We start from the raw sequence: 72,089 nt of genomic DNA on the forward strand, positions 1-72,089 counted from the left end.
TTATATTTTCTCTGGATTTATCATACTACCCAATGTGTTTTGTTTATTATACATACCCTGGATATTTAAGAGTATTACCAGTGATAAGGTGAGTCTTCCCCATTAGAAAACAATCCATGTTTCTGGTGAAGAAAATAAAATAAAAGACTTCATGTGTTTGAAAATTACTTTCTTCAAAAATATGAACTGCATCTAGCATATTGTTTGTCATTCATAAATGAATAAAAAATTAAGGGTGCTGTGGTAGTGACAATATCCTGTTATATACCTTAGTCTATTTTCTGATGATGAGAATGTTAACCATTTGAAGGCTACTTATAATGAATGTTGTCCCACAATTTAGAATGGAGGTAATGTCAATTTAGGACATATATGAAAATGTCCAGTAGTAACTTATATACTCAAGGCATCCACAGTACAATTATCAGAAGTTCATAATGTGTATTTATTTCTATTAAGCAGATGGGATGTATATTTCCTGTCATTTCCTTTAAGAACTACAGAGAATTGTTCTGTCTTTTATTAGAAGCAGGACATCAGGCTATTAGCTTAAGTGTCATTGTTCATTTCAACGTCAACTTAGCTGACTGGTCCTGTTCATCTCATTGTCAACTTGAATGTTACTCATCGAAGTCAGTCTTTGCTGCTCACTCAGTGAGTATACTGACATGATGTGAAGAGGCTGGAGAAAAAAATTTCAGGAAAACTCTTGGATCACTCACAGCTGCATGGACAGATTGAAGAACTAAATCCTACTAGTAATTGTATTCTAATAAGTCATACATAGATGGCACTTTTATATGCCTACTATATTTACTCATTTAAATGCAAAAAAGGGAAGATATCATCATATCTTCCATTTTTCTATTTCCTTGAGAAGTTCTGGCATTTTGTTGTAGTGCTTTCTCAGCTTCTATTCGGATGACTTTAGGGTTGGAGGCCAAATTCTCAGTTTCTTCTTTGTTTGAATGTCCCAGTTTGAAGAAAATTATTAAATATACTATGTCAAAAGGCTCGCTTGTGTCCTATTTTGGCTCTTTCAAGCTGAGAAACATATAACTATATATTATATATATCCACAACTACTTTATTTTTCAAATTTATACACATATATACTATCTACTATATATATATATATATTATATCACAGTCATTAAGGTTATGGGCCCTGCCTCCAGAATGCTTCATTTCTTTTCTGGCATTATCATTTACTAGCTGTGATTATGTGGCTTCAGAGAAAACACTTGACAAAATTCAACACTGTTTCTAAAACTGTCAACATCAGAAACAGTATGGAATTTCCTCTGGTAAATGATATCCTTTAAACAAAATAGCTAATATCATACATGATGACGAGAGAGAGTGTTTCCCTCTAAGTTCAGAGGGAGGGCAAGGATGTCTTTTTTTAATTTTTTAATTTTTTTTTCAAAAATTTATTTAATTTTATTTAAATTCTAGTTAGTTAACATCATTGTGCGATATTGGTTTTAGGAGTAGAACCCAGTGATTAATCAGTTACATACAACACCCAGTGTTCATCAGAGCAAGTGCCCTCCTTAACTCCCATCACCCATCTAGCCCATCCCCCACCCACTTCCCTGTATAAACCCTCAGTTTGTTCTCTATCTTTAAGAGACTCTCATGGTTTGTTTCTCTCTCTCTTTTCTCTCCTCCCATATGTTTATTTGCTTTGTTTCTAATGAGTGAAGTGATATAGTATTTTCTTTCTCTGACTTATTTTCTTAGCATAATACACTTTAGCTCCATCCACTTCATTACGGATGGTGAGATTTTATTTTTTTGATGGCTGAGTAATATCCCACTATATGTATATCATATATATATAACATATTGCTGTAAAAATCAGGGTGCATGTCCTTCAAATCTGTTTCTTTGTACCCTTTGAGTAACTTACCTAGTAGTGCAATTGCTGGATGGTAGGGTAGTTCTATTTTTAACTTTTGAAGGAGCTTCTTACTGTTCTCCAGAGCCATTGTACCAGTTTGCATTACTAGCAACAGTGCAAGAGATTTCCCCTTTCTCTGCAAGAGATGTCTTCTCTAATCATTTCTTTTATTGGACTACAGACCTACATGCAAAATCTAAGGCTATACAACTTCTAGAAAAGAAATCATTGGAGAATAATATCACAATCATACGTAAGCTAAGATTTTGTCAAGAGAAAAGGGAAAACACTAAGAATTAAAAAATATTCATGTCTATTTATTTTTGAGAAAGAGAGAGACAGAGTGCGAGCAGGGGAGGGGCTGAAAGAGAGAGGGAGACATGGAATCTGAAACAGGCTCCTGACTCCAAGCTCTCTCCTGTCAGTACAGAGCTCTACACGGAGCTCAAACCCATGAAACGCGAGATCATGAAACAGAAGTTGGATGCCTAACTAACTGAGCCACCCAGGTGCCACAAAAAACTAAGAATTTTTTATGATAAATTATAATTTGAACATTTGTAAAAGTAAAGCATCTGCCCAGAAAAACCTACCTTTAAGAAAATAAACAGCGAAGCCATAGTGGGAGAAAATATTTACNGCTCCAAGCTGTCAGTACAGAGCTCTACACGGAGCTCAAACCCATGAAACGCGAGATCATGAAACAGAAGTTGGATGCCTAACTAACTGAGCCACCCAGGTGCCACAAAAAACTAAGAATTTTTTATGATAAATTATAATTTGAACATTTGTAAAAGTAAAGCATCTGCCCAGAAAAACCTACCTTTAAGAAAATAAACAGCGAAGCCATAGTGGGAGAAAATATTTACAAACATTCATCTAAGAAAGGACTTGTCTGTTCCCTGATAATAAAAAGATTAAAAAAAACAGATTAACAATGAGAAATAAATTTGAACTGACATTTTAGAAAGGAAGACGTATCAATGTATCAATGTCCAGTAAGCATAAGATTTCATGTTCAACATCACTTGTCATCAAAGAAGTTCAGTTTTAAAAATCACACCTGCCTGCATAACTAAAATGAAAAATATTTGTGACATCAAATGTTGGAGATGATGTAGAATGAGGGTTGAAAAATAGACCCTATGAAAAAATGGGCCAAATCTGTTGCCTTTTTAAAGCAATTTCTACTAGAACACAGCCATGTTCATTTATTATGTATTTTCTGTGGATGCTTTCTTACTGCAATAGCAGAACTGAGTAATTGCAACAGAGACTGTATGGCCTTCAAAACTAGGACATTTACTTGCTAGCCCTTTATAGAAAAACATTGCTGACCCCTGACAAAATATTATCAGAACCCTGATAATAATCTTATTGCTGTTTGGCAGGTAAAATGCTTCAAACAATTTGGACATATTTTATAATTTCTTAAAAAGCTATATCTACCTTACAACTCTGCAGTGAACCACCCAACATTTATTTAATAGAAAAAAATATACCCACATTAAACACTGTGCAAAGATGCTCATTAAATGTTATTCATTTTAGCCCCAAACTACAAATAATCCAGGTATCCATCAACAAGATTGGGAAAACATGGGAATATTCATACAACAGAATAATTCCCAGAAATATCAAAGAACAAACTACTGAAATATATAGCAATCTCCAAAACCTAATGCTGTACAGAAAAAAAACAGACACAAAATAGAATGCATATTTATATGAATTTTAGGAAAAGGAAATTCACATATGGTGATAGGATTTAGTTTGCTTTAATATGGGGATGCATTACCTTGCAAAGGGCACAGGGTAACTCTTTTTGGAGTGATGAAAATATTCTGTTTTATTAGTGGTGAAAATTACATGAATCTATGCATTTGTGGAAATAGATTGAATTGTACGCTTAAAATTTAATCCTTTTACTTAATGTTTTCATACCTAAAAAATAAATTAGTTACTTGGTTATTCTAGCCAGGTTGGGAACAATGTTTCCTACCTGGATATTTGAATGCCTAGTTTAAACTATACAACTATAAGAAGAGGAAAAATGAATTCAGACAGATAATAGTTTTGCAACAATAATATATGGTAACTGGCGAGGAGTCCGAATGTTGGCGTGGTAGAGAAACATGTAGAGAATTCAAATTCTTGATAAGTATCCAATTATTGGATTTAAAAATGGGTTATAGAATTTTGGTAGAATATAAATTAAAAATAAAATGTAACAGTAATTCACAAAAGAGCTATAAAAGAGTATAAATTAAAGATTAAAAAGAAACATGCCACATAAACATATTCATAGCACACTGAAATTCTTAATCTAAGCATTTAAAAATGTAAGTTAAACCATATTAATATAGTATTTCTTATCTTTCATGTTTTCAACCATTGAGAGATTGATAGCACCTAGTAAAAAATGCAGTAGGGTGCCTGGGTGGTTCAGTCAGTTAAGTGTTGATTCTTGGCTTTGGCTCAGGGTTTGTGAGTTCAAGCCCCATGTAGGGCTCTGTGCTGGCAGTACAGAGCCTACTTAGGATTCTGTCTCCTTCTCCCTATTCCCCTCCCCAGCTTGCTCTCTATCTCTCAAAATAAATAAAAATAAACTTTACAGAATTGCCATGAAAGGGCAGGGATAAGCTGACAATTTCCATGATGAGACAGTTCTGATTCAATAGGAATCCTATTGTAATAGGACTGACTGTGGGTTCATGTGAAGTTATTCACTCCTATTACTCTTGGGTTGTACCTCTCTTAGATCATTCCTAAATTTGTGGTTCATTCTCATCACAGTTTACCATCTGGTCTCAGCTGTAATTGAGGGTAATTAAAACAAAGGTCTATAACCACACTTGGGACAAAGCAGTAGAGAGGAGAATGTTCAGGGACTTCAGGAGTCAACTGAATTGAAAAGAATAGAGATCCGTGGAGAGGTTGGGCAGTGGTCACTTGCAGCCGAAGACCTTATATCCAGGACAAGCTTACAACAGAGGAGAGCATCTTCCTATTAATCTAATGTATGCTTAGTATGTATTATGCAAACAAATAAGTAAATAGCGAAGTAAGTCTCCCTACAGTAAAGCAGGATAAAAAACAGAATGATTTTATTTGCCATATTAACATAAACCTCATATTATAATTATTAAAGGGATGATTCATCTTCCAATGGTTCATTTTAAAATGATAATCCAAATGCCAAAATAAAAATAAATTCAGCAACTGAAGCACAAACCAGAGAGTTGAAAACATCTTTATATTAACTCCCTCTTTTGTTAGAAGAGAAATGGCAAAAACGCATGTGTCAAATGCTACAGAATCTGAAAAGGATTGTCAGCGAATAAGGGCCGATGTTGCACTTTGCATTCGAGCCAGCTTGTGTGTTCCACTGCTGCCATGGGTTTGGGACTCAAGGATCTGAAAGTGGTCTGCATTTGTTCCAGAAGAGGGACGGAAGTTGACTAACTACTGGATGGATGCTTGTCTGAAACCATTCAGATGCACAGAGCTGTGAAACCAATGAGCTGTCACATCCAGAGCGTGTGTCTGGACTGGCTACACTTGAGTGGTTTCCTTGCTTGGACCTGTCTGACAAATCAAAGGTGTGGATTCTCCTATCTGCAGCTGTAGTGAACTTTTTGAAAATAACTAGTTGTTTCTACTTGTTGGTTGCTTTTACTCTGGCAAATTGTATTGGTAAGAAACTTCAATCGGAAAAAGTTCAATAGAACTTAATATTTAGAAATACTGTTTAAAATATACACAGGGGCACCTCAGTGGCTCAATCGGTTAAGTGTTCAACTTCGGCGTGGGTCATGATCTCACGGCCTGTGGGTTCAAGCCCCGTGTCAGGCTCTGTGCTGACAGCTCAGAGCCTGGTGCCTGCTTCGAATTCTGTGTCTCCCTCTCTCTCTGCTCCTCCTCTGCTCAAGCTCTGTCTCTGTTTCTCAAAAATAAATAAACACTTAAAAAATTAAAACATACACAGAAATGGAAAAAAAGATATGTTTATGGCCAGCCAGAATATGAGTGATATGCATAAACTAACTATGGGTGTGTCCCTGATTCATTCATCTTTGAAGTGAGCTTATAGGGGCATTGGGGTGGCTCAGTCATTGAGCATAGGGCCATTGATTTCACCTCAGGTCGTGATCTCATGGTTCATGAGTTTGAACCCTGCATCAGGCTCTGCGCTGACAATGTGGAACCTGCTTGGGATTCTCTGCCTCCCTCTCCTCTTGCCCCTCCCCCGTTCACACCCTCTATCTCAAAATAAATAAATGAACTTTAAAAATAAAGAAACCTTATTCACTCAGGATTGTACTAAAGCAGACATTTTGGAGGCTTTGATTTATGCTTCTCTGCTTAGCACATGCCATACACTACTTCCAAATCTTTTGACTTTATGGTTTAATTGCGTCGCACCTGTCATCACTACAATCCATTTCGTTGCCAAGCAATTAATTTGCCTTTAATGAAGATAAGTAAAAATAGGTATCTCTTCTAATTTTTTACTACCTTCTGTGTTCCCAAGATTCTCATCATTTTTAAACTCCCCTGTGTATTCAACAGGATAACTACTATGAAAACTGATATTTGGTTGGTCATTCATCAAATATTTACTGAGGATATATTTTGGAATATATCAGAAGAACAGTCCATTGTTTGTTTGTTTTTAATTTCTTGAGAAGCAGCATAGATATGAAGCTGATTTTTATAGGACGCAGATGATGAATAAATGACTGGCAAGCATGTGCTCATACTTATACCCAGGCCAGAAGTCTCTAACTTACACAAACACTTCACCTTTTCCTGATGCACTGCTTCAGGCTGTCCTTTACTAATCATAGTACCAAACCGGTGTGAGAGAAAAAGACAATTTCTAGTTTTTCAGAGTAATTGGTTTATTGTGGCATGATTTAAAAAATGTTGAGAGACAAAACATTTTTTAAAAACTTAAAAAAAAAAAAAGGCTGGGAGGGGGTAGTGCCGGGTGGCTCAGTCAGTTGAGCATCTGACTCTTGATTTCAGCTCAAGTTATGATCTCACCGTTTGTGAGATTGAGCCCCGCATCAGGCTCCGCACTGACAGCAAGGAGCCTGCTTGGGTTTCTGTGTCCCTCTCTCTGCCCCTCCCCCACTCATGCTCTCACTCTTCCTTTCTCAAAATAAATAAAAACGATTTTGTAAAAATTAAAAATTTTTTTCAGAGATAGTAGTCCTAATTTTTTATAGTCTCTGAAATGTTCTGAAAGCCAGAAAATGAAACTCCTCTTAACAAACTCCCAACCTGACTTTTGGGACTATATTTTGAGCTATTATAACAAGAAGTGTCATTATATCAAAGCTGATACCTATCCTTTTTTTTTTTTTAAAAAAACTATAGAGTAGGAAGGTAGGATTTGTAAGCATACATATATATATATATATATGCATCTATGCATTATGTATGTATTCCTATACATGCACATAAGTATATTTGTATATTAACAATTTCCAAAGCTCTTCTCTGCCTCTAAGTATGTTTCACTCTGTCTTCATAGAAGACTCCATGCACATGTCACTACCTCAGAGAGAATTCATTTCTCCATCCATTTGCCCTGCTTCATTTTTCTTCATAGTGCTTCCCATTATTATGTCTTCCTTTGTGTATTTTATGTCCCTGGGTTTTATCCCGGTAAAATGGGCTCTCCGTGAAAGAGAGTATTTTTCTCTGTCATTTTCGCCATTATATCCCCAGAACCTAGAATCATACCTGACACAGATTTGATATTCAATGAGCATTTATTATATAAAGTATAATTTGGGCAGCATGGCAGGATCTCTATTTTCTTGATAGTAAAGCAAATTCAAATTTTGACTTGCTTAAGGTACACAGCAAGGAAGTAATTTAATCTCTTTGTCTTGTTTCCTTCTCTCTTGGCACCTCCAAAGCTAGTGTTGTTCGAACTTTTTGGTTGCTTTTACTCTTGCAAACAGTGTTGGTAAGAAACCTCAACCAGAGAAAGTTCAATACAACTTAATAATAGAAATACCATTTAAAAAAACCACAGAAATGAAGAAGGGCCACCTGGGTGACTGAGCTCCGGTCATGATCTCACGGTTCGTGAGTTCGAGCCCCGTGTTGGTCTCTATGCTGACAGCTCAGAGCCTGGAGCCTGCTTCAGAGTCTGTGTCTCTGTCTCTCTCTGCCCCTCTCCTGCTCACTCTCCATCTCTTTCTGTCTCTTAAAAAAATGAATAAATGTTAAAAAAATAAAAAATAAATATATACACAGAAATGGAAAAAAAATATTTCAATGGTGTTATGTTAAAAGGAGACTGACATTTTTATGATCACTGAAAACATGATAAATGATATAGATAAACTCCCTATGGTATGTCCCTGATTCATTTACCTTATAAGAAAGCTTATTAACTCAGGATTGTACTAAAGCAGAAATTTTGGAGCCTTTGTTTTATGCTTCTCTGCTTAGCTATGCCATACATTACTTCCAAATCATTTGACTTTATGGTTTAATTGTGTAGCACCTGCTATCACTACAATCTGTTTAATTGCCACTGTAATTAATTTGCCTTTAATGAAGATAAGTAAAAAATAGATAGCTCTTCTAATATTCTACTACCTTCTAAGATTTTCATACGTTTTTTCTTCTTTATAATAACTACGGATCTCACTTAAAGGCAAGAGTTCAGATGTTAATATTAAGTTGGATTCCTTCTATGCAATCACAGATTGATAGAGGAATCTCAGGAGATATATTTAGGATTTATGTGGAATGACAAATTTCTCTTTTTATAATGAAGTAGCTATACTTCTTTCCAATTGATTACAATGTATTTTAAATTATGTGGATAGTATATTTGGTCGAATTTTAAAGTTCTGGCATAATCCTAACTTTTCAAAGATTCAGTTAGGAGCAGGTATCTAATGAAAGTTTTCTTAGGTGATATTTCAAAACAATGAGCTTGAGACAAACTTAAGTAGCAAAGAGAAACAGTTCACACTCTTAGGTGGAGTAGATGTGGATTTAAGTTAGAAAAGGGCTAACAGTCGGGGCGCCTGGGTGGCTTAGTGGGTTAAGCGTCCGACTTTCACTTAGGTCATGATCTCGCGGTTCGTGGGTTCGAGCCCCGCGTCGGGCTCCGTGCTGACTGCCAGCTCAGAGCCTGGAGCCTGTTTCAGTCTGTGACTCCCTCTCTCTGACCCTCCCCTGCTCACGTTGTCTCTCTCTCTCTCTCCTATAAATAAATAAAAAAAACATTAAAAAAAAAAAGGGCCAACAGTTAAGGAAAGCAGGCTTGGAGTCAAGTTACAGGACTGAATGTGGTATCTCTATAGGGCCCAAATAAAGAAATAAATAAATAAAGGCTGAGAGACTCTTAAAAAACCAGAACTGATAAAATTAAATATGTTTTGGCTCTGATATATAACCTATCTCTTCTGTTGACTCAAAAACTTGTGATAGAAGCTTCTGCCTAGCTATGAACTTGGAACAAAAAAGAGACAGATGTTTAAAAATCCAAACACAAAGCAAGGATCAAAACAACTCTATCAGAGGTTAAGAAATGGGAGGAAAATACACATCACTCCCACATTTCCAGACATATTGTGAGACCTAAATCTAACTGACTCCATTTTAGAAAAAGCCTCCATCTTGAGAGTGAACTAGGCCCGAACCCAGTCCCAAGAAAAACCGCAGGAAGTAAGTAGGCAGCCAGCCCTTAGTTACTTCCGTAGCAACAGCAACAGCCAATCAATTTAAAAGAGGTGCCTATGTCCCAAGACGTTCCGGTTGGCAGTTTGTGTCAGGCCAGACGGGCCGAGCCAATCGGGTACTGACCAGACAGCCTGTACCTATCAGGAGGCTGCCAAGCTGGAAGCCCCGAATTCCACTGTAACTGCAATAAAAAGCCCTGCGATCACGAGTTCCGGGGCTCCATACCATCACCACTAAGCCAGGGTGCGTTGGAGTCCCTACTGGAGCTTGAATAAAGACCCTCCTGTGCTTGCATTGGAATCAGCTCCTAGGTGGTCTTTGGGGTTCTCGCAATCCGGGCATAACAATATGAGAAACATTGTTCAGTTCCCCATTATGTAAGGAGGAAAGCCTTGAAGATAATTGTATTAAAAAAATTAAATGAGCCAAATCTTTCTGTGGTGGAGGAAATGGCTCTCAGGTATCTCCAGGAATTGATGATACCCAAGTAAATAACTCTAGGTGAACACTCAGGATAGAATCTCCTTAACTTAGTTTCTCTCTGTCTTGATCTTACTCATTCTGAATTATTGGAGTTCTAAATCTGTGAGTAGCTTTCACATCTGGCCTCTTTAATGAGTGCTTTGCATTTAATCTAGCAGACATAGGGCACTAATAAAAACTTTTGAGATGTAGGGATTCCCACATAAAAGATTTGATCCTTAGGTTGCTGAAGATTCCACGTTAAAATAGGGAAATGTCTTTCTGAATATTTGGATTATAGAAAACCATATGGGTTAATAAGTGAAACATTTGAGAGACTAATTCTGTTTTTTTCAGTTTTTAGTGGAAATAAAGTACACAGGCTTTTGTCCTTTTGACAGAGATAACAGCATAGTTTTCTACTGAGTGCAATGGCATAATTACAAAGAGAGTCCGCCTTTACTTTAGCATGGAAAGTAGGTTTACCTGGACTGTTTTCTTCATGCCAAAGAATTTCTGGTGGAGTAAGGGCAGTGCTGAAGATAAATGGCCCTGTTTTCCCATCAGATGGTGGTAGAAAGGGCAGTTATTTTTCATCTTTTGGTGGTGATTTTTTTGTAAACAGAGACAGAGAGAGAAAGGGTAAGGGAGGGAGAAAAGAGAAAGAAATTTAGAAATGAATTCCTCCTTGGAAGGAATTAGTGTTTAAGGAAATCAGTGATATTTCAAATATATATATATGTGTGTGTGTGTGTATGTATAAATTGATTATGTTTATATATTTCATATATTTAAAGGTAACACAACTTTTCACCTAGGAACATGATAATTGATTGAAACAAGAGCCCACCATCTTTCTAGGTCGGGGTTTTAAATCAATGGCAAATTACCTACAGTAAACCTGATTAACTGATTTCTTACATTAACAGGGATTTAAATCGTATTCAAAACCATCTTTAGTTCTTGCATCTGACAAACTGCTACTGAGAAGTCTCTTCCTATTATCAACCAGACATTACTCTTTCTGGACTGTGTTTCACCTGCTCAAGCTAGAAAACCCTTCAGTCCACTTTCCCTCAGTCACTTGTTTGGCCTCGATTTTATGTCCTAAGGACAATAACAGTGTAAAAACTCCCTTGGGCCAAAAGATGACGGGCTTGCAAATGAGGAAATACCAACCATTGTTTGATTTCAAACTCTATTCAGGTAAAAGGTCAGGGGTCTAGCAACCTAGCTCCTCCCGGCTGCAGCAAGCCCCTGAGATGTAAATCTTTAGTGAACATTGTGATTAGAATGGTCAAACATGTTCTTCAAGCAACTGTTAAGCAACCCCCACTTCTAACTGCAAAATTCTCGCTTCTGTACACCGGCTTCACCCCTCTCCCTATATAAACCCTGAGCTATGGCTCCGCGGAGCGCTCTTCTGAGGACTTTTCCGGGTGCTTGGGAGGGGCCAGCAGGCCCGGACTAAGATAAACCTGAATAATCAACTCCTTTTGTGTTTTGTGGGCTTTGTTCTTGGAATTCTCCTTTGGAAAGGGAGGTCTAACAACAGCCTCTCCCTCTAGGAAGCCAAAATTTATTCTACCTCTTTCTGTCCTTGACACTGCATCTTTCCACTCCAATTTCAGATTCTTTTCTGTAAGGACACAAGTCTTAACGTCTAAACCAGACTGACTCCATGACAGGCTTTAAGTTTCCCCTCTAAACTAGAAGGCCTGAGTTTCAGCTTCCCCGAAACTATCAGGCAGTTACACATTGCCCAAGGCAGGAGAAACCACCCTTGCAACACCCAATCAGGAAAGGCCAGCGACCACCCTCCACATTACTAAGGGAGAGGCCTGGAGATAGAAACTATAGATAGGACCCTGTTACCTAATGTTAAAGTTAACCTGTTAGTCACTGAACAAGACCCTAGGCTCGCTCTGTGATTGGTTGAATTTAAAGGTACTCTAAACGTTGTAATTGGATCCCGCCAAAAGTAACGAATACTCTAGACAATGTGTATGGTCAAACCCGCTGTCAATGATGTTGTATAATTATGATTGGATCACTGTTCCCATGTCACAACTTCTGTAACTCCCCCGTCACAAACCCCATAAAAACCCTACTCTGTCCTTGTTCGGGGCTCTCAGCACGGATCCATGGCCCTGGTGAAGTCTGTGAGCCCGAGCTCGAGCCCATAATAAAGCCCTTTGCCTTTACATGCGTGACTCGGTCTCCCCGGTGGTCTCTGGTAGGTGAGGATACTGTGATCTGGGTATAACATTTCAATGTATCTTCTTGAAAATACTTTTGCTGATAGGAATCTAAGAGTTGTTGTTTGTGATGAAATTTTGTCAGATGTATACTCTTATTTACATCCACAGGGGAAAAAAGCAAGCAACTAGAAAATTAATAGTTACTTCTCACTCTTCTGTTGGCGGGGGGTGGGGGGGGGAAGTTGAGTGTCTCTTTCTCAATTCAACTCAGTCACCTTTTTAAAATGATGTGCACACTATTCTCTAAACACACACTCATACACACACATGCATATGTATCTTAAGGTACTTTATAGTAGCTTTTGTGCTCTACAAATAGTATATATCCACATAATATATTTTATGTCATACCATCTACCATCCCAAACATATCTAATAATTTGTTTAGACATCCAGACAGCCATTTCTGAAGCAATGCATTAATACATAAACATGGAAATATAATTTTACTTAGACAAATTATATGAGTCTGAAGGTAGTAAGTAGATAATAAAATATCTCCTACCATGTAGGAGTTTCTGTGATAGCCGTACGGTGACAGGTGATTTATATGTAATTGCACATTATAAACTTTTTGGAAAATGAACACTATCCCCAATATGGGGGTATTCTTTCTCAAAAAGACTCCAAGAAACTCATGTAAGAGGCAGAAGTGGTAGAAATTTTAAGAAGAAGAAAAGGAAAAGGTAAAAATTGTTCCACTGAAACATCTAAACCTATTTCTTGGGACTAACAGCTCTAAATCATGAGGTAGGAGAGCCTTTTAATAACAACAGTAGGAGTATGCACTGGGCAGTAATTTTAACTTAAAATGCCAGCACTATACAATGCTAATGCCAATTAGCACAGCAGTGGTCATGGAAACCTTTCACTTCAAATTACAGCCCCCTCCCTGCAGAATGTGGGAGCACCACTTCTTGGCTGCTCTCACTTGCTCACACACCTTCACTCCTTAACCCCTTCCTATCTGCTTCCACCCCCACCCCTCTTGACAAGTGGCAGTCTTTTATGTCACACAGTTATTAGAAATATGACTGATTTTTACAAAAAGCTTCTGAAGCTTCAGAACTTGAGCTTGGTAATATCAACTAAACCTTCAGGAGCATTTTCAAATTTGGAAATGTTTCTCTCAAGCTTATTTCACATAGGAGCTATAAGATTTCCAGAAAGTAACTTCTGGCTATCTGTGTTTCAAACCTCACCCTTGACATATTATTCCCTTATTTCCAGTGTTAAGCACCATGGAATATGTTCATGCTACAACACGACCTTGGGCCCCACACCCTCACATCAATTTGCCAGGTAAGTACCAGGCAAAGGGTGGGGAAAATCCCAGAAGCCATTTCTACACCAAAAGATGACTCATAAAACACATATATGAACCGATATGACTGCAGCCCCAGAATCATATTTTACTAAATGGAAACCAAGTATCTTTCATGCAGTTGTTCCTCAGCTGTATTCTAAAATTGCCCATTGCTTTTCCAAGCCACTTGACAGGAAGGTATTAAAAGAGAAGTTGGAGTGGTGAGAGGCAGTGATGTGAATGGATTTTGCATAGGTTTCTCCACAAATTTTCAAAAATATAATGCCAAGTGAACACCTGATACATATGCTTCCCAGGGCCAGTGCTTTTGAAGCATATGCCTCATCTTTTTGAGTGTGAGCACTGTGCATTTTAGATTTTAACAGGCCTTTAAGATTTACACCATTATAGACTTTGATAGACATCCTCTAGACCTATTCTGGCAGCTCCTGGATTCTAAATCCAGGCTAGAGCTTCAGCATAAGCTCTATGAGGGTGGTCCTGATCTTGCCCAGAATTGTATGCCCAGCGCCTATAGCTATTTGATATTAGACTCAGTCCACCAGAGACCCATGAACACATGAATGAACTAACTTCAGCGATCCTAATTTTAATTCAAAAGTGCCTGGCTATCTATAATGCACTTATTTATGCCACTTCTAAAATCATGCCTATGCCTGAATGTTTCTTCACGCAGCAAATACTAGATTGCCTACAGATATGTTCTTATGAAGCCTCTACATTCCTCCCCCACCCTCATAGAGCATATGCAAAGCAAATCTTAGCTTTAGGCAAGGACGGATGCTAACATTAGAAATATGTATCTAGAGTGGATCTACAAATTCTGTGAAGAAGAAGAGTACCAAAAACTGAGAGCTGCCCAAAAAAGGGGGGAAAGTGACTAAAAGACAATCCTTTCTTGGTCAGTTTCAGGTTTTTGAAGATGGGAAATTATATTTCTTGATGTCTTTAAAATTCTGAGAGTTGGATTCTTATCTACTTTTAACACTGGAACAATAAAGCTGAAAAATATCAAATAATGTGTTCAAGTTATCATGAGTGAATAATGGAGCTGAGAATTTTATTGAGAACTCTGGTTTCTGAACCGATGATCATGCTTCCTCCAGAAATGAAATTTCCTGATATTAAATCAGGCAAATCCATTGTTTCTTCAAGTCTATGTTAAATATATTCTTTCTTAGGCTACTAACAAAATGGCTTATCACTAGATCCAATCCTTCTGACCATTTTTTTAAAGAGCATCTTCTTACTTGGGAAGACCCAAAATATTAATATTGGGGAAGATCATTTAATACAAAGATATGTCTATTTTACTTCAAAACTTAGGGATCTTTAAATAACAGGCTGAGATAAATAAAGTATTTCAGGTAATATGTGGAAAGTGAAAAAAAGACAGAATTTGTGGGGAAAGTTGTAAGAAGGGCTGAAGTTCACTAAGGAGGGAAGATACCAAACTGATGGGAAAGCATAGGGCACTAATGTAAAGAGCTCTAATGAGGGAAGGTAGTAGTCATAGATCATGGGAGGAGATTATCCTAAAAATAATAACAAATGTAATATATTGACATAAAATTATAGACAGTTATAATTTTTTTTCTTTTAGGCTACTGTGACAGAAGAAAGCATACATTTCCCAAGAGTAAGTGAATGACATGCAGAAAATAAAGATCACATGAGCATCTGGGATCAGAAACAGGTGAGGCGAAGGAGTACCAAGGAGAGAGAAGAGCTGCCATTCAGCTGGGATGTGTGATGTCTACTAAATATACACTCATGGCGGGTTCACTGCTGGAAGTAAAGAGCCAGGGTCATCATTCCCTGTAATATTATTGGAGAAGTTGAGGTCCAGGGTCTTCTATTTTAGTTGCATTGTATGGCTTTTTAATTGTATTCAAATTAAATTTTAAAAATTAGTGTTTATTTTATTTTTGAGAGTAATAAACAGAGCATGTGGAGAGGAGGAGCAGAGAGAGAGGGAGACACAGAATCTGAAGCAGGATCCAGGCTCTGAGCTGGAGGGCCCCACCGGGGTCAGGCTCCAACTCCCAAACTGTGAGATCATCATCAGAGCTGAAGTCAGAGGTCTTAACTGACAGAGACACCCAGGTGCCACTTAATTGTATTCAAATTTAGCTTGCTGTTGATTTAATTACAAATAAATTACTTATCATATGAATACACACACTTCAGTTTTAGGAGCTAAGAGAGGGAGCATTTCATTGATTGAAAATTGACCTTACCAGCTAGTTGCTTTCACTCTTCAGGCAAAACTCAGTGAGGGCAAGAGCAGGGTATATATCCTGCTCATTGAAGGATGAGTTCTGGAATTTTCATAAGCAGCCTGAAAGACCTCAAAGAAGAGCTTGTTAGGATAAACTAGGTCAACAAACAGTGGATAGGCAAAATCTTCTCCTACATCATGATATTTGTGTCATGTTGTTTAAGTGCATCTTATTGAAAGCTGCTACGAATCCTTTTAGGAAGTAGACAGGGCATAAATGATGGGTTAGTACGCATTTCTGCCTGGGAGTCAGAGGCCCCATATGACAGCTTCACTCTTACGGTGTGATATTTGGTGACTGCTCCATGTCTCTGAGCTCCTAAACTCAGGATTAGCAACAGAGCACAGAACACAGAACACTGAACATCAAACACTAACAGACTGTAAATGATACAAAAAGATACGTGACAGCCATCTGTAAGTTTGTTGCTATTTAGAAGCTCTTCTCACTGTCCACTGTCCAGGCTAAGTCTCCCAACTTGTATGACTTCGTAAATCTTCCACTCCTCATCCCTACCAAGAACAAATTTAACACCGATTCTCCTGCTATATAAACAGAGTTTATAGAGGGAAACTTGGGATATTTGTTTTCCTTTGCTCTTTTTTTAATAGTTGCTTTTGGATCACTGAGCAGATGGATCACAACTGTCTACCTGGCCAAATAGTGCTCTATGTTTTCACGCCAGTCTTCAAGGCCTGTAGGGGGAATCTATTTCTGTTTGTTGTGAAGTTATTTAAATAAAGGCCCTTGTCATCACCCTTGACAAATTTGTCACTGCAGCAGTAGAATATATTGTATTTAATCACTAGGAAATAATAGATACAAACCCAGGGAACCATAAATGGAATTCATTGTTAGCAAATGTCTGTAACAAGTCATATCTTGGGCACTTTTCACCCACAAAATACCCAGTCCAGTTTTACATTCAGAAAAAATCTAAAGAGAGTTGTCTGGGTGGCTTAGTCAGTTAAGCGTCTAACTTCAGCTGAGGTCATGATCTTGTAGTTCATGAGTTCGAGCCTTATGTCAGGCTCTGTACTGACATCTCAGAGCCTGGAGCCTGCTTCGGACTCTGTCTCCCTCTCTTTCTGTCCCTTCACTGCTCACACTTTCTCTCTCTCAAAAACAAATAAATATTAAAAAATATCTTTAAAAAGAAAATATCTAAAGATAAGTCCTATTATTTTGGCTTTTTAAATTAAGGTCAGATTTACAGATCTTATTTTACTCTGTTTATAATTCAACACAAATTTACTAAAATCTAATATGTTCACATTATGCAAGCATTAAAATGGAGGGATGAATACGGCAGACTTTAAGATACATGGATAGTTGGCAACTGATAGTTGAAGAGGCAGAAAGGAATGTAAATGGGACTTTGCCAGAAATAATTCAGGCTAAAATGCAATACAGGGTGAAACACAATCGGAAAAAAAAAAAGTGGTAAATTTATTCTGCTTGTGAGGGAGAGACAAGGAAGTGTGTTCAAATAGGAATTAGAATTCTTGTAGAATGAGGGAAAACTTTTCCCATGGAGTGCTCTAGGAGAGGAAGGTGAGGGGGCATTTCAGTCGGAGAATAACCATAGCAGAGATGTAGAGGTGGAAAGGTTGACAGAATATTTAGAAAATGATGGTAATTTGGTATCACTGAATAACAAGTTGCCAACAGAGACATGGCAGGGAAAAGGATGATAAAGTAGACTGGGGCCATCTTGGACAAAAGCTTGTATACCAAGCCAAGGATCTGGGCAATGATGACTTGTACTAATTTTTAAGCAGATTTAGTAGACCTAGGTTGATTTTGTTTACCCAGCCTTTGCTCCCTCCCTCCCATTCTGCCTTTTTAGTTTTCTAATAATTGTACCACACTTACCTTTCAGAGATCCAACCCTTCTTCACTTATAGTCAACATGAGTCTGGGTTTTTGCTCCAGGAGTGGGCATGTGAACTATGCCTGTCAGCCAGAAGTTTCTATCCTCGTGGTAACAGAGATTGATTGAGGATTGAGTAAAAATGACTCACATTTGTTTGGTGACAATTTGCTATAGGGATCGGTGAACAGAGTCTAAAGTTAGATGAGTAATGACTGAATTCAGCCACACCTAAATCCAGAAATAAACCTGAAATTTGTAGTTTGAATTGAACTTCTTTTTCATGTAAATAAAAAATTAAAATAAAGTCACGTATTTACATATTTTTTTACATGTATGTTGTACACAGATCACTATCACTCTGACAGGAGAGGATAAATTGCTGCAAAAGAGAGTGGAGAAATGGACATCAGATAAGCACGTTAGTACCAGGGAAGATGATGAGGGCCCAAATTAAGGCAGTGTCTCTTGGATTGGAGGATGCAGGCCTTACCTATTGTATTTTTCTCTCTTGGATTCCCAGCTCCCAACTCAGGTCCTAGAATGTAGGCGGTACTCAAAATGTATTAAATGAGTGACCAGGCTATGAATTTAAGATAGAGAAGGTTGTGAGAGGTATAAGCAATGGTGAAGAAAAATGAATAATTTAGGGATCTAGTGAGGACAACCAGATATATAGTAGTGGCATTATTTAAGCTAGGGGAGGAGAAGGAAAAACTAAGAGAGGTAGGATGAAATAGGGGCAAATGAAGAATACAGATTTGCATATTTTGTAGCCAGTGCTATTTTTTTGGTTTAGATTATTATTGTTGTTGTTGTTACTATTATTATTACTACTATTACTATTATTTTTAATGTTTCCCAAAGAAGGCTATGGGTAAGACTGATGTGCTATGATTTCCTCTCTCAAAAGAACAGAATAAATACAGAGAAATCTCAGGTATGTTTAAAAAAATCTTCTGGAAAGGGAAAGAAATATACTATACAATACAAACTAGACACATACACACTACAACAAACTATTCAAACTTAATGCCTGGATTTTGAACAAGAGAACTTTTAGTTTCTGTTAATGCTAATCCATGAGGAGGTTGCACACTCATTAAATGTTGCATTCAGCAAAGAAGAGTAACAAAGGCTGAAAATTTCTTTCTGAAATTAATGAGATGCTAGGAATTAATTGTGGCTTCCAGCTTTTTACTCTACACAACTGATGGGTCAGGGCTGATGCAGCTCTATATCCTACTCTACCAAACACCATATTTGTTTCCAAGTTACAAAACTGTTCAGAGTCTAGACATGAGCCAAGCATCCAACTTCTTTTCAGGCTGTTGTTAGTCCATGATCTTTCCATAGTAAATGGCACTTTAAATGTCAAGCATCTCCCCTAACAGAAAAATTTCTAACATCCCGACAGTAAACAGAATGACTGCCCAAGACGTATGCTTTAATCTCTTTTGTGTGACTGCAAAATATTATATGGCAAATAGGAACTTTGCAGATATGGTTAAGGTTATGGATCTCAAAATAGATAGATTATTATCTTGGATTATCCTGATGAGGTTAATGGTGTTCCATGAGCCTTTAAAAGCAGAATTCTTTCCTACTGAGATTGAAGAGATGTAAGAGATAACAAATCAGAGAGATTAGAAGTGTGAGAAAAGCTCATTGGGCATGCCCTTGCTAATCTTAAAATGGAGAGGACAAAATGACAAGGGATACAAGCAGCTTGCAGAGCTGGAAAAGTCTTTTGGAAGACAGGCAACAAGAAAACAGCAACTTCACTTAGGCCTCCAGTTCAAGGAAATGAGTATTGTTAACAATATGAATGAGCTTGAAACTGGATTTTATCTGAGCCTCCAGTTAATTGCCCAGGCAAGGCAATGTCTAGATTTATCCTTGTCAGAACCAGAACAAAGTAACCAGCCAAGCTGTCACTGGAATTCTGAGTTGCAAAATTATAATATAATCAAAATATACAATATATGTTATTTATATGTATTAAATATTATTTATCTATAATATATACATATGTATTATATATTATATATAAATATACATATAATATATATGTAGTTTTAAGCTGTTAAGTTTGTAATAATTTATTATAGCAGTAGTGGTAAACAGGAATAAATAGAGAGCAAAACATTAAATACAATTAAAGACCTAAGCCCTATGATATCAATAACCACATAAAATGTAAATGGCCTAAAAATATACTAATAACAAGAAAGAGATTGGCAGAATTGACTGAAAACACAAACCAACTTTTTTTCCTTAAGAAATTCATTTAAAATATATGATATATGCAGGTTGAAAGTAAAAACATAAAAAACTATATCATGCAACCATTAATCAAAATAATACAGCAAGGTTGTATCAATTACAGGTAAACTAGAATTCAGAAGAAAAAGTACCAAACAAAAAGCGAGACATTATAGAATGATGAAAGGTTTAATCTATTAGAAAGTATAAATATTAAATGTGTAAGCATCAATTTTAGAGCTGCAATATATGCGAAACAAAAACTGTTCGAAATGAAAGGAAAAATCTATAAGTACATACTTATAGTTGGAGACTACAATACTATTCAATAGAACAACTAGACAGAAAACCATCAAAGATATAAAGGACTCAAAATATTGTCAATGAGCAGGATCAAACTGACACAGAACATACACCCAACAGCAGTAGAATGCACATTCTTCTCTAGGGCACACAGATCATATGTCAAGATAGATCATATGCTGGGCCATAAAGCACATATCAATATTTTTAAAAATTTCTTTTGAAAATTGAAATCATACTTGGTGTGCTCTCCCAGCTGAATGAATTCAGACTGGAAATCAATATTAGAAAGACAACAGGAAAATCTCCAAACACTTCTAAATACTCCATAGGACAAGGAGGTATTCTCAAGAGAAATCAGCAAATACACTGAACTAAAGAAAATTTTAAAAAATGTATCAAAATTTTGGGACATAGCTAAAGCTATTTTGAGAGGGGAATTTGTAACACTATATGCACAGTATAGAAAAGAGGAAAAGTCTCTAGTCCATACTCTGTAATTCCACCTTGCCTGAGTCCTGCTCTGGCTGGTCCAGGGTCCCTGAAGGATGGACGGTGTAGGCGAGGGAGGGATGAGAGAGGCACAGGATTCTTTCTGGTCACCAGCCAGGCCTCTCCTCACTGTCTGAGATTCAACTTTACTTTATGATTTAGTGTTTGGGGGACGACACAAAAGTGGCATTCTGATGATAAATTTTTTGATCAGTAGAAACTTTCCAGAACATTGATATGCATAGGTGTATGGGGAACAGCCCAGAAGTGGCATTCAAATATAAACAGGATGCTTTAGCATAGTAAAGGCAAAAGTTAGTTCTTTGTGAGGAGGGGTCAATAGCCTGTTTATCACTTAATGGGAGGTATTAAGAAAAACAGGCCTTTCAGGAGCGCAATGTTGCTCCCATAACCACAAAAGAAGTTCCTACAGTAAGTTCCTTCACAAAGTGCAATCAGCATACCTAGGCCAGAATAAGTCACTCCCAGTAAATCAACAAGGTGCCTTGGGGGTCGATGCTCAAGCAGAAACAATTGAGTGGGGGTGAGTGGGAATATTGGTCATCATCTGATGGTAAGAGTCTGTGCAAACTTACCTTAACCTCAAAAAGAAGTTTTTCTCAACTTAGTGAGTTCAGAAATGGCTCCCAACACCACCTCAAGAACTTATGTTAAGAAAAGCAAGACAAACCAAACGCAAATATGGGAAGGAAATAATAAGATAGAAGTAGAAATCAATCAAATTGAAAACTGAAAATCAGTAGAGAAAATTAGTGAAACAAAGAGGTAAATGATTAATAAATTTGACAAATGTCTGCCAATACTGACAAGACAGAAGGGAGAGAAAACACAAATAACCAGTAAGGAATGAAAAGAAGGTATCACTGGAGAGCTTGCAGACCTCAAAGGATAATAAATGTTTACAACAATCAGCTCTACATGCTACATTTAATAACTTAGATAAAATGAACGATTCCTTGAGAAATACAAGGCACCACCCTCACACAGTATGAAATAGACCATTTAATAACCCTCTAACTATTAAGGAAACTGAATCTGTAAGTAAAATCTCTCCCCAAAGAGAAATCTCTAAACACAGATGGTTCCATTGGAGAATTCTTCCAAATGTTTAAAGAAAAATTAGCACACATTCTACACAATCTCTTCCGGAAAATAGAAGAGATGGCAATAATCACTACTTCACTTTATGAAGCTGGTATTACACCAATAGCAAAACCTGATGAAAATAGTACAAAGAAAGAAATTACACACCAATATCACCCATAGATATAGACACAAAACTACTTCAAAATATTAGCAAATAGAATTACTGACATATAAAGAGATGATACATAATAATCAAGTGAGATTTATTCCAGAGATTCAAAAGGGTGCAATAGAGGAAAGACAGTCTTCCTAAGCAAATAGAAGGGTGCTAGAGCACTTGACCATTCACAGGCAAACAAAATAAAGAAAAATAAAGAAAACACCTTAACCTCAGACTTAAATGTTATCAAATAATTAACTCATTTTGTATCACTTTTAGGAAGTAAAAAACTAAGACAAAATCTTTAGGGTTCAGAAGAAATTTCTTAGACTTGGCACCAAAAGCATCTTACATAAAAGGAAAAATTCATAAATTGAAATTCATCAACTTTAAAAATGCTAACTCTGAAGAATCTTATGAAAAAGATGAAAAGACAACTATAGACTGGGAAAGATATTTGCAACCCATATATCTGAAAAAATGGAACTCTCAAATTTAAAGACTCTCAAATCTAAATAGATTTAAAAAAGAAAAGAAAGTAAGAAAATGGGCAAAAGCAATGATGTGATATATCAACAATTGCAAATAAGCACAGGAAAAAGATGTTCAAAATCATTAGCCATTAGGTAAATGCAAATCAAAAGCACAAAATGAAATATCATTACACATCTATCAGAATACTGAAAATCAAACTAGTGACATTAAATGCTGATGAGGGTGAGTAGTAACTGAATTGCTAGTGAGAATTCAAAATTGTACAGCCACTCTAAACACAGTCTGACACCTTAAAACCTCAGTAGGCACCTACCGTTCAATCCAGCAATTGCACTGCTGGGCATTTATCACAGAAAAATAAAAACTCATGTTAACACAAAAACCTATCAAATGAATACACATAGTGGATTTATTAGCAAAAGCCTAAAACTGTAAACAACCTGAATGACTTTTAATGAGTGAATAATGAACAAAATGTAGGACATGGAATATTACTCAGAAATTAAAAGGGATGAACTATCAACACAAGTGACAAGTGAATAAATCTACACAGAATTATGCTGAGCGAAAAAATAAAAGGCCAATCCCAAATGTTACATACTGTATGATTCCATTTATATAACATTTTTTTTAATATGTTGACATTTATTCATTTTTGAGAGAGAGATAGACTGCGAGTGGGAGAGGGGCAGAGAGAGAGGGAGACACAGAATCCGAAGCAGGCTCCANTATTTATATAACATTTTTTTTTTAATATGTTGACATTTATTCATTTTTGAGAGAGAGATAGACTGCGAGTGGGAGAGGGGCAGAGAGAGAGGGAGACACAGAATCCGAAGCAGGCTCCAGGCTCTGAGCTGTCAGCACAGAGACCGATGCGGGGAACTCGGACCCACAAGTGATGAGATCATGACCTGAGCTGAAGTCAGACGCTTAGCCGACTGAGCCACCCAGGTGCCCCTATATAACATTTATTAAAATGACACATTACAGAAATGAAGAATGAATGAGTGGTGACCATGGGCTAAGTAGGAAGTGGAGGCAGGAGGGAAGTCAGAACAGCTTAAAAGATCAACATGAGAAAGAATTATAATCATGGAAATATTCTGATTCTTGATTGCATCAATGCCAATACAACTTAGTTGTATTTAGAGCTGTGTTCGGCACCTGTATGCTAAATAAATGAACAAAAAAGTAAATACTTGTTAGTACCTGTAGTAAATGACTTACCAGGTGAGACTCTGTAAGGTGCCATGTGATGTATAGCTAGGAATTTGTGTGTTTACTCTCTGTTTTCTTAGGTTCTGACACCCAAGTTCAATTATTAGTGTTCTATGATCTATGGTCATGGTCATTCTCTTATAGCTGCATTTTCCTAGCGAGGTTTTCTGTGTTTTATGTTTTGTTTTTGTTTTTTGCCTCTGACAGCGCTCCCTCCACCCCTTCTTCAAGATATATTTTCCCCCATAGATGGTCTCTAACCCTGCTCTGACCTCTGCTGAGGTCTTTTCTCCAACCGACTCACTCATTCCTCTTGCCCATGGAAGAATTTTCCACCATGGCACTGGCATTTCACAAGTTACCTGTTGTCACTCTTAACTTCTTTCCAGAACGAGTGTGTAGTTTCATCTTTGTTTTGGATCTCTCACTATGTATCCATGAAACTGGTGAAGAGAACACTCTTTGCATGTTTTACAAAGATTTTTCTTGGCTTCCATGAACCAGTATTCCCTGAGCTTGTTTGCATAAGACAGTGAAAGCAAACCTGAGGTATTTCCAGCAAAGGAAACAAGAAAGTTGAATTTCCTTTGCTATTTTTTTTTTCTGTGCTGCCTCTTGAAAACAAGTGGATATTGAGGTTCACTTGTGTCTATTTATCTTTTCTTTTTTTTTTTTCATTTTTTAAATGTTTTATTTATTTCTGAGAGAGAGACAGCATGAGCAGGTGAGACACAGAATCTGAAACAGGCTCCAGGCTCTGAGCTGGCTGTCAGCACAGAGCCCAATGTGGGGCTTGAACCCAGGAACTGTGAGATCATGATCTGAGCTGAAGTCAGATGCTTAACAGACTGAGCCACCCAGGTTCCCCTATTTATCTTTTCTTAAAGTTATTTATTTTGAGTGACACAAAGAAAGAATGTGAGTAGAGGAGGAGTAGAGAGAGAAAGGAAGAGTTCCCCAAACAGGCTTTACACTATCAATGTGGAGCTGATATGAGGCTTGAGCTCACAAACCATGAGACCATGACTTTAGCTCAAATGAAGTGTCATTGTGCTTAACTGACTGAGCCATCCAGGCGGCCCCATTGTGTCTCTTTAGAATGACAAGATTTAAACAAGACTATTGCTATTTCTTTCAGAGAAAGAATGATAAAGAAACGATGTTTGAATTCCTGTGCTCTCTTGTTCTGCTTGTATTTTTTTTCTTTCTCTACACTCCAAATCAAATAACAGCTTTGGGGGACACCTGAGTGGCTCAGCCGGTGAAGTGTCCTACTTTGGCTTAGGTCATGATCTCAGTGAGTGGGTTCAAGCCTCGTGTTAGGCTCTGAGCTGACAGAGCCTGGAGCCTGCTTCTGATTATGTGTCTCCCTCTCTCTCTGCCCCTTCCCTGCTTGCGCTCTCTCTCTCTCTCTCTCTCTCTCTCAAAAATAAATAAACATTTAGGGGTTCCTGCGGGGCTCAGTCGGTTAAGCACCCAACTTCAGCTCGGGTCATGATCTCACAGTTCGTGGGTTGGAGCCCCGCGTCAGGCTCTGTACTGACAGCTAGCTCAGAGCCTGGAGCCTGTTTCGGATTCTGTGTCTCCCTCTCTCTCTGACCTTCCCCTGCTCATACTGTCTGTCTCTCTCAGAAATAAATAAAACATTTTAAAAAATTAAAAATAAGTAAGTGAACACTTAAAAATATCAAATAACAGTTTCGAAGGCAGTCTATCAAAAGACAAAATGAAATTGTGGTGGAATATGCTGTTTTTTATATTAGCAAAATGGTGAAATGTTGCTGGATTCTAAAATAGAATCAGCCAATAGGGAGCAAGTTTGGAGCCAAGAGGAGGCTGAGAAACTGCCCTGTGAGGCAGGAGAGGAGCATAGGACTGAAGAAACGACAAACACGGGGTGGTAACATTAGACATTGTTAAGAGCAAGGTAGGAGAAAGTAGAGTAGCAGTAGTTGTGAGTGGAGATATTAAATATTAGATTATTATTTATATCTAAGAGACACAATAGGATATCCATTGTTAAAATAATACAATTGGACTCCTGGGAATTAGAATAATAGCCATTGTTCAAATAATGCACATTGAGAATGGATAGTATAGTTCTGAGAAATTTTCACAAATGGAAAATGCAAAGTTAAAAAAGTTGAAAACAGTGCATTAAAAATGTATATCATTGTGGTGCCTGTGTGGCTCAGTTGGTTAAGTATCCGACTTTGGCTCAGGTCATGATCCTGTCTGTGGTCTGTGGGTTCAAGCCCCATGTCTGGCTCTGTGCTGACAGCTCAGAGCCTGGAGCCTGTTTCATATTCTGTGTCTCTCTCTCTCTCTCTGCCAGTCCCCTGCTTGCACTCTGTCTCTTTTTCACTTTCAAATATAAATAGACATTTAAAAAATGTCTTAATGTAAATGTACATAAATTAATTAATAAAATAAATAACATAATAAATCATTTGATTAACAGGTACCATAATTGATTACATTTGTCTGCTCTTAATTCCTTAGTATTAAAGGAGAAGTTACAATGGCATCATTTTAAATTCCACAACATCACATAGCAGTAACCTTGTGATACGTGCCACAAGATGTAATCAAGATTTGGGGTGCCTGAGTGGATCAGTCGGTGAAGTGTCCAACTTTGTCTCAGGCCATGATTTCATGGTTTGTGGGTTCAAGCCCCGCATCATGCTCTGTGCTGACATTTCAGAGCCTGGAGCCTGTTTCAGATTCTGTGTCTCCTTCTGTTTCTGTCCCTTCCCCCTCATGATCTGTCTGTCTCTCTCTCTCAAAAATAAATAAACATTAAAAAAAAATTTAAGATGTAATAAAGATCTTCCTGGAAGAGAAAGGAAGTATAGTGTGAAAAACAAGTATTTAAAGCTCTTATGTATGTTTCATGTGGTGGATCATACTAAAAAATGTTAACTGTTAAAATATCTTCTCTCTTAGGACAGATACCATATGTTTGCACATATAGGAGGATTAGGATAAACTTAACGGAGGACTGTGGGGGAGTAGAAGGGGAAAAATAGTGGGGGAGAGGGAAGGAGGCAAACCATGAGAGACTCTTGGATGCCGAGAACAAACTGAGGGCTGATGGGGGTTGGAGGGTAGGGGAAGGGGGTGATGGGCATGGAGGAGGGCACTTGTGGGGATGAGCACTGGGTGTTATATGGAAACCAACTTGACAGTAAGCTATTTAAAAAATATATCTTCTCTCTTTTCTCCTTTGCAGATATTTATCTATGCCGATAACATGGAGATCACATCTCACCTTGTGTTTCATCTTAGCCTGTATGCACAACGTTGCTCTTTAAGGAACAGCCCTGCATCATAAACTACAGGGTATACATTACAGGGCCTCCATTCACTACCAGATACAGCTTGGAAAGTTATTTAACTTCTTTAGATGGATCTTCTCAGTTCAGCTTTTTTTCTTGTTGTGGGGATGGGACTGATGGTGTCCGTCCTTGTTACATGTCAGAGAGGAAACCTAGAATCTTCCATTTGTTTTTAACCTCTTCGAGCTCTGTGCTGCTGTTTATAGCCTTGGCGCTCACACCCCAGGTATCATTCATACCACCAGACTCATGTCAGGGGCCAGGCTTGATGGCTACCGGCAGGAGTGGTACCAAAGATCTGTGGGATCCAAGAGAACTAATACCCAAGAGCCTACCCTGTCAGTCGCTCCAGGAAGCCAAGGGAATTGATCTCTGTGTAAGTGTGTCCTACGCACTCGATTTAGGTAGTAAGTACACTAAGCCAGAAATAGTTCATCTGTGGTACAGAGGCAGCCCCAAAATCTTTCTTAACCCAGAAAGTATCTGACGAATTGCTATTAAATAATTTTCTTTGGGTAGATTGAGCAGGTTTTCCATCTCTATAGAAGGTAATTTAAAGAAGCAGAGTATGTTAAAGTAAGGGTTCATCTCCAAAATGTTGCATGCTAGGGCCAGTGACAAATCGAATGCAATGAGAGCACAATACAAAGCACTTGTTTTATTTAAGATAGCACTGGTCTCTGGAACAGATAAACTTCTGAATTGTCATAGCTTAGTACAATAGAATTTTATTTTTTTATTCACAAGATTCAAATTGTGCATATTTTAGAGATCCAGGTTTTTTCCCTCATGAACGTTTTTCATCTTCAAAGTTGCCATGCTCATTAACAAGGGAGAAGAGAAGGGGCGCCTGGGTGATTCAGTCATTTAAGCATCCAACTTCGGCTCTGGTCATGATCTCACGGTTTGTGAGTTCAAGCCTCACATTGAGCTCTGTGCTGACAGCTCAGAGCCTGGAACCTGCTTCAGATTCTGTGTCTTCCTCTCTTTGAGTCTTTCCTCCACTCATTCTATCTCTCTCTCTCTCTCTCTCTTAAAAATAAATAATAAAACATTAAAATAATTTTTAAGGGGAAAAGGTAAAAGAGCTTAGAAGGTCACCTGTGGGAAGGTTTTGGAGACAGAATGAGTGGATGTGAAAACTAGCTCTATTTCTCATAATAATGAAATGTATGGATCTCATTTAGCGATTTAAAGTTTTTGAATCTTTTTGTCTCTAAAATTGGTGCACGAATACCTAACTCAAAGCTTACAACTGAAATTAAAGAATGTGCTTAAACTCTCTAAGGGGATTTGACACTCAATAAGTATTGAATGAACACTAGCATTCGTTTCCTTTTTTAAAAAAAAAATATATTTTTTTCTAGATTGTATAGTCTCTGCATATAGATACATGTGTATACAAACTTACACACATACATATGTATAGATAACTTTCTGTATGTATTATGATTCAGAGCTTTTGTATGGTTACTTAATAGCTTTCCAGAGCACTTTCAGAACACTTCAACTGCAAAAGAGTAAAGAAGATAATAAGTGATGACTTCAGAGCAAGTATATAAGGTCAACATGCAATTGTCATTTTTAAATAAAAACTATATTTTTATACTTTTATTTATTCAAACTAGCATATCGCATTATAGTCTGGGAGAGTTATAAGGGATAGAAAAGACCTGCGCTGATTTCTGAAGGATAGACAAGATCCAGATACCCAGCAGGCAGGAAGGAACAGTCTTCATGGAAGCAAAAAATAAGTGCTGTTCACCACAAAAACATTTGGAATTGAATATTCCAACTAACTTGCCTGATGTTACTCAGGACAGGCAAAAATTCTATCTTTACTGCTCATCTAACATATTCAAATTCCATAAAATAAAATGACTTGATACTTATCAATAGCTGCTTTAATTACTTCTGTTCATTCTGCTTCACTTGTGAGCAGCTCTCTGGATACTTGATAGGAGAGTATAAAGTCACAGAACTCTTGTTCCTCATGAATAACCTTCTTATTCCCTGGACAGTCATTTTATAAAGGAAGACTTATGACAGTATGGTAATTAATCCCAATCAAGTTGTCCACTACAATTTTCAGGGTGTAAGGGGGTGCTCAGGCATCAGTGAAGGGCCATTTCACTGGGCCTCTTATGTCTCCAATCAAATTATGCATAAGGAACTACTTGGTGCATAACTTAAATCCCATGATGTAAATGATGACAAGTCTCAGATCTAGGTCTGATGTTCATAACTAATGAGGAAATCTGTCAGGCAAGAGAGAATTTCCATGCTGAGAATGTGCTGTGATAGAGCAGGTAAAAAGTAGACTTTGGAGTAAGAATTTTCAGTGTGAAAACAGCTCTCTCATCTATTAATTTGGACACTAAACCCCTATATGCCTTGGTTTCCTTATATGTAAAGTAGAGATATGTACTTAATACAACGTTAGATAAGTTCATAGTGAGCCTTAAGATATCGCTGATAAATATTCTCCATGCCTGATACAACAGGTTGGTATACGAATTTGGTCTGGTAAACAGAAATTAAGTGGCTACTATGTAGCACTATATCTAAACTTGGAAAAACACATAAGAATAAATCATGATCTGTGCACTCAGAATCTTACCGTCGAGACATAGTTTCAATAATAGATCATTTCAGTATAATCAGGGAAGGGCCATTGTAATAAATAACACTTAGCTGCACAACTAGTAGGTGGTAGTAGTAGGTAGACCTGGGGAATACCTTCTATTCTCTTTAACTTTAATATTAACCAATATTAACCACTGCACTGCTCTACAGTAATAGAGATCCCAATAGCATGTTGGGGCATTAGGAAATGTAAAACCCAACTAATCTTGTTATTAGGAAGATTAAAGAATATATAAACAGAAAAAAAAAATGAATCTTTCAAAGACGGAAAAGTTACAGGCATAGGAAAGAGAACTGTTTAAAGCAAGGAAGTAGGTAATAGGAAGATATGTTTTAGATATCACTATGGGGTTTCTTTTTCTTTTTTTAAATTTTTTAATGTTTATTCATTTTTTGAGAGACAGAGACAGATAGAGCACGAGCAGGGGAGGGACAGAGAGAGAGGGAGACATAGAATCCGAAGCAGGCTCCAGGCTCTGAGCTAGCTGTCAACACTGAGCCCAATGTGGGGCTCGAACCCACAAACTGCGAGATCATGACCTGAGCTGAAGTAAGTTGCTTAACTGACTGAGCCACCCAGGCACCCCCACTATGGGGTTTCTGATGCTAGAATGTATTAGTTTCCTGTTGCTGCTGTAACAAATTTGTGTCTCAAAACAGTACCAATTTATAGTCTTACAGTTCTGTAGGTCAAAGTCTCTATGTAGCATGGTTCAACAGGGCCTGTTGCTTAGATTTCAGGTTTGAATTCTGAAATCAAGTTGTCAGCTACATTTCTTCATGGAGATTGTGGATATAAACCTGTATGGAGCTCAGCCAAGTTGTTAATCAAATTGAATTTCAGCCTATCATAGGACTAAGATCCCTGTTTCTTTGCTGATTGTCAGCCAGAGGACCAGTCTTTGCTTCTAGAAGATGCCCACATTCTTTCTCATGCCTTCCACTTGCCCTCCTTTTCCCTTCCCACCTCACCCTCTAGCAATAATGAGCCAAGTCTCTCTCACACTATGAATGTTCAATTTTTCCTTTTTTCATATCTCTCTGCCTCCAGCCAAAGAAAGTTCTGTGTTTTTAAGGGCTCGTGTGATTAGATTTGGCCTATCTGGATAAACCATGATGTTCTCCATATTTTAAGGTCCTTAAACTAAGATTTCCAAAGTCTCATTTGTCTGGTAACATCACATATTTACAGGTCCTAGAACTATCAGGCACAGACAGCTTTGAAGGCCTATTTTATCTGTTGTATGGACAATGTGGTGGAAAGAACTGTGGTGGATGCTTGTGGGAGAGACACAGAGAGGAACTAAAATAAAAAGTTGATGAGAGACCACGGAGGAGTTTTTACTGAGAGTATAATGGAGTCAGGCTTTCTTCTTAGAGAATAAAGCATAGTACTTGCAGGTGAAAATGAGAGAAGACATACTGAAGGCAGAGAGTTCAGTTAGAAGAGTATTGTAGAAGTTTAAGAAAAAGAAAATCCCTTAGGAATCCTGAAGTAGCTTTTCTGGCTGCTTCTGGTTCAGGGCCTCTCATGAAGTTGTTGTCAAGATGTTGAACAGGGCTGCAGCAGCAAAAGGCTTATCTGGCTCTGGAAGGTCAACTTGGAAGATGACTCCTGCATACAGCCATCCCTCAACAAACAGGCCTGTCCTTCTGGTGGAATACAACTTGGCAGTTGGCTGCCATCTTGCTGTCTGACTACCACCCACTTCATGAAACTGCTGAGAGTTTTAAGTTGCTTAAAACTGTATCTGGAACATGGAAAATACTCTGATAATATCATCTATTACCTCTTTTTTTCCCCTCTATTATAGTACTGAATGAGCAAATTACTAAAGAAGCCCAACAGAAGGAATTCAGGTGGCTGAGATAAATGAAGAAACCATAAGTAATTGACATTTAAGTTAGTGCTTGTATTTAATACATGAAAAAGGAAAATCCCATCTAATGGGTACAAGAGAGACAAAAAAACCCCACTCATTTTTCAAAAGAATGAAGGTATGTAGAATAGATTTTTTTTTTTTTTGTAATTCTAGAAGTTCACAGGATGTCCTGTGGGAGTAGAAGAAAAGATTGAAAAGAAAAATCCATAAGTTGAGATTAGATTTTGAAGGGTCACATCAAGTCATCCTCAAAAAAAGTCACTATGGCCTAATTTGTTGAATAAGTAAATATAAGTGAATTTCAGGCCATGCACTTGTATGTAGGAAGAGGCTGGGGGCTATATGGAACATACTCAGCAAAGTCTAGGTTTAGATGTCAGACTACGTAATAAGGATTTATCAAGGATTTATTGGAAATAATTATTCAACAAGGCATTTATTTTATCAATGAAAAAATTTAAAACACACTGAAGAATTACTTTTGATTTGCTCTGGAATTAATATATCTGGGTATTTATTGTGACACTGATTTACTCTATTAACAGATAAAATTATCTAACATTTTGGGACTATTTATTAAAAACAAGAACTTAAAATATTAAGTAACCTTCATGGTCCTTTTGGTAATGTGATCCTATAATGTCCAAGGCAACAAAAAAATTTTTTTTCAAGTACTGCTTAGCATTTATTATCTAATTAGAAATACCAATTTGGGCCTATCTCTATGGTCAGAGCTCTGAAAAGTCACCAGATTCTCCACAAACCTCACCTGCTCATATTTTGTAAGAGAGTAAATATATATCCCATTACTCTTATAAACAAAGAGTTGATTAAATTGCCAAACAGCGTAATTTCTTTGAAAGTCACACTGCCTTTTAAATTACTTTGCCGCTTCTGACACAGAATTACTCTTCCCTTTCCTTGTATTCTCATTAATATGGGCCTGTAAACTCAGATGAGAAAAGGTACCTCACTGATAGCACCTCTAGCACAATTGTAGTTATTATTTTAAAGAATTTGAGATACAGATTAGTATCAACCCTGATTCTGGGACTGAAACCATCAGAGAGGCAGACTCTTACACAATTAGTTACATGGTCACCCAACAGCCCGACACTCAGGTCTTTGTTACAATGCCTCTGAAAGGACTGATACATTTTATTTGAATAAAAATTGCAAGTTAGGATGGAGAAAGTGTTATTTTATAGATATATTTTGAGCAATAAAATAAAAATCATACATAATTATAGTAGTAACATTTTTTAAATGTTTTTAGTTATTCCTGAGAGAGAGAGAAAGAGTGACAGCATGAGCAGGGGAGGGTCAGAGAGAGAGGGAGATACAGAATCTGAAACAGACTCCAGGCTCTGAGCTAGTTGTCAGCACAGGGCCCGATGCTGGGCTCGAACCCACGAACTGTGAGATCATGACCTGAGCTGAAGTTGGACGCTCAACCACTGGAGCCTCCAAGGCACCCCAGTAGTAACATTTTTTACTTTGTTTTAAAAGTCTAATATTTTATGTACTGATAACAGCCATTAAACTTCCCATTGAGCTAGTGAAACAAATAAATGGCATATTACAGTCTGCTAATAGGGAGTAATGGGGAGCTAGTCTAGGAAAAGTAAATGCCATCAAGTGGGGTAACAATAATTCTATCTTATGACTTAAAAACAATTCTGATGAAAAATCTAATATTGATTTTTAGTTTATCTATATGAAATATAATTGTCACATTATGCAAGATGACTTCTAAGTAAAAACAAAAATCAACAACTATACTTTGGCAGTCGGTTTATCACTGTCTAGAAGGAAAGACACAGTATAATAGAGAAAAGAACAATTAAAAGTGGTTGAGAAAATAAGAAACATTTCTAGGGACCTAGCAGTGGCTGCCAAGAGAGAAGAGGCAAAGTAGTCTACTTCAGAATTTGCAAATGCAGCATCAAAAATAATAACAGGATATATTTTACAAGGATACAGGGGAAGAAATGCTATTAAATATATATTTACTTACATACGAGGGAGAAAAAGTTTAGAATGATATAGACTCATATTCTTAAACCCCAGTCATATTAAAAGGTAACTGGTACCTGCAGTTATAAAATATGTAAGTATCTTGCTACTTTTTGTTACTCCTTCCAAAAACCAAAAGTATAGTATGGGCTTCAAGTTATTTAATAAAGGAAGGCCATCTATAATAGACATAAATATATATACATATAAGTCTATATAAATTTATAATTTACATATTTAAGTACTTTTTCTTTAAAAAGGAAGAGGTTTGAAATTCCCAAATCAGATGGAGAATAGAAGTACATGCTTATGTCTCACTGATTTACTCAAATATTTTAAAATTTATATTCAAATCCAAGCAGTGATTAAACAGAAGAAGCATAAGCTACACAGATGTTAAAAGATCTCTGCTAAGGACTGAATTACGTTCCCGCCAAATTCATGTTTTGAAACCCTTAACCCCAATGCAATTATATTTAGAGACAGAGCCTTTCAAGGAGTAATAACAGTAAAATAAATTCTTAAGAATAGGGTCTCAATCTGAGACAATTGTTGTCTTTATTATAAGAGGAAAAAAGATTAGATTGCCACGTGAGGCAAGTTTATATGCAGGCCAAAAAGAACTCTCACCAGAAACTGAAATCTGTTGGAAAATTGATCTTGAACTTTCTAACATCCAGAATTGAGAAAATTGATTTCCGTGATTTTGGTTCCCTAGTGTATGGTATTTTATTATGGCAGTCTGAGAAAACTAGTATAGTAACCAATTGTTGAGGAATTTAAGTGTGATGATAATACTTAAAATCATACCAAAATGATATATCCACATCTGGTATGCTGAAGAAATCAAATAAACTTCCTTTTAGAGATTAAAAATCAATGCAAAATTTAAAATACAATCATGACTATATCTAATGTAACTTCAACATTTTACTTGTATTTTTTATAATCTACTTATGCAGAGATGTACTTATAGATAGTAACTAAAAACATCTCTACTATCTTATAAAAAAGTAAAATACATGAATACAAAAGAAAAATCCAGTTGACTATTTTAAAAAATTATAACAAAAATTTAAACAAGCAATAGAGGAGGTTTGGGCTTATTTATTATAGGAATAGGCATTATATTTGAATTTCATTAGCTTTGACTGATTACAAAATCTTCTTAACAATATAGTTTTAATTAAATTACTTTCCTATGTCAACATATGTGCAAACATTTTTAGGCAGTGTCCACAGTTTACATGTTATGTATTACTATCAGGCTACTTCTGCATAAAAGAGAAGTCTTATACAAATTCCTGTGGTATCTGATAACATGTTAACTCTTTAGAAACAGATTATTATTATTAACTGAAATTATGTATGGGTTTCACTTGAATTTCAATTAGTTATTTTCAAACATGTTTCAAACACACATCCTTTAGTGTTTATGATCTGTCACTAGAAAAGTTATGAATGTAATTATTCATCCAATTCATTGTAAATCATTGTTCATGATATGACCTGTACTCCTCTTGAACTTCCCATGTCCGTAGAATATGTATTTCACTTGTGGTATCACTAAAGTATAAGCAGTGTCCATACGTTCCTTTCCTGCCCTCCATGGGAAATTTCTCCTTGAGCACTCTGCTGTCTAAAGTGTGAATGAATGTAACTGTTTGAAATTTACATTTCCCAAGGACATTTGCTTTTCAAAATGAAGCAAAAGCTTTAGTCACTGATTCTTAGGAAGGCAAACACAACTCTATAGGGAGGTCTCCGAATATCTGCAGGAGGAAGCAGGAGGGCTTTCTCTCCTACTCGGTAATCTGCCATTGCAACAGGATCCAAACCCAACCACTGCCTCAAGCAAAAGATGTGCTGTGGATTGGCTGCTTCGGACTGCAGGCTTCAGGCAGAGGAGGCAGAGGGGCTGGATGTGTGACGTGGGTACAGAATGCCTATGTAATACGGTAAGCCTGTGGAACGTGATAGCAGGGGGGAGAGTGGCGGTCTTATAAAATGATTCCATTCCATAGATCTTGGCTAGTAAAATCATCTCGATCTATGTATGTTTTCCATCCCACTTTCTCTTTTTAAAAATATGTATTTAATTTTTTTATTGTTTATTTTTGAAGGACAGAGAGACAGAGCATGAGTGGGGCAGGGGCAGAGAGAGAGGGAGACACAGAATCTGAAGCAGGCTACAGGCTCTGAGCACAGAGCCCAACGCGGGGCTTGAACTCAAGAGCTATGAGATTATGACCTGAGCCGAAGTCAGAGGCTTAACTGAGCCACTTAGGTATCCCTGAAAATATTTTTAATGTTTATTTATTTTTGAGAGAGAAAGTGAGACAGCGCAAGCAAGGGAGGGGCAGAGAGAGAGGGAGACACAGAACCTGAAACAGACTTCAGGCTCTGAGCTGTGAGCACAGAGCCCGATGCGGGGCTCGAACTCACCAACAGGTTGATCGTGGTCTCAGCTGAAGTCCGAGGCCTAACTGGCTGAACCACTCCGGCGTCCTTCCACACCACTTTCTTCACCTTACTTGTTCAGTTTTACCTTCCTGACCTAAATTTGGACTGCAATTCTTTAACTGAATCTGCACGTGCATCATGGTTTAAATTTGGCACCTTTACTATGGATGTGGCTCGTGAAAGTCTGTCTGCAGTACACTTTTTACAATCCAACTCCTGTTCTGGAATCTGATATTCTGAGACATGGAGGACCCATGCGGATTTTCAGCTCCGTCTGGCTGGCAGCACATCGGTCCTTTGCCTTCTTTGCCTACCTGAGCTCCCCTTAACCTGCTTGTAAGGTGGGTTATGGCTTCAACTCTCTCGTTTACTTGATCATGTTGTCCAGCACAAGGCCCATTCATGGTTTTTCTCCTAAATGGGAGCAAGTGCACCTTTGTCCAGCCTCCATCAATCTTTCTGTTGTAATTCCGAACAACCACCTTGAGCTTTGAGCAGTAGTTTGCAGACTGGCAACTATCTTGAGACGAAAGTGTTGTCAGTGAGGTCAGCGAGAGTGACTGGCAAGAAGGGGAGCTCTTGCATACATCTATTCTTTAATGCCAGCAGAGGGGCCATTTGAGAATCTATCTCAAAATAGTTGAAGAAAAGGGACCGGTATTCTAGGCTTGAAGTGCACAGTGTTAAAGAAAAATCAATACCAAGGTACACAATTAAAGTTAATTACACAACCACATCTCATCTTTATTCCATGAAAAGTCTGTGATTTTAAATTAAAGGTGCTTTGACTTGCCTTTGTAAACAAGAGTAACATTCTTTCGAACTGATGATGTAATTATATAATATGTACAGCATATCAGTTAGAATGTTTTCAGACACAAGTAACCTGAAAACCAAATGCAAATTGTCTAAAACAATAACAGGAATCCCCTGGCTCATGAAACTGCAATTGCAGAGGTCGGGTGAACTCCACTGTCATTTTGATCCAATTATGTCACTAGAGGCCCAGTTTCTTCCTTCCTCACTGTTCTATCTTACTAGGGTCATCTGATTCTAGGACTTGTTCTTCCTTTAGTTCCACAGTGACTGCCTTCAGCTTTGCTGCCAGTTGTGCAGAGAGCAATCTTCTCTTCTCCAACTTTGGAACAGAAATTCCAGTGTTCACTCATTCAGATGCCTGCAGATGGACCTGTCTTTTATGGTCATGGGATACTGTGTACTGACTGATGTAGATCTAGGTTATATTTGCTGGTTGTTTAGGCGAACCTGGGCCCAGTGCTGGTAGGTGGGTTCAGCCCCACTCTCTCTCCCATTCGCCATGCAGTAGTAGAGCATGGGCAAGCCACCAACTCTCACGATAATATGCACACAGAGTTTGTGCTACTGAAAACATTTGTTGGAAGAAATAAAGGAATTAATCAAAGTGAAGGCTATGAACATAACTGAATTTTGCCATCTATCTCTGCTTCGTGGGAGATGGGTGGACAATTTTGATACTCCTTAATATTTCTGTTGCAAAAGAAAAATGTATGTAGGTATCAGATTTAGAACCAAAAAACCTGAGGTTGAATTTCAGGGCAGAATCTTAGTGGCAACATCATGACCCTAGTAACTCATTCCTCAACTTCTGTTTCATCGTCTCTAAAATGAGAATATCACCTTCCTTTCAAAGTTGCCATGACCTTTAAAAGAGACAATAAATACAACATGCAACCGAAAAGAACTGTTTTTAAAATCACTTTTTAAAAAGTATCCAGGCACCATTTTATAAAATCATATGAAAAATGTTGCACCTTCATATTTCATACAACAAAAGCACTCCTGTACAAAACAATTGCATTTTTAATGGTAAATTTTAAAATCTGAACACTCGGAAGCTAAAGGTACAAAATAGAACACAATAACAACAGAAGACCACAATGTATACAATATGTTTCAAAAGGAAAAATTTCTTCCTTGGTGCTGCTTGCATTTTAATTTCAAGAAAATAGATCCTGCTGGTAAGAATTGCACTTTTTAAATTGATTAAACAGATAATTCCTGATAAGGAGTGAAGATTTTATGGACAATTGCTTTAAAAAATCTAGAATATTCTTCCATATTAGTTTATTTGTTTTGGATCCTATGCTTCTCCAAGTGTCTTATTAGCTCCTTTAGCTCTGTTAGCTGACTTTTAAAAATTTATCCACTTTTCATTTCTAGATTCCAAAACAAAACAAAACAAACCTAAAAAGAAGAGCAAAAGAGGGGCTCCCTGGTGGCTCAGGAGGTTAAGTGTCCCAATTTTTGATCTCAGCTCAGCCATTGATCTTAGGGTTGTGATTTAAGGCCTCACATTGGACTCCATGCTGGGAGTGAAGCCTTCTTAAAAAAGAAAAGAAGGAAGAAGAAGAAGGAGAAGAAGACGATGATGACGATGACAATAATGATGAGGAGGAGGAGGGGAGAGGGAAAGGGAAGAGGAGGAGGAAGGAGAAGAAGAAGACAGAGAAGAGAAAAAGGATCCCAGGGTAAAAAAAGAAAAAGAAAAATGTCTCAGAGGATAAAAAGATAACCCAATCATTATTGTAATTGGCAATTTGGGCAATTTTTACTGTGTAAATAAATTCTTAGCTCATAGTTTATACCAAAAGAAGGGAGCAGGGAAGAGATTGACTTCTACAGTCTTAGTCTTAAACAATTTTAAGTGAACGTTACTTTGAAGTAAATATGTAATTTAACTTTAGGAAATACTTAAGTTTCTTGGCAACTGCTTTTATGGATGATGTATTCTCATGACCTGCTTAAAAGAAAATTTTATAGCATATGAATCATGTTATCTCATAACAAAGAACAACTTTCCTGGGTCAGTAAGTTATATTTTACATTGAACAAAGCAAGATTAAAAGCATGCTCACTTTCATTGTTCACAATTAGACTACTAACTTCAGTATTACAGCAGTTTTCATTATACATGTCTTTGGGAATAAACTTAGTGAAAGCAGGAAGTTCTAGAAAGAAAAGAGCTTTCAGACCTTTCAGAGAGGGTGGAAGGATTTTTTTTTACCTATTGTCTAAATGATATGTGCACAAACATTTTCACTAAGATGTAAGTGCTCTGTGACTCACAATTTGGGATGTGAATACTTGCCTCATCAAAATGAAAAGTGCTGTACATTTTGACTTACAAACGTAAAATTCTTTAGTTACAAATATAAAATTTTAATCTACAAATTTACCAATCTGTAAAACAGCAAGCTAAGGTGAAGTAAGCATAACTATATTTCTTAGATTTCTTATCTTAGGCATGCTGCTCAAGTGTGCTGTCTTTGAATCCCAAAGAAAAGATTTGAATCCTAGCACGCTATGAGAAACAGGACAGTGTCCTCAGCATACCAAAGGAAGCTATTAGTGTGTACCTCATAAGGTTGTGATTAGGGTTGATTCTATCTAGACAGATATAGATAGAAATAGAGATAAAGATAGAGATATGTGTCCTGGTATATAGTAGATGCATCAAATCAAATAGTCATTGTGGATTTATTTTATCTGATAAACAAATATAACTATTAGAAAAAAACTTTCTTTAATATGCAGAAAATAAGGCAAATGTCTTTTGAGATAATCTAATCATAAATTGATTTCCTTGACACATGAAAAAATCAATTCACTTTTATGTAATTGAGTTCTAATTGGGCACCGGTGAAACCATAGAGATTCGAAAGTGCTAAGAAAATCCCCATTGTTTCAAAAAGCTGTGACTCTGATCTGGAAGATACATTTTCGTCTAGAAAACCAAATAGTGGCAGGCAAGGAAGGTGATGAGAGAGATCATTTCTGCTGCTGATGATTTGCGATAATAATTTTAACAATACAAAGCCATCAATGGATAGATTTCAGTCATCAAACCACTCCTCCAATAAATACTATGCTGTTGTTTGTTTGTTTTGTTTTGTTTTTTATTTATATGGGAATCAATATGGGAAGGCCAATCAAGACTTTTTGATAGTTGTAAAAGCTTCAGTGCATCTTATTCTTTGAGGAAGTTTATCTCTAGCACATTTGACTGCATTTGCTATTTTAAAAAGAAAAGAAGAAAATGTATTAAACATTTTTTTATTTGAACAATTTTTATTTGTACACTTTTTAATGCAAACTTAACTTAAAATTTAAAAATCCAGGCTACTTTAAAATTGGCCAATAGGAAGATAAAAATATTTTGAAATGCTATTTTAAGAACCCATCTAAGCAAATGATTTAAGAGCCTTTTTAAAGGCACAGATGATAGACTCATGCTATGGCAGATCCAATTTTGATGGGTCAACCTCTGCCTCATAATATTATAACAAATTATTAAAACTAAATTGTGCTGTGGAAATATTCCATGTTGAAGTTGAAACACTCAACCCAAGGGAATGAAAACCTAATGTTCTTTTCCCCCCAAATGTCTCAATAAACTGCTTTACAGAAGCAAGATTTAGGATTTTACATCTATGTATATAATTATTCTTCAAAATGGCATCAACAGAAGCACCATTTTGAAACAGAATGTGCACTCTTTTGACCCCCTGGGCAGTAGTTCTAAAGGGTCCATTTTGAGACTTTCTAAAGTTTAATAAGTCAGAATGCCAAATGGCATACATAAACCAACATCAAATACACACAAAAAATCTTCCTCTTTTGTCAGCTCCATCAGAAAGATTATCCTCTGTGGCAAGACCAGCCAATAAAAAGTGAGAGTTGTATCAGCTGTGATTTAAGTTGACATATGAATACTTACCTTTCATAAGACTAATTCTAGGGGATGATATTCTGTTTGCAGAAATTTAATAAGTTGATTAAGATTTAATGTAACACGGCTTTTATCTTATTTTGATGCCAAAATCTTTTTTTCCAATAGTGTGTGAATCCAGTAAGATATAAAAAGTAAACAATGCCCTTCCTTCGGGATTTGAACTAACTTAATCTGTAGTTAGTGAATTCTTGCAGTGATGCCAGAGAACATTAACAAATGCCTTTCCAGTTAAATGGTATACAAAAGTGACATTAATGCCAGGAAAATTTACATAGCTGGTTTGATGTTAAGAGGTAGGTGTCAAAATATTGAGTAGCTAAACTTAGCCTTGATAGGAATATTTATCTGCCTGAAATTGTTTTGCCATGACCAATTACAAGTGCTGTTTGTAGCTCTAATTTAAGGGTGAGGGCCTAAGGGACTTAACACACTTAATTCACCTCATATTTAGCAAATCGCAAGTAAATAGATTTTGCACATATAGCAGGGAAGTCTTCATGCAAATGTGGCATCTTCTATTTTCCTATGGCATCTCTAACTAGAAATATAGTCAATTTTTGTTATACAATGCCTGCTGTATGGGAAGTACTTAACACACATTAAGAGATGTTAATATTGGCTCTTACTTAGGGGTAAGGTGTGTATAACAATGTGTTTTAACAATTTAACAACAATTTTAGCTTTTTTAAAAATATTTGTTTATTTTGGGAAAAGCACAGAGGGGGAGGGGCAGAGAAAGGAGGACAGAGGATCTGAAGACCCCTTTGCACTGACAGGCCTGGGCTTGAACTCACAAACTGGGAGATCATGACCTGAGGCGAAGTCAGATGCTCAACTGACTGAGCCCAGGTGCCCAGAAATTTTAGGTTTTAGCTTCAGCTCAGATTTTAGGAATATGTTTTGTCCTTCAGAGCTTCAAATTTTTGCTTGTGAAATCGCTTTGAGAGACATCTTACTCACTGGAGTTTTCTTTTGAGTGAGATAAACGTTGTCTCTAGTGTGTAGTGTAGGGCCTGAGTCATTCTAATCAACAAACCCCAGTTTAGTCCCCCTTTTCCCTTATAAGTTTCAGGGTATCACCCCAGTTCTGATGCAAGAGTGTGACCTTGGGAAGTCATGAAAATTCTCTGTCTCAATTTCTGAGATCTATCTCAGATAGCAATCAGGAAATTGCTATCTCTTCCTGACAAGACTGCTTTTTAGATGAAATGAAGCAGTGCAAGTAATAATATTTCATGAAGTTAAAAGCCCTTTCTAGATGCGAGGGCTTCTTATAGTAGATGGAAATTGTTCCCGTTTCATTTTGTCACTAGGGACTTTTTAAAAAGCTAACAATAACTCAGTTGGCAACGGGAAACCGTAAACTGAAAAATGCGTTCCAGGTTCCTATAACTTGATACTATTATAATGGTGCTACCTAAGATTAATAATAAATTCAAGGTCATTATGTAAATTATTAATGCTATATAAGTAGATGGTTAATGTGATTGAACCTATTTGGTAAGAAATAAAAATGTCTAGAAATAAGTATGATCATAGCTCCAGCCTGTAGATGCTACTTCTGCCGGGTTCTGAGAAAGCTTTCTCCTAAAACAAAGTGTGTTGGAGGACTTTCAAGTGTGACTGAGCTCTTCATTCATTAATGAATGAATAACATTCATAGTGCAACTCACATGATAAATTATTAATATCTGTCTTCTCATTGTATATATGTAAAACTAGGAAAACCTATTCTTCACAAATAATACTAAAAAGAAAAAGCACAAAAACTAAAACTCTTAAAAAAAAGCTTACCTGCTATAAAAGAGAAGATTCTAGAAATACGTTATTTAAATAGGACCATGGAGACACATAAGACTTTTAGCAGCAGCAGGATTTCATTATGATCACTTATATTTTTAAGGCCTATAAGGAAGAAACAGGAATGTATTTAAGGTAAAATGTTCAAGGCCACATGTCAAGACAAATGGCCACTGAGTAAATCTCTGTCTCAGTTGAAGAATTCTCTGCAGGGAGAATAAAAAAGAACATTGGTTGAAAGCAATAAATGATTTATTACACAAGAGAAGAAACTCTAGAAGAAAAATAATAGTTAGCACTGATTTTTTTTGTCCAGACGTGGTGAATCACAGCAGGAAAGAAAGTTGTCCTCTCTTTTTTTGGAAAAATTTAAGTTTATAAAACATTCTTCAGGCAAGTGTTCTTGCCATGAATTCACTGTCTAGGGCTCACATATCACAGGCTATACTTCCTTTATGCATTGGCTAATTTGTTTACTTCAACTATATAAATCATATTTCTCTTCAGCTTTTCTTTTCTGAAACTGACTTATACTTAGAAATTTAAAAGGGAGATGTTGGATATGAGTGACAACCAGATGGGAAAGGGGGCATGTTTGATATGTTCACCACACATGCCTGACTAACTGGGAGGCTACAGATTCATGGAGAGGAGACCTGAGAGAGTCCACACTCTGTACCAAACCCCAGCTGTTGCATGGTTGGAGACACACATAAGAGAGACTTGAGGGGATCTGAGAGAAAGCAAAACTATGGCAGACTCAAAACCTACCTGAACTTTGAATGTACATCCAACCCACATGTGGCTACATTTGTACAGTAGAATCTTTACTGGGTCAAGGGGTTTTGAGCTCAATCTCTGGCCAGTCTTTGGTTTACACCAAGTTATTCCAACACTGGGGTAGTTGCTAAAACAAAAATAAAAAGAAACTCAGAAACTACACTACCATCAGAAAAAAAAAAAAGATTCTACAACGAGAAATAGCAAAGGAGACAAAGAGGAAATTTTCATAATGATAAAAGTGTGAATTAATCAGGAAAAAATATAACAGTAATAAATGTACATGAACTACCAATACTGATCTCTTCCAAAAATGAGACAAAAACTGAGCCAAATGAAAGAGAACTTTTGGGTCTTCTAGGTAGTTCAGTTCATTACATGTTGACTCTAGATTTCAGCTCAGGTCATGATCTCACAGTTTGTGAGGTCAAGCCCTGCACTGGGCTCTGTGCTGACAGTGGGGAGCCTGCCTAGGATTCTTTTTCTCCCTCTGTCTCTGCCTCTCCCCAGCTCATACACTCTCTCTCAAAATAAATAAATAAATGAAAGGAAGGAAGGAAGCAAGGAAGGAAGGAAGGAAGGGAGAACAATTAACACTGATTGTTGAGAACTTCAAATTCCTACCATCAATAATTGATGGGAAAATTAGGGAGAAATTTAGCTAGGATATAGAACACTTGAATGAACTCCCAACTCACTTGAGCTAACTGATATTTACAAAACACTCTAGCCAATGAGAGCAGAATACATATTCTTTTCAAGCTCACAAGGAACATTCTCCAGGAGCTACCATATGCCAAGCAGTAAAATAAATTTCCATAAATTTAAAAGTATTGAAATCATTCAAAGCATGTTCCCCAACCACAATGGAAGCAAATTTGAAATAATAAATAGAATTTTGGAAATAACTAAGTATGTGGAAATTAAAGAGCACACTTCTAAATAACAGACTAAAGAAAAATTAAAAAAGAAAATTAGAAAATATTCTGAATTGAATGAAAATGAAAGTACTACATATCCACATTGATGAAGTTCACTTAAAACAATGCCTAGAGAAAAATTTATAGCTTTAAGTTCTAAGGGTAGAAAAGAAAAAGGTCTTAAATGAATAATTTAAGTTTCCACCTTAAGTGTCTAGGAAAAAAAAGAGCAAAGTAAGCCTCAAGCAGAAGGAAGGAAATAATAAAGACTAGATTGGGAACCAATGAAATAGAAAATAGAAAAACAATAGAAAATAAAACTTAAAGAAGTAAGAAGCATGCATATTTGACAGAAAACAAGGACCATTCATGATCCAAGGCTGTGCTAGAGGCCTGGCTGTCCTACAGCGTCTGAAAGCAGGCGGCTCCTGACGTTCCCTACAGGTCTCTGTATTAACACAACACAACCACTTTGTCACTGTGTGTCTTATGCATCAGTCTGTAAATAATCCAACTACAAGTCACTGATCCTGTTTCTATGCCTTCAGTGTGAAATCCCTCAAGGAGTAATCTGAATGGCCCTGCTTGGTCTTCACCACCCCTGCTGTCACTGTCGCCACTAGCCGACAACACCACTGAGGTTTCTTTTAGCCTTGAGGAGGAAAGAACCCAAAAACATTGGGTTAGACAGAATAGAAGTTTCTTTCCCCTACATTCAAGTTTACTGAAATTGACTTGCAATAGCCAATTGTGTGGGTACTCTTCCGATTCCACATTCAGTGATGCCGTACGTCATGGTGGCTTGACATCAGCCACTTCATTCTGTGGAATTTACTTCCCAGAACCCAGAAAACACTGAAAATCAGGGCATTTTTTACTCTGGGAACTGGTGGTTAAGCATTTGCCAGCACTGCTATACATCCAGCTCTGCTTGTGTCAGTTGCCTCATATCAAGGAATAGTACTGTTTTCTCTTACTGCTTTCCCAAGACCACATAATGGTCCTAGGTGGTTGATGGGGTTCTACTTAACATTTTTTATTTCACATAGCAGTAAGGAAGAAAAAGAGTACTTGAAGGAAATTCCTTTTAATCAAAACCCACAGAAATTCCACACAACACTGATATTCATTGTCCACAGCCTAGTCATTGATTATACCTTTATGTAGGGGCCTGGGACATGTATCAACATTCACAGCTAAAAACCCTGGTTCTATGATTAAGTCAGAATATGGGCAGTAGATATTTGGAGGCAATTAGAGATTCCTGAACCAATGATCATTTAAATTAATCATCTGTCAGATGTTCAGCACCATACTAAGTAGCTGTAGTAAAAGAGAACATTGTCAACAAGAGAATCACCTACATTACTTCTTACCCCAGATCTTCATGGGATATGATCTGGTGGTTTCCTTCAGAAGAAGGCTGCAAGTAGAGTCCGACGATGGCTAGCCCTCCCAAGACAGAAGTTCCTTCCTTCCTTCCTTCCTTCCTTCCTTCCTTCCTTCCTTCCTTCCTTCCTTCCTTCCCCCCTTCTTTCCCTCCTCTTCCCTCCATTGTTGTCTCTCTTTCCTTCCTTCTTTTGTTCTTTTATTTGGAAAGCCAGTTTGCTGGCTGAACACAGCTCATACCTCTCGCCTTAGATTTTGCTCCTTTCCTCACACCTACTGACAAATGAGAATCTGTGGATTCAGCTCTGTGGATTGACAACCTGGAAATGGAGGGCAGTCAATGCCCATGAGGGTGAACATTTACTAATGGAAAACAAAATCCTGTAGATGTATTCTTTTATTCACTTGAATAGACTGTCCTGGAATGCAATATGTATATCCTTTGTTTAAATCTTAATCAGATCCTGAAAACAATAGCAATAAGTAAAATATACTTTAAGCAGAAAAAATTTCCATTAATTGTATTTGATGAAATTATGATGCATTCCAGTTCAATCTAAGTAATTATCACATTTCTTTTTTAAAATATTTTTAATGTTTACTTATTTTTGAAGGAGAGAGAGACAAAGTGTGAACGGGGGGGGAGGAGAGAGAGAGGGAGACACAGAATCCAAAGTAGCCTCCAGGCTCTGCTGTTAGTATAGAGTCCGATGTAGGGCTCAAAACCACACACCAGGAGATCATGACCTGAGCCCAAGCTGGACACTCAGCTGACTGAGCCCCCCAGGTGACCCCATGGTTATCACATTTCTTAAGATAAAAATACAGCAATTTAAAAATAACTAATAAAGTTGAGATAACTAATAGCAACACATGGGAAATAAAGAGAGTTTACATATAGCGCAATGTAATAAAGTTTGTTTTTCTTGCCAAGGAGGAAAATGAGATTTGATAGCGGGCAACTCTTAGTGGAACATGGGTATGAAGAGAGCATTCATTGGATAACACATTTTTTCCTCTGCATTGTTAACTTCACCAAATTTCAACCTTACTGGGGCTCACAGTCTGCACTCAAAGTGCACTTAAGTATTAGAGCTATAAAGGAGCAGAGCAAACAAAAGACTAAATACAAGTTATTTCAAAATATGTGGAAATACTGCATATGTATAAAAGAATGCACAGATCTAGAAAAGGCAACCTCTTCATCTTGCTCAGTTGGCATATGCATGTGAAATAAAATATTTTTATCTTATTCAAATGTGGTACACAATTCAAATTTATTTCCTATTGGTACTCACAGACGAGAAACTGCTATCTCAAGTACATTGTGAGTACTTTCTGTTTTATAGCCTGAAAGCATACTGTCAAAATCTTAATTCTTATTGCATTTGTTTACTAAGTCGTGTGTGAAGGAGTTGTTAAATTGGAAAAATAAGAATCACCCAAATAGTGGTATAATCTCCAAGAACTATTATGGGGATCAGTAACTGAACATCTAATGAATAGTCATTACGTTACTGATAAGTGTTCAGTTTGATTTATCTGAAGACACTGCCATGCAATTAAGCCATCATTAATGCTTGATCCAAGAGATAGCCAGGTTCCTCAAATTTTCTCTCCTTCATTTCCTGCCTCAATTTCCTTTCCCCTCACTTCTGCATTCTTGAAGTTACACTCTCTAATAAACTATTAGCAGATACCTTTGTTCCTGATCAGTTTTCAGCAATAAGTTTTGATCTAATATACTTAAGATAGGTTAATGTTTTATTTGAAGTCAGTTGGCCAAATAAAGTATTCTCTAACTGTCTATGTTATACATAAATGTTTTTTAATGTTTTATTTATTTTTGAGAGAGCGATAGAGACAGCGTGAGCAGGGGAGGGTCAGAGAGAGAGGGAGTCACAGAATCTGAAGACAGGCTCCAGGCTCTGAGCTGTCAGCACAGAGCCCGACATGGGGCTCGAACCCACGAACTGTGAGATCATGACCTGAGCTGAAATTGGGCGCTTAACTGACTGAGCCACCCAGGAGTCCCTATGCATAAATGTTTAAGGGTATATTTAAATATATACAGACAAAAGATAAGAAAAGCTGATTCTTTTACATTATTAAAAACAGATGAGCTAAGCCTATATCCATACCTATATATTTGTGGTACGTTACTGCTGAAACTATGCCTGGATTGTGAGGCTGAGAAAGAAGAAAAATAGAAAGACAGAAAGCCTCCTCTGACTGCTTTCTACTGCAGCTGACCTAGCACTCAAACAAAACCATAGTGTTCTTCTTTAGAACAAAACAATCTCACAGATCAACCAGAATTGTGATCAACATCTCTGTGATCATATTTGTAAAAGACAAATTCACTTTCTCTAAATCACACCAGCTTCATGTCAGAACAGAAACTGATGACCCCTACAGATGTATTATTTACAAGTTTCTGTTTCCTCTACGACTGGGAAGTGCTTGGCAAAATGCCACCTTTGTTCCTGTATCTTTAAAAAACCTGAACACAATTTGCCAGGCAAGTTAAATGTATGTTAGATAGAGTTCTCTGCAGAGTAGCAGTTGGAATAAAGTCTTCCTTCTAGTTTTCAGCTGAGTCCATATATTTTGAGAAAAGTATGTGTGCATGTGTGTGTGTGCACACAAGCACACACACGCCATTGGAAAGTGATAAAAAACCTAGTTACTTTAATTCCCTCCATACAGTTTAGCCCCAGGAAATAGGATTTATCAAATATATTCTTCCCAAAAATGGACCTAGAATATTTCCAAAAAGTAAAGGGAAGTTTGAGATCCAGTACACAACCAGAATTGTTACTGTACCCTCCCTGTTAGATACATTTCCCCCAGATAAAGTTCCCTAGCAGCCTGATCAGTCCTTTCTTGTCTCCTATCTTAGCTAAGCAGAGGGAGAGAAAAATAAATAATAAGAACTTTATTTTTTTTATTTCCTGTGATAAAAGTTCAATCCTCTTAACACACAAATTCCCATCAGCCGTGCTAGATTAATTTGTTTTCCTAAACAGAATGAATTGACAGAAAAGAAAGGTGACTACCCAAAATCAGGCAAAGTGTTGCAAACTCCAAAGCTGTTCTATAAAAGAAATGAAAAGTATCACTATGTCATACCTACTCCCATGTTCTGACCAGTACAGATGATCTACTTCTCTAGATGATAATATTTTCGCTATTATAAATTAGATCATTAAAAAAAATTCTACAAGTTACACTGCATTGTAGTGTCCACTGACGGACACGGTATTAGGAACTAAGATGCATGCAAAGACCTCTTCCCTTTAGTAGGGGAAGAGACAGAAAGAAATCAATGATAATTGATAGTCAAGCAGTCCGAAGAGGTATGACAAGAGTAAGTGGTTGTACTCGGAAGGGGATGGGCATGTTGGGAGGTGACAGGGTGGAGTTTGGCTTGGGACCCAGTGTCTAAGAGTACTGATTCCAGAACTGGGCTGCCTAATTTGCAATCCTGGTCTCTCCTGACACCTGCATAAACTTCATTACGTGACCTGCTTTCATGGAGCTTATATTCTAGTGTGGAAATAGATAAAAACAATAATAAAATAGTAAGTAAATAATGAATATTTTTAAATTTTTAATTGCAGTATAATTAATATACAGTGCTTTCTTCGTTTCTGGTGTAGAATATAGTGATTCAACAGTGCTGTACATTACTCAGTGCTCATCATGGTAAGTGTACTTTTAATCCCCTTCACCAATTTCACTCATCTCCTAACCCCTTCCCTTCTGGCAATCATCGGTTTGTTTTCCATAGTTAATAGTCTACTTTTTGGGTTGTTTGTTTTTGATTATGCATTTAATTTTTTGTTAATTTCCACATATGAATGAAACCATATGCTATTTGTCTTTCTCTGACTTATTTCACTTAGCATTATACTTTCCAGCTCAATTCATGGTCTTTGCAAATGGCAAGATTCCATTCTTTTTTATGGCTGGGTAATATTCCTTTGTATAAAAGCCACAATATTTTTACCCATTCATCAATCAATGAACACTTGGACTGCTTCTATAATTTGGCTATTGTCAGTAATGCTGTAATAAACATAGGGGTGCCTATCTTTTCAAATTAGTATTTTTGTATTTTTTTGGTAAGTACTCAGTAGAATAAAGATTTTTAAAATATTTATTTAGGAGAGGAGCAGAGAGTGAGAGAGAGGGAAAATCCCAAGGAGGGAGGACCAATGTGGGGCTCGATCCCCAAACTGCAAGATCATGACCAGAGCCAGAATCAAGAGTCAGATACTTAAGCGACTGAGCGACCCAGGCTCCATGAGCAGCATAAGAAGGTAGATCAGGGCAAGATTGGCAGGCTAGGTTGCAACAATAAAGAGGACTATCATTAGTCATTGAAAGGGTGCTTATTGAGGGGCGCCTGGGTGGCTCAGTCAGTTAGACATCAGACTCTTGGTTTTGGCTCAGGTCATGATCCGGCAATTCATGAGACTGAGCCTTGAGCAGGGCTCTGCACTTATGACATTCAGCCTGCTTGGGATTCTTTCTCTCTCTCCCTCTGCCCCTACTTTGGTCGCTCTCTCTCTCTCTCTCTCTCTCTCTCTCTCTAAAATAAGCAGGTTTTTTTTTAAAGGGAGCTTCTTGAAAAGGTGACATTTGTACATTGGCACTTCAGAGAGAAGAAACAGACAATATAAAAGCAATTAAAGTGGCAGCAGTGCCTAAGTATATCTAAGGAACAAACATTATGGAATTTATTATGACTAAAGCTTAGTGAGTGAGGGGTATTTGTAGGAGGTAAGATCAAGGAGACCATGGACAGCCTGGTCTTATATGCTACTTTTAAACACTGTAAGAACATGGGAAGTCATTTTATGGCTTTGGTCAAGAAGACATGATGTCCTTTTAGCAAAATTAGAAGAGAGATCTATTGAGTCATCAACTGATAGATAAAGAATTCTTTAAAAAAAATTTTTTAATGTTTTTTTTTTAATTTATTTCTAGGAGAGAGAGAGACAGTGTGAGCAGGGGAGGGTCAGAGAGAGAGGGAGTCACAGACTGAAACAGGCTCCAGGCTCTGAGCTGGCAGTCAACACAGAGCCCGACGCGGGGCTCGAACCCACAAACCACGAGATCATGACCTAAGCGAAAGTTGGACGCTTAACCGACTAAGCCACCCAGGTGCCCCATGATAGATAAAGAATTCTAATGATAGATTGCACTGTGATTCTAAGCATACAATTTCAACAGGGTTTAAAAGATTAAATATCATTGCTGTCAACACATCCCTTTCATCTTTTCATCTCCCTCCACCTAACTATATGAACAAAATTTTTCAACCTGTACATCTATAGAGACATAAGAATGTTTTAATATTTTCATTTAAAAAAACTCTCTAACAATAACCAAAAGTCAAACACAACCCATTTCAGGAAAGAAAAAAAAAAGGAGCTTAATTCAGTTCTTAGAAATCTCAATATTTATACTCTCTAAACAGCACATCCAGGGGCTCCTGGGTGGCTCAGTTGGTTAAACGATGCTGATTTCTGCTCAGGCCATGATCTCAGGGTAGTGAGATTGTACCACACGTAGGAACCACATGTCCCCAGCAATGAAAAAAAAATGCAATAGTATGTATCAATATTCTGTATAATGTTAGTCCAACACAGTGAATTTTTCCATGATCAATTGGATTTAAATTAAAAAAACCCAACCAAACAAAAGGGGCTCCTGGGTGGCTCCATCAGTTGAGCATCTGACCTCAGCTGAGGTCATGATCTCACGGTTCATGAGTTTCAGCGCCATGTCGCGCTCTGTGCTGACAGCTCAGAGCCCAGAGCCTGCTTCGGATTCTGTGTCTCCTTCTCTCCCTGCCCTTCCCCTGCTTGCACTTTGTCTCTCAAAAGTGAATAAATGTTTACTTTAGCTTTTTTTTTAAAAAACAAACAAGATAGTACACTAAAATAAAAGTGAAAAATAGGTAGTTTAATGACTATGAAACTGGTAAAACTGATGTTTCAACATTTTCATTGCAAGAATTTAGATTGGAAAAGCTTAAGCAGGTTAGAGTGCCTTGATTACACGATCAATACCTGCTCGTTTATAGCAAGTATTAGAGCTCCAACACTTGGCACCTACAGTGCTTGATAAACATTAATCTATTTGAAAATTTTCAGAAGATTAGTTTTGATCTCCAAATGTTTACATGGATTAGGTAGTGCTGTATCTTAAATCAAGTGTACAGAGTAAATGTAAGGTGGTATTTGTTGTTGGAGGAAATGATAAATAGGGGGGTGGGGAAGTAGAATTAGAAAGGAACAAGAAATCAGAAGATCAGATCAAATCTTTCCCAGCCACTCTTGACCTTGAGCTAATTACTGACTTGCAATTTTTTTAAATTATTTTTTCTTTTTTAAAGTTATGTGATTTCAAGCTCTGTCCAACTACCTCCTGGCTGCATGTCTTTGGGCAACCTATGTACTATCCCTGACCCTGGTTATTTTCATCAGTAAAATTAAGATAAATGTTCCTAGTCTATATCATTTTGCTGAAGATTAAATAATACCTTATATATGGAAAACATTATATAATCAATAAAATATATGGAAATCCAATTGTCTTGCTGAATATAATCAGGTGTTGTGTCTTCTGAAAAGCCTTCTTTGGCTTCAAGACTGTTTGAAGACTCTGAGTACTCCCATATCACCCTCTGCTTACCCCTAGCAGGGCAAATAAAAAATACATATTTGGAATCTGTTAGAATAGATCCTGGGGATACCCCGGTGGCTCAGTTGGTTGAGCATCCAACTCTTGACTTGGGTTCAGGTTATGATCTCAGGGTCATGGGATCGAGCCCCTTTTTGGGCTCTGCCCTGGGTGTGGAGTCTGCTTAAGATCTTATCTTCCTCTATGGCTAGTCTTCTTTCTCTTTCACACACACACATACACACACACACACACACACTAATATTAAATCAACACAGATTAAATTAAATTTTAAAGAAAGAATAGGTGCTGAAAAGCAATAATATGAGGGATAAAATGTCTGGGTGGTAAAAGCTCCACATATCAGATAGAAGGACAGAATGACAATATAACACACGTTATATTTCTTTATTTTCACAACCACTTTGGTTTTATTTAGGTACATACTTTCGGTGGAGGAAGGAATACATTCAAATGCAACATGGAAATGAAGAGCAAGAGAAGAGGCATGTATTCTAAAGAAAAGTAGTGGCCATTACGAAGAATCTTTAAACCAAAGAGGAGATGTGCAATCTGTGCAAATCACTCCAGGGGGTGTATGTTCCCTACCTGGGAGGAAGGAGTTCAGTATAGAGACAGGTGGTCATGAATACTTACACAAGGGCATCGGTTGAGATTGAAGATGGAGGGGTAGGGTGGATGAAATAAACATCTAGAAGACAGATCTGCAGGTTGTGATGATAAGAGAGGAAAGGAAGAAGTAGGAATAATGGATGACTCTCAGACTTATATGCATCCGGGAGTTATCTAATGTTGGTAGAAGTCAAAACCATGAAAACCTGACTAAGTTTTCTAATCATCACCTTGACTAAGAACATGGCAGCGTATGAAGGACGGAGCCCCAGGGATTGTGTTTTTCTTAAGAGTAAGGTTTGCTCAGATGTAGAAAAACGCAGTAAGTCCCTTTTCAAAGGAAAATAAACTACGTTCATGAGGCTTCATTTCTTTAGCTACACAACAGGTATATGATTAAAACAAGATGGAAAAAAAAACACAGAAAAAAAGAAATCCAGAAAGAATCAAGCTGGACTCTGAGAGATTCCAGTGAAATTGTTTATTCATATATAAGACTCCACTTAGATACCCATCAGCAGCAACGGTAACAGTTGCAATTCGCTGTGGATTGTTCGATGCTAAGTGTTCTTGCTGTCTGCACTGCTAGATCTTTAAAATTCACACATCAACCCTCTGAAGGCATAAAATCAATTTCTGAATTTGTAGTTTCCCTGTGACAGAGGAGAGTATCTTGAGCAATGAAGGCCTATGGTTCTGTAATCCCCACAAGAAGAAAAGACTTCTGATGGGTGACTGAATGATAACAAATGAAGATATAATTCTTAACGCCCAAAAGTGTTTCCAAAATCTCATACAGGTTCATTTGCCAAGATAAAGTTTGCTGACACACATCTCTTCTCTCTTAGATAGGTAACTTAAAAAAAATTTTTTTTCCTACAGAAAATGAATAGGTCAGTTAAACTTGGGGATTATTTTTGGATATAAACTATGAAGATAATGTGTGACTATGTCTAAACAAAGTTTATTTTGATCTTTTTTCCTAAATCAATAAAGATGTTGAGGATTGCTGTCTTATGCTAATATGTCTAGAATAAGGTAATGAAATTTGAGTACAGTTGAGGCAAAAATTTTCCCTTTCTGTGGTTTCACAGGAATCTTTATCACAACAGGCTGTGAAGTGAGAACAGAGTTGAAATACAGTCTCCCTCTCTCTCTCTTTTTTAACCGAGTGACTGTGAGCAAATTACTTGACCTCTCTGTGACCACCTACTCCTCAAAAAAGAGAAGAATAATTAAAATCCTGGATTCACTTGACCTCTGTGAGAAGCATATGAGATAATAAATGTAAACTTGTACCATAATGATAGCTTCATAGGAGAACAGTATTTCCTCCTGTACACATGTTCTTAATGGAAAACAGTCACATGTCATTGTCGAAAATGCATCTCAGATGATTAATTTTCAAACTGAATGCAAGAGCTATTGTTAGCAAAGTCTAGCAAGGGCAGAATAAAACTGTATCTTGCAACCTTAATGTCAGAGTCCTCTATTAGCAAGGGCTGTTGTCATTTTCACTTACCAGATGACGTGCAGTTCAAATATGAGTTGATTTTGTCTAGTTATATTTGTGTCACTTTTGTTATTAGCCAATGGAGTGTATCCAGTTTGCACATGCTCCTTCTCAGCTTTTTTAGTGATATGGAGGTTTAAATATATTATTTCTGCATGAATGCTTATTACTTCGATTCCATTAAAAGAAGGAAATAATAGGTTAGCATATCTGCTTTCTCTTCATAATAGGGCTTGGCAAAGGCAGGAAGGAGTTTTACATATATACACAGAAGAAGGATGAGCTAAAGGGAGCTATCGCATTTACAAATCTTATGTCAGTAATGTACTCCTAAGATGGAGAACTTGGGGTGAACCCTTTGTGCAAGCATTCTAATTTATCTCCCCTTGTGTGTCCTTCAATTGAAAGCAGTCTTTACTGAACCCCAACTTTGAGCCCAGCACTAGATTAGCTGTGCTTTTCTCAGGAGGAAGGCTTGTTTGGTGCAGGGAAACCCAATAACTCAATTTTCAGAGGAAAATAAATAGGCTGCATTGATGAGGTAGCTTATTAAAGTTAGTCAGTTTCCTAACTTTACAACAAACATGTGATTAATTCCTTTTTCTGACTGTTTCAAGATTGCGGGAACGGGGTGAAATAGGTAATGCTTTGTAAACAATAATTTAGCCAGGTTATTTTGCAGGGTCCTGAGCTGCTTATTTTATTGTGAAGGTCCACAGTTGTTTTCCTCAGCATGTGGAATAGGTTTCGATTTTCCAGGTTTTTTTTTTCCTACAAAGGATTTTTGTAGAAGAGATTCATAATTTTATTTCTGTAATTTATTTTTCAAAGAAAAGTTTATTGCATATGGCATGCACCTGATAGGATATTTGGAAATAATAGAAAATCGAATGATAAAATCCTCTCCTATCTAATCCCATCACTCTCCATTAATTCCTGTTATTATTTTGATGACTTCTTCAGTTATTCTTCCTTTATGCGTTTCACCTGAGTTAGAGTCCACTGAGTTTTTTATTCTTTTACGGAAATTTTGGAGTATTTAAAAGAATGCAATAACAAAAAACCTCCTTCCAAAGCCACCAAATCTTGTTAATTACTATTAGCATTTTGCTTAATTTCTCTTCAGTTTATGTCTCCCTCATGAGCCTCCCCTGAGGAAAAGAGCCCCTGCAGGTGAGTGGACTCTGGGCACCAGCTCCAGCAGGAGTGGGGGAGAGAGGTCAAGGCCAGAGGAGGATCAGCCACCTGCAAAAGGTAGAAGTAGCACGTCCTTATTGCCCCAACCGTTTTTATAATCCACATTCACCTGTTAAGAACGATGCGGTTGAGGGGCGCCTAGGTGACTCACTGGGTTGAACGTCCTACTTCCCTACTTCGGCTGAGGTCATGATCTCACCATTCCTGGGGTTCCAGCCCCACACTGGGCCCTGTGCTGACCGCTCAGAGCCTGGAGCCTGCTTCGGATTCTGTGTCTCCCTCTCTCTTTCTGCCCCTCCCTTGCTCGCACTCTGTCTCTCTCTGTCTCTCTGTCTCTGTCTCTGTCTCTCTCTCTCTTGAAAATAAAATAAAACATTTAAAAAATTTAGAAAGAAGGGGCGCCTGGGTGGCTTAGCCGGTTAAGCGTCCGACTTTCCTTAGGTCATGATCTCCCGGTTCGTGGGTTCGAGCCCCGCGTCGGGCTCTGTGCTGACTGCCAGCTCGGAGCCTGGAGACTGTTTCAGTCTGTCTCCCTCTCTCTCTGACCCTCCCCTGCTCACGCTGTCTCTCTCTCTCTCTCTCCTAGAAATAAATAAAAAAATATTTAAAAAAAATTTAGAAAGAAGAAAAAAGGACATTTGCAGCTGCATTTTGAGACCGGGGCACGTTTCTAGACATTGTTCACTCCCGCATACAAGCGGCTGAATTAAGGGGAGTGTTATGCATTTCTAATTAGAAAAAAATATATATGTGTAAACCCCGTCTCTACAGCCCCAAGCTGTTTAATCCGGTGAGAGACGCCTGCCTGTGACTCTAAAGGCCTGACAGTCTTTCCCTGTGAATCTGGCTGGCCTCATTTCCTGCCTAGTACACGCAACTAGTTACTGTCAGATTAAATTTCCCTGGCCCCCACCCCCTCTCCCGGCTTCTTACCCATTCTTGACGGAAGCTGGAATCAATGTTGGCCCGGGACGGGTGCGCAGCCTGTAGACTCCAGCGCGGCGCCACTGCAGGGTCTGCTCCGTCTCCCTGCGCCGCCTCCAGCGCTCGGGACAACGTGCCCTCCAGGCTCTGGAGCAGGGTGCCGGACAGTCCCGGGCAGGCCTCGCCTCTCAGGGGACCCCATCTTGATCCTCAATCCCTGTTTTCGGTGGTGCCCGTCTGTCCATCCACCTCTGTCTGCCCACCGCGGGTTAGGGCTTGCAGCAGCCAGTGACACAGCCAGCAGCTGGGAGCGACAGGACGCGGAGGAGACAGAGGTCGAAGCAACGAAGGAAGAAGGACCCGTGCAGGCGACAGGTGCAGGTTAGGCCCGCACACTACGCGCTCCCTCTGCTGCAGGCGCGGGGCCTCAGGACCAGGTGGGGCCGGGAGCACGAGTGACCCGAGCCGACCGGACGCTCTCTGTCACCAGTGGGGACCTGTGCACTGCAACTGCTTGGTCCTCGCCTAAGTTAAAAATGTGTCTCTACTGGGGCGCCTGGGTGGCTTTAGTCGGTTAAGCGTCCGACTTTCGCTTAGGTCATGATCTCGCGGTTCGTGGGTTCGAGCCCCGCGTCGGGCTCTGTGCTGACTGCCAGCTCAGAGCCTGGAGCCTATTTCAGAGTCTGTATCTCCCTCTCTCTCTGACCCTCCCCTGCTCGCGCTGTCTCTCTCTCTCTCCTAGAAATAAATAAAACATTAAAAATTTTTTTTTAAAAAATGTGTCTCTACTATTCAGAATCTAAAATACTTTGGGACAAGCAAGCCTCATTTGGAGAAAGTGACTTGTCAGCCTCCAACTCGGGGACCAGTGGCTTTCCCTTCCAGAAAGGTGTTTCCCTCCTGCCCTCGGGGTAGTAAAATTCAGGGGCAGAGAGACCCAAAAGAAGGAAAAAGAATGCAGAGACAGAGAGGAAATTGTCATCAAGTGATGTTCCTGTGCTGCAGGGGTCTCGTTCTCAGTGTGCGCAGCCCTCTGACAGGTGTCCGATAGGGTGCAGGAAGCCAGAGAGAGCAGATTGGCCATTGGAAATGGGGAAGCAACTCATAAAACTTCTTAAACCCCCAAGTGACCAGTCTTAACATCTTGGGTCCATTCATTAGTGAGGGAATACCCTGCATCTTCATGTGGGAGACCTAAGAACTGGGCTACGTAAGGCAACCACCGCAAGGCAAGGCAATTCATAGAAGACACTCTCCGAATGCTGGTGCAGAGACCCACAGTCAGCAGTATGGCGGAGTGCGCTTTCTCATTGCCTTCTCTCATTCTTCTCTCCCTCCTTTCCTTTTCCTCCCTCCCTCCCTCCCTCCCTTCCTTTCCTCTTTCCTTCCTCCCTTCCCTCCCTTCTTCCTTCTCCTTCCTTCCTCCCTTGTGTAGAGGCCACTTTCAGGCAAACAGACTTGAGCCATGAAATGTAGCAAGGGCCACAGAGACCACCTGGCTGAATACAGACAGGCCCATCAGGCAACCCACACCAAGGTACCCACAGGCTAATTAACCAGTGGGTTGCTTACAACCAGGCACAGTTACCAGAAAAGGGAAGCTTCCATGCATCACCATACCTCCTTATCTTCCCCCCTTAAACGTCTATTTATTTATTTTTGAGGGAGAGAGAAAGAGAGAGAGCATGAGCGGGAGAAGGGCAGAGAGGGGCGGAGAGAAAGAGAGCCCAGGCGGGCTCTGCGCTGTCAGTGCAGAGCCTGATGTGGGACTTCTCTTCCAGCTTTAAAACTGGCCCCACCCGCTGTCTCATTGCAGACAGCCTTCCTCTGCTGATGGCCCTCAGAGTCTGCGGTGTATTCAGCAAACTTCTTTCTCCTTTGTTCTGCTTCAAGTGAATTCTTCCTCCACTTGTGCCACTGGCAGCCACCTTATTGTTACCCCATATTTGGGACCTCCCATCTGATGGAGAGACACGCCATTTAGATACCACAACTCCCTTTCTTCCTTCCTCTGTCTCCCTCCCTCCTTCCTTCCTTCCTTTCTTCCTCCTTTCCTTCCTTTTTTTAACCTTCCTTCCTTATTTTGCTTTCAGCATTTTAAAATGAAATTCCTTGCAAAACATCATTTGTGTGTATTCTCATGTATGTGCCATATTCTTAGGCCACTTCCTTCATTCATTTTTTTAAGCCCTTCTTTCCTCTCTCCTTTTCTCTCTGTATCTTTCTTTCTTTTCTTAAAATTTTGTTTCCTTCCTTCCTTCCTTCCTTCCTTCCTTCCTTCCTTTCCTTCCTTCCTTCCTTCCTTTTTCTTTCTTTCTTTCTTTCTTTCTTTCTTTCTTTCTTTCTTTCTTTCTTTCCTTCCTTCCTTCCTTTTTCTTTCTTTCTTTCTTTCTTTCTTTCTTTCTTTCTTTCTTTCTTTCTTTCTTTCCTTCCTTCCTTCCTTCCTTCCTTCCTTTCCTTCCTTCCTTCCTTCCTTCCTTCCTTCCTTATTTTGCTTTCAGCATTTTAAAATGAAATTCCTTGCAAAACATCATTTGTGTGTATTCTCATGTATGTGCCATATTCTTAGGCCACTTCCTTCATTCATTTTTTTTAAGCCCTTCTTTCCTCTCTCCTTTTCTTTCTGTATCTTTCTTTCTTTTCTTAAAATTTTGTTTCCTTCCTTCCTTCCTTCCTTCCTTTCTTTCTTTCCTTCCTTCCTTCCTTCCTTCCTTCCTTCCTTCCTTCCTTCCTTCCTTATTCCCTTCTCCTAGTAGTTGATTATGTGTTGAGTGTATTATTATTTTATTTATCTGGTTTGGAGTTTACTGAGCTTATTAGATCTTTAAGTCAATGTCTTCTATCAATTTTGGCAAGTATCTCTCAAAATGTTCCTACCCCATGCTATCTCTCTCATCCATTTAGGTCTCCAGTTAAGTGCTATTTACTTCAAGACTACAAATGCTTTTCCCAAAATTGTCACTTTCTCCCACCTCCTCTATACGTTTTAGTTTGTATGTATTTTTCTGACTCACTTACTTGTTGTCAAGTTGTTTTTCCTTTACTGTGTCCAGTTTGCTACTAAGTGTATCTAACAAATTCATTTTGATTTAAGTATCATACATTTTATTTTTTATTTCATGCTGTTTTTCATTCTTTTGTTTTATTTATTTTGTTGCTATGTCTTTCCTGACCCTGTCTCTGCATATTTGTTGAATACCTTTCCACCAGATTCTTCAAAATTGTTATCATACTTATATCTTCTTATTCTAAATTTTGGGGACTGAGTTTGCCTTTATTGACTATCTTATTTCTCCAACATAATACATTATTTGTAACTACTTTGTCTTGTGATTTCTTGATTCTGTGAAGGACATGGGTGTAACAGAATAATAGAGTCTGGAGTGAAAACTATTTACACCCTGAAAGGACATGCTCCTTGTGCAGCCAGATTACTGCAGTAGAACACTGCGGCAATCTGTTTTGGAGCTGAGCTGTAGGTAGGCATTGTTGAAAACTTGAAAACAAGGTAAGGCCTTTTTCTGTTTTGTTTTGTTTTAAAGGAAGATTTGTAAACTAAGCCCTGAAAAAGTTGCATGAAACTACTTCAAAATGGAGAAATGGTGACTTAGACCTTTGTGGGGCCTAATCTATGTCTGGGGTGTGTCACCTTGTGGGGAGTGAGGTTCCTGCGGTAGCATCAGGCACCAGAGGGTGGTATAGATGATTTTGAAAAAGCCACTTCAAAACACTTGAGGCTTGGGCCAGGGCAAGTCTTCGTTGCTCTAAGGATAGTTCTTCTTTTGGTCAACTAGCTTGGAGGAAGGAAGGACACAGCGCACAACATTCAGCATGGACTGGTTCTTATTTCTGTGTCATGAATGCTTCAGACTTGGGTTGTGAATTTCTGACTTGTACAAAAATATTTTTGCCATATACTATTACAAAGAAATGTGAAAAAAGAAAGAGAGAGAGAAGGGAGAGGAGGAAAGAAGGAAGGAAGGAAGGAAGGAAGGAAGGAAGGAAGGAGAAAGAAAGAAAGAAAGAAAGAAAGAAAGAAAGAAAGAAAGAAAGAAAAAGAAAGAAAAAGAAAGTTGTGCTGAATAGGTCAGAGAATGGGTATATTTTGTTGCTAAATAAAAAGGAGACCTTGGTAATGGGTCATATCTGTATTGAAAAAAAAGGCATGTTTACTTAAACATTAAGAACTTTAAAATGAATATAGGAAGGACTGAGGAATTTAGAGTAGACAACCTTAGTCAAACAGAAGCTCAAAGTCAGTCAAATGAATAGTGTCCACAGAATGTTTTCGCTGATTCTGGGAGACATCATAACAATTAGGAAATGATTGAAATGCAATTATGTTTCACTTGTTTGCTGTTGCTTTGGAAATGTTTTCATCTCTTCAAGTGTGCTCTTAAGAGCAGAGTATTTGAAAACATGTGGGTAGGAGATTATACACACTGAACTCAAAGTGCTTTCTATTACATAAACTTATTAATATCACTTTGTGTTAAATAGTTTGCATTACCTTTCACCATTTCTCAAGGGTTATGAGTGGAGGTTATGCGGATCCAGTCATATTCCATGAAAAACAACTATTGGGCCATTCCTGGAAAGAACGCCGTGGATGAGTGTCAGTGAAAAATCCCGCCGTTGGAAATGGTACCCGCAGTGTTTGTTGTTTGAGTGACTCACCTCCAGAAGAGCCAAAGTCCTAGGACCAAACGTTAGGAGGAAGAAGGTCAGGTTGTTTAAGCAGAATGTGAAGGCGGTGTCCAACAGTGACCTTGAGACGGTGTCCTAGGGAGGAAAGAGTAATGGGAACGCTTTTTGGGAATTCTCATCGCCATGCCGAGAAATCACCACTATCATAAATTCTCCAGCAGGAAGAGGAGCAGTGGAGCTTGAAGGTAAAGAATGCTGAGAGGTCCCCCTTTGCCATTTCCCAGATTTCTGAACAGAGACACTAATAAATCTGTCTAAAAATTTTCAGATGTCTATGAAGCAGCCATTTTTCATTCATCTGGATTTTTTTCCTTCTGAAACAGATTCAAGAATTACTTAGGGGTTTAATATGTGGAACTTAAGATCTTCCTCACCTCCCCAGGAAATTACTGATCTGTTTTCTGTCAAAATAGGCTAGTTTACATTTTATAATTATTTATATATTAGAATTGCACACTGTGTACTTTTTTTGTGGGTTCTCTCACTCCGCCAATCTATTTTGATACTCGAACATGTTGTTGGGTGTTCTAGGAATCAGTCAGGGTTTTTTTTTTATTATTGCTAGGTGGTACTCCGTTAGAGATATAACATAATTTAATTATTTATTATCTATCTATTTTTCTATTATTATTATCTATTTACCCATTGATGGGCATTTGTGTTGTTTCCAGTGTGTGATTTTTATAAATTAAGTTCCTATAAATATTCTTGTACAAGTCTTTGTGTGTTAAAACCAGTGTATGAGCTAATTTGACATCCATTTGCTAATCCAGCATAATTGGTAAAGTATGCATAAAACTATTTTGCTTATTTTCTTTTTCTTTCTATTTTCTTATTCTTAAGTTTCTATCCATTATTTATATATTCTATACATAAGTTCTGTTCAGGTTACTATTCAAATAGCAGCTGAGTGGCACAATTGGTTAAGTGTCCAACTTCAGCCCAGGCAATGATCTCATGGTTCAGGAGTTCAAGCCCTATGTTGGGCTCTGTGCTGACAGCTCAGAGCCTGGAGGCTGCTTCAGAGCCTGTGTCGCCCTCTGCTTCTGCCCATCTCCCACTCATGCTCTGCCTATCTCTGTCAAAAATATATGAAACATTAAGAAAAAAAAGATACATATGATTCAAATGCTTTTTCTCAGTCTATGGCTTGTCTTTCAATTTACTCAGTGATGTCTTTTGAAGAACAGGTATTTTTAACTTTGAAAAAGTTTCCTTTATGGGTAGTGCTTTTGGTGATATATCTCAGAAATATTTGCCTAACCAAGACTTATGAAGATTTTCTCCTATGTTTTATTCTAGAATTGTATAGTTTATTTTTAACTTATGATCCATGCTGAGTTTATATTATATGCTGTACAAGATGTAGAATTTCAATTTTTTGAATGTAGATACCCAATTGTTCAGGCATCAGTTGTTGGAAAATTATCTTTTATTCATTGGAATGGCTTTGCACTTTTGTTGAAAATCAACTTATCGTATGCCTGTGGTTATGCTAAAGTCATTTTGTTCTATTGATCTTTTTGTCATCTTTATGCAAATGCCACTCTGTCTCAATTACTGTAGCTTTATAATAAGGCTTATACTTAAGTAGTATAAATTCTTCCAAATCCTTGCCTCTTTTCAAGGTTATTTTGGCTATTCTGGATTCTCTGCCTTTTCATATGTATTTTAAAATCAGTTTACCAATTTCTACCAAAAAATCAGATGGGGATTTGATGGGGATTTTATTAAAGCTATTGATTAATCAGAGAGAACTCACATGTAAACAATACAAGTATTTCAGTCTGTGAACATACTGTATCTCTCAATTTATTTAGTTCTTCTTTATTTTTCAAACAATGCTTTGTACTTTTGCACTTGCAGGCCTAGCGCATTTTTGTCATATTTATCTTAAACTATTTCATAATTCTCTGATGCTATTAAATGCTATTGATTTTTGAAAATTCAATTATGCAGTCTGTTTTTAGTGTATAGACATAAAAACTGATATATGAACTGAAACCATGATAACACACATATTAGGTTTTTGTAGATGGTGATCTTTTCTACTTAGGCAATGTGTTGTTTGCAAATAAAGACAGATTTATTTCTTCCTTTCCTAGATGCTGTTATTATTTCCATGCTTTATAGTACTGGCTAAGACCTCCAGTTTGGTATCTTATGAATCTAAATTTGATTTAACATGAAAAAATCAATTAATGTATTTCACATTTTCATAGATTAACATTTTAAAATCATATGTTCATCTTAATAGATGCAAAAAGGTTTCTATTCAATAGTGTTGAATTAAATTGGGCATATCTAACTTATTCCTGAACTCACAGATGAAATATTCAGTTTCTACAGTTAGTGTGATGATAGCTGTAGGGTTTTTATAGACACATATTTTCTAGTTAGCTGAGAGTTGTTTTTCAAATCACAAATAGATACTAAATTTTGTCAAATGCGTTTTTGCATTTATATGTATTTTTTTCTCATTCTGGAGTTAATTTGCTTTTCTTTTTCCAGCTATTAAAGTAGTTGCTGATATCACTGTTTTGAAGTCTTTTCCTACTTTTCTGATATAAGTATTTGGTGCTGAAAATTTCTCCTTGTAACCAAAATAAATGGTATGCCATGCTACTTATAATGGTCTTGTCAATTCCTTTCAATGAAAGACCTCTAGGTATCTACTTGTTATGAAGTTTTGTTTATTGAATCACTTCAATGAAGAGATCATATTTAATTGTAGAACCACAAGCCATTTCTACTGTAAGTGGGTATTAGATATGACTTACAAAGATTTTGAGCATGTGTTAGTTGCTTTTGAGAAGGGTTCAAGGAAGTGGGGTGTTGATCTAGATTGAACACTGTCAGGCATTATTAAGCATCTTAAAATTCTTTTCTTTTAAATTCTTATTTATTTTTGAGAGAGAGAGAGAGAGAGAGAGAGAGAATGCAAACAGGGGAGGGGCAGAGAGAGAGGGAGACACAGGTTCCAAGGAGGGATCCAGGCTCTGAGCTGTCAACACAGACCCCTAACACAGGGCTCGAACCCACAGACCTCCAGATTAGATCATGACCTGAGCTGAAGACCAATGCTTAACCAACTGAGCCACTTAGGTGCCCCCTTAACGATCTTAAAAATTCTTATGTAAACTGTAAGAAGAATGGAATGAGACTGGACCTGGGATTGGGAAAGAGGCAGAAGTCATTCACATTAGCCTGAATAGAAGGTTTGATCATTTTTAGGCAATGTTCATGATTTTTGTCTGCATTCCACTTGATTACAGAGTGGCTTGTTTATTTCTTGATTCATCCTGATCCCAGTGTTGTCCCACAAGTTGTCCCCACAAGTTGATGCTTGACATTGTGTTCAACATGAAAACATCACTGACTAGCCATGAATGTCAAGCCAGCTTCTACCTGTTAGAAATTATTATTATTTTTTTTTTTCTCAGTTACATGGCTCTACATTATTTGGTCCCAAATTTTCTCTTTACTTCTCCCTATACCTTTTCTTTGGCTATCCCGTGCTGTACTAGCCTTGTTTTCCCCTGTCATTTCAACAGGCCATGCATATTTCCAACCAGCATGCCTATACTTAATAAAACTTAAAATAAAATGCCCCCCCAACATCCTATAGCTGTCTCCTTCTCATCAGTTCTCAACTCAGAAGTTACCTCCAACATTTGCTGTTTCCTCTTTTTTAAATTTTAGCCATTCTGACAGGTGAGAGGTGGTATCTCATTGTGGCTTTGATTTGTATTTCCTTGATGATCATTGATATTGAGCATCTTTTCATGCATCTGTTAGCTATCTATGTGTATTCTTTGGAAAAATATCTATTCATCATGGCTTCTGCCCATTTTATTTGGTTTGGGGAGTGTTGAGTTTCATAAGATCTTTATAGATTTTGGATACTAACACTTTATCAGATATGTCATTTGCAAATATCCTCTCCCATTCTGAAGGTTGCCTTTTGGTTTTCTTGATTGTTTCCTTCACTGTGCAGAAGGCTTTTAACTTGATGAAGTTCTAATAGTGCATTTTTACATTTGTTTCTTTTGCCTCAGGAGACATATCTATTAAGAAGTTCCACAATCGATATCAAAGAGGTTACTGTCTGCTTTCTCCTCTAGGATTTTAAAGATTTCTTGTCTCACATTTAGGTCTCTCATTCATTTTGAATTTATTTTCATGTATGGTGTAAGAAAGTGGTCCACTTTCATTCTTTTTCACTTTGCTGATATTGGTGAGGATGCAGAGAAAGGGGAACCCTCTTACACTGTTAGTGGGAATACAAACTGCTACAGCCACTGGAAAACAGTGTTGAGGCTCTTCAAAAAGCTGAACTAGAACTACCCTACCATCCAGTAGTTTCATTACTAGGTATTTACCCAAAGGTTACGAAAATACTAATTTGAAGGGATACATGCACCCTGATATATATAGCAGCATTATTAACAATAGCCAAATTATGGAAACAGCCCAAATGTCCATTGACTAATAGATGGTTAAAGAGGATGTGGTATATATATATATGTATATATATATATGGAATATTATATATGGAATATATATATAATGGAATATTACTCAGCCTTCAAAAAGAATTAAATCTCACCAACTGCAATGAAGTGGATGGAGCTTAGTGTATTATGAGAAGTGAAATATGTTAGAGAAAGATAAATACTATATGATATATTCTTTCAATTAAAAATGATGGTTATAGAATCACTCTTATTCAAATTCCACATTCCTTTCACCAAATACTAATGGAAAATGTAAACTAAAAGAAAAGCTGGACCTGACAGAAATTGTTGAATAAATATAATGTTCTTGAAAACATAGCATTAATACTATTTCAATAAAAATATTTTTAAATCAAATATTACACTCTTGGTTGAGATTTAAGTTTCTTAGAAAAGATACTGAAAATGTTTCATGTTACCTTTTAAAAGCCAATCTTTTTCTTCAGTATTGTGTTACATAATTTTCATAGTTACAAATTCCTAAAGCACATTAAAATTCAAATTGCTGCTCCAGAAGGTATGACTCTATCCTGTGTAACCAGAGAGCAGAGTAGCAGAGCCCTCCATCCAAGTGACTCATTTTTCTTTTAATCACTTCTAGATGGATAAGGCATTATAATGGGAAAACAAATCAACGTGACCCCCCACACCTATATATACTTTGCTTACTGAAATGTAAAATTAGATGTGGACGGTGTTTTGGTATCTAATGACAGATGAAGATCATACAAGACATGTGAGCTGCTTCAGTAACCTTGTTTTTCTTGGAATTTTTCAGATGTGTCCAAAAAGTGACCAGGGTGCTGAACAGACTCAGAACAACCTATGAAGACCATGTAGGGTGAAAGAGATAATTCACCTTGGGCAATTATACTAATATTTTCAGCTAGACATAAAGTTCATAGTTGCTTGCAATGCCGTTATTCAGTGTTCCTGCCATAGAGCTCCAGATTTCCAGCTAGAGTTTTCAAGAATGCTGAAGGGGAAGCAAGTAACTGAGTTCTTGGCTTCTCACCCTCTCTAATCACAACTTACACTTCTGGTCTGAATTTTATTTATGAGGATGTCATATGGGATTTTTGTTTTATATAAAGAGTTCCATTACTTAAGAAAACTAACTATATGGATCTAGCACAAACCTTTCCATTTGCAGATAAGGAAACCATGTGAGATGTGTAATCACATGAAAAGAGAAGACATTCAGTTAAGCAAAGTATAAAATAAATAAGGAAACAAATCACCTGTGTTCAAATATCTGGAAGGCCCATGCCTAAGGATTATGCAAAAATAATAATAATAATAATAATAATAATAATAATGTCACAGTTGAAGCTGCCCTAAAATAAAGGTGAGTTACCTTTAGGAAACAACAACTTCTTTCATTTGTAAAGATATTGAGGTAGAATCTTGAAATCCACTTTAAAGGTGATGTAGAGGAGAAAAATATACCAGATACAGAGTTGGAGGAGTCAACCTTCAGAACTTTTTCAGCTCTGAGGATCTTTGGTTTATCATACACAGTAAATTAATGTCTCTACTGGTACCCCTGAGGCTATGGAACAATGTGATTAAAGTATATTTGAAATGTCCTGCTAAGCACCAATGTTCTTGTTCTTCTGTCCATATAGCCAATTTGAATTCTAATCTGCTGAATCCTTCCATTTCTTTCCCCAGCCTATTGTGGAAAAAAAAAAGTGCACATATCATAAAAATGTATTCTTCAGTTTCCTCCTGCCCAAATATTATGTTAATATAGTAAACAAATGTCAATTCAAATGTCATCTATAAATGATTACTATTGCCTGCCAGGACAATTCTGCTAAAAAAAATCATGCCGAAGTCTGGTTGTAGGTGAGAGGAAAGGAGAAGCACTTGATTCAGGTACAGGCTATCCTTTGTATTAAATAAATAAATAATAAATAAATAAACAAACAAATAAGTAAATAATTTTATGTGAATGGTATAAACAAAGCAACATTCCAATGGAATGTCAATGGCATCTTTAACTATTTGGCTATGAGATTTGTAAGTTCAAATGGGTGAAGGAAAATGGAAGATACTGGATTCCAGATGTGGAATGAGTCAGGGGAATAAAAGTTACAGCATAGGAAATACAGTCCTAGGGTATTACCATAGTATTGTATGGTGACAGATGGTAGCTACACTTGTGATAAATATAGCATAACGTATAAACTTTTTGAACCACCATGGTGTACACCTGAAACTAATGTAACATTGTTTGTCAACTATATATATATTTTTAAAAATCCACTTTCTTGAGAAGGAGCAATTGTTGAGTCTCTGGAAATTCTATTGATTTCATCAGATGTTGAAGACCATAAATATCAATTGTGTATAGAAATCCCTAGAATGTTACCGGTAGGATACCATTTACTCCCAGACTGTCTTTCCAGAATGCTTTCACAGCTTCTGTAATAGTTCTAAGAAGTCATTCACATGACTATTTCAACTGAGGATGTCCTTAGGGTAAGCCATTTCACTTACTGTCAGGGAAAGGACTGAACACTGAGTTGTGACACTCTTCCTAAACTATCTGGAGTGGACTATTGCAACATGGTATTTGCCACTTCTAAAAGAGAAGGCTTACTTTTCTTTCTTTCTTTCTATTTATCTATCTATCTATCTATCTATCTATCTATCTATCTATCTATCTATCTATCTGAGGCAAACATACAATAATACAATTGGGAAGAACTCTGGTTGTAAATTTTTTTTCTTTTTCTTCTTAATTAGGATAAATTACCTATTTTTTTTTAAGTTTTTAAATTCAGGTTAATTAACATACACTGAAATATTAGTTGCAGGTGTACATCACCAGCACTCAGGACAAGTGCCTTCCTTAAAGCCTATCTTCCTTTCCCCCCCCCCCCCCCCCCCCCCCCCCCCCCTCNTTTGTTTCTTAAATTCCATGTATGAGCAAAATCATATGGTATTTGTCCTCTGACTGACTGTTTTCCCCAACCAATTTACTAATGTGCATACTTTTGTAAAACTGTATTACAAAACATGCAAAATGAGAATAAAACAGGAGAAATCTGTAAGTTTCTGTTACAGATTAAATTTTAATGGAGTAAATTTTAATAAAATTTACATAAGATCCTACCGCATTATGGGACAAGTGTGGATGTTCAATGAATGTCAACTATTCTCATTATCTCGAAGCTGCATTTTACCATGTTAAGTAAGAATTGAATTTCTACTATAGTCTAGAGCTAGTCTCTTTCATGAGTCATGCACTGACCACACAACTAGTTTGTTCTTTTAGGATTACTAAGTTAAGGGTGGTTACTGTTTTTCTGAAACTATTAGGCACAAAATGAGAGATATGTTGGTCTACCTTCCCATTGTTCAGGAGCATTAAATGTTAGCCATCTAGGAAAAAAAATTGCTTTTCTTCACAAAGATGCTCATCATGGATACATACAACAAAAATTCCTCCAAACTGTATTTTTCAATATTTTATTACACTTGCAATAAACTGGAGGTGACAACTCACTTCATGATTCTTAATTCTAAATAAAATCTTTTCTTTTTATTTGAAATTTTCTTTTTTTTCCTTTTCTTTTCTTTTCTTTTCTTTTCTTTCTTTCTCCTTATTTTGCTGCTTTATTATGGTCTTGGAAAACAAACACTCTGACCAAGATTGCTCCAACATTCCCCTCAGCCTGAGTAAACTTTAGACAGACTTCCTCCTCACATTGGCCCTAACTTCCTTTTTTCCTAAGAGCATTTACTTTAGAAAACTTGCAGCTGTACTTTTTTTACCCATTGGAGATGTCAGTCTCTTGAAGAGCTTCTTGCCAGCTTTGAAACCCAAGAATGTCTTTCTCAAGAACCTGGTAGCCATCTCCTTTCTTTTTTTTAATTTTCCATGGAAATGTTGGTAGCAAGACTCATATTGAAATGGGGGTCATATCTTTGAAATGTAAATATCAAGGAAGATAGTGCCCCCATCTGTGAGAGGGTCAGAGCCTCACTTCCTCAGGCAGTAATTGGTAAACACTGATGACATAATCATAGGGACAAACATTTGCAAACTGAAGAATAACTCGATGTGCTCCACATATTCCAAAGATCAACCTCCCCTAGTGTCTTCCAGCACTATTCCACAAGCTCACCCCAATGCTTAGAACCCCCTTCTTTTGTTTCAACAGAGTTCAGATGAAGTGCTGGACTCTCTTCCCTACAAGTTACCTTGACTAAAGTCCTTCTTGCATGTTTAATTTTGTCTTGCAAGATTTTTGCTTTGATAACTCATGTCACTGCTGAAACACAAAGATAGAATTGCTCATCATATCACATTATAGCATTTTTGCCAAGTCAAAAAGCTTAAAATACTCTGCCATTTGCTCACAAGGGTTTAATTCCATCTCTATCATTCATTCTCTGACATTTCCCAGTTTTAACTTGTCCTTTTTAAATTCAGGTGGCTAAGGCAAGACACAGGGTTCTAAGGAGGAATTGCTCAGTACAGAATAAAAGACTGACACCTGAATCATTAAGTATTCGAATCTAGTATTCCTTTCTCGTCATACTTAGCTTTGCCTTCCACGGCCTAATTTCTTAGTTAGTTTTGTTTTGTTTTTTAATTCTTGGAGCCAGTTCTTCCTTAATCTATATTTGAATTTTTATTTGCTCTATGGGTGTTCATTATTTGACTCTGTAATATCAGTGAATTCTTTTGGATTTTAAATTATGAGTTCACTTAATCCATCACTTAGTGAGATAAAATTAGCTTGATCTTGATTCCTTTATTCAAGTTGTCCACAAGAATATGAGAAAGGATCTACTTCTAATTGATGACTTCTCAGATAGATTCTGCCAGATATGGCAAAGATTAGGTATTGAATGGTTACTCTGTGCCACATACTTTGTAGAGATGATCTCATTTGATGCCCCCCAGGACTCTATAAAGTGGATGGTAATATTCCCATTATTCAGATGGGGAAAATGAGGCTCAGGAATACACAATTGTCTAAAGTACAAGAGCTGGCCTTGGAGATAGACTTATTTTCTACCACAGACCATTCTTCTAATCAACTCAAGACACTGTCTCTCTTTTTTCCATCCTTTTTTCCTTTATTTCCATTTCTTCTCTACAATCTGGTGTGTTTCCTTTCTCTTTACTTACTATGCTGGAGACTGGGGACACCATAAGGAATTGGGCAGAGACCTTGCTTTCAAATACCACAAAGACTCCTCCTTCATTTACTCACAGTGCTATGAATGCAACATTCACTAGATATTTTAAATAAAGGAGCACGTAAAACATATGAACCCCACCTAACCTAAAGAGAGGATCAGTTTTCCCATCCAATTATTCTACTTACAAACACAACAATATCATACAAAATATCCTCTAATCTTTTATTTTAGATATTTTACGACTCTAATAGGTCACCTCTTATTTAGAACATCTTTATTCTATAATCTGATACATTCATCTTATGTTACAAAGATTCAAGGAACATATTTTAGACTTTAAGTAATGGGTGATATGTGGAGGATTTTCAGAAGGGTTTGGTGGGGAAATATAGATTTGCACAGTTTATGCCTGATGGACAACTTTAAAAATTGCTTTTTGGAAGTAATTGACAGCAGGAAAATAAAAAATTCAGAGTTCACACATGAAAACAAGTCAACCAAATAAACCAAGAAAGCTGTTTGCTTTTCCAATAAATCATAGAGAATTAACTTCTTGAGTGAATCTGGAAAAAAAAATAAATGGCATGGTTGAAATGGAAAAAGAATATGGTAAATAGAATTAATCAAGCAACTAATTTAGTTATTTGTACAGGGGGATTTTTTTTTGAAGTGTTAAATATTAACATGGTAATGAACTTTTTATTTTGAAGTTCCATGGTTTCTTAGAAATGTAAATGAAAAGAATATAATTATGCAAAAGAAACTTCATTATATATTAAATTAGGATAAATTAATTGCTCTGTTGAGGAAAGACTCCTAAAAGCAGTAAATAAGTAATGCCTCACCTTAAAGAG

General features: G+C 37.4%; 1 long non-coding RNA gene across 1 annotated transcript; it reads left to right on the plus strand.

Annotated features, from left to right (window-relative positions):
- The first annotated feature begins 12,183 nt into the window (after positions 1-12,183).
- On the plus strand, positions 12,184-27,248 carry LOC144234726 (uncharacterized). The gene is made up of 4 exons (XR_013336050.1): positions 12,184-12,323; positions 13,579-13,650; positions 15,279-15,371; positions 27,106-27,248. It is a non-coding gene; the product is annotated as an uncharacterized LOC144234726 (long non-coding RNA).
- Positions 27,249-72,089: the final 44,841 nt, after the last annotated feature.

The sequence above is a fragment of the Crocuta crocuta genome, unplaced genomic scaffold (genome assembly GCF_008692635.1).
Source record: "Crocuta crocuta isolate KB4526 unplaced genomic scaffold, BGI_CrCroc_1.0 scaffold371, whole genome shotgun sequence".
Lineage (NCBI taxonomy): Eukaryota > Metazoa > Chordata > Mammalia > Carnivora > Hyaenidae > Crocuta > Crocuta crocuta.